We start from the raw sequence: 60,948 nt of genomic DNA, 5'->3' as shown, positions 1-60,948 counted from the left end.
CTGTATAACGGACTATAAAAGCTGCTGTGAACCATTAATTCTGCTGGACATTCAGCCCACATCCTGTTCTGACCCTAGGAGCTCTATTTTAGTTTCCCAATTTGACAACAAGAAGTTGCAAGATGCCCAAAAGCTGTCTTAGATCTGCAGAGAGGAGTGCTCCAATGCAAACATTAATTAAGAAACCAAACTTCCACTCGTCAAAGCAAATGTTTGCGGACTATTTTAAATCCTATAATAGCATCACATACACGTGGGAGTACACAGGGGAAGTGCAGCTTTCACAGACAAAGCACATCACAGAAATAGAGGACAAATCGCCGTCGGATCTGTCTGCACAGCCCTCCTTTCTCTTTTTCAAAATAGTCTAAAAGTGTTTGGTTTTTCGCTCCCAGGTGGCTGCCGTTAGCCGGCTGCCAGACTTTCATCTCTGCACGACGCAACCACATCACAAGCCCTCCGTGACATTTAGCTGTAAAAAAAAGGAATAACCACACAAAGCAGAGGTAGAGGATGTTATAGCACCACTTTATATTTAATTAATGAATGTCATCAAATACTAATCCAATGAAAAATGACAAAGAAATCTCTTCAGGCCACATACGAGCACGGAATTAACAGCCCTCCCACATCCACCCTCGGTTCTAATGGCCTTATTCCCATCCTTCCTTCCTGCCTGCTCAGACACACTGCCAGGGAGCCAAGTTTCTTCAGTAAACTTGGCCGTCTTTTATAGTTTGTACTGTATCGTAAACCTGCACAGGGTCAGGCTTTGGTAGCTTTGCTTTCCTGCAGGCTGTTTTGGTTGTCAGCAGAGGGCCGGCTATGAGGGCCAGTTTATAGCAAATATCAAAGTCTTCCATAAAGGTCAAGGCCACGAGCTGCTTAAACGTGATTGTTCACTCCTTTACTGGCAGAAAAAGAAGAATTTCAAATCAAATAGAGCCTTGTGTGCTTCAAAACTTAGTCTTATAGGTTCAAATAAATTAAAAAAAAAAAACAGAACTCCCTTTATTTGTGTAACTGGTGCTGATCAAAACTAAGAGTCCAACCTGTAAAGGAGGTCCGAGCGGGAAATGAACACAGTAACTGCTCTGAACTCTTAATGCATCGGCATGAACTCGTCTGTGAGGGCACACACAGCGGAAAGGCAGGAATGGAAGCTTTAATGTCATTCAGTTTGTTCTTCCTCTGCTTGTCTGAAGGCGCTAGAGATCTCTTCCTCTGTGGTCTGAACCCAGAAACTCTGGACGCTGGAAACTGCAAGAAAGTCCAGCTCCACCTGAAAACAGAAATAGTCACAGTTTAACTTGAATGTTCTGAAGACAGGCCACCACAGACCACTAGTTTGGCTTTTATGCTTTAATACAACACCAAATTCATCCAGCTTATCAATTAGTTTGTCAATTATTGTCTTTTCAATGACAAAGTATGAATATTTAAAATGGTGCACTGCAAAAACTCAAAATCTCACCAAGTCTGTTTGTCTTATTTTTAGTCAAAATGTCTCATCCCACTGGATTTAAGATAAATTCATTTAAGAGACATTTCAGCAAGATGGAGGGACTTGTTTTAAGACAACACATCTTAAATATCTCGTTAAGTCAAACAATCTTGAAATTATCTTGTTTTAACCCTCCCGTCGTCCCGCGGGTCAAATTGACCCGTTTTAAAGTTTAAAAATGTGGAAATAAAACATATATTTTCACAGTGAAAACTTCCACATTTTTAATTTTTTTGGGAGGTTTTTGAACATTTTTTGGTGGAAAAACGGAAACATTAAAAAAATGTTTCTTTAAGAACATTCGGGGAAAAAATCAACCAAAATCCAGCGAATTTCGTTGGATTTATGTTGATTTTTTCCCCACATGTTCTTAAAAAACATTACTAATAATATAATAATAATGGAATCACTTTAGATATTTTTAGGATTTTTTGAAAGACTTTATTCTTTTTTTTAATTATTTACAATTTTTAGATTTTTTTTATCATTATTTTTTTGCCAAATTTGGGGATTTAAAAAAATAAAACTGTAAAGGGAAATTTTGAAGGAATTTTCTCCCTGAAAATTTTACAAATTTGGGGATTTTTTTTTTGCTGAATTTTTGGATTTTTTTTCAGACAAGGCAACAATATTTTTTGGTGCTGTAAATGAGGACAACATGTAATCCTGGTAAAACAAAGCTTAAAATAAGTTTTCCCAACTAATTTTAAGATCTCAATATTCTAAATATCATATCTTATGTTAAGAAATCTTACCAAGCCATCTTTCACTTGTTCTATTGGCAGATTTTTTCACTCATTTCAAGGTAAAAGTTCTTTGAAATAAGTGTTTTTTTCTTGTTTTGAGAGGAGCATTTTTTCAGTGTATCTTTTCTGCACATTGAAATTTGACCCTCTCTTTTGAACGACAATAACTCGCAAACAATTAAAGATGAAAAGCCGCCTGAAATTTCTCAACACATCATTAATTGAGGCTGATGCAATATCGGACGAGTCGATCAAACAGCATCTTAATATCTGTGAAATATGAAAATGAAACGTTCCATCTATGAGCACACAACTCAAAAATGAATAATGCAAAAGTCAGTTTCATGTCAAAATAAGGCAAACAAAAACTTCTAGAATACTTTTTAATATGAAATACTTGGCCACAGCAATTCAAAGAAAAAAATTTACTTTTAATCTGATTTATCAGGTATGACAAGTTTTACCACAAAAAGAAAAATATAGTAAAGCAGTGTTGTGTACTTTGAAAAAGCATCCTGCAGCAGCAACCTGTGGTTCAGAAAACATCAGCAGCTGACTTCTGCATTATCAGTGTTTTTGTTAATGTGTCCTCAGAGACGGGACTTTTCATCATGTCACAGTTAAACTCACCCATAATCAGAGACTATTTGATCAACTGTCCAATGTTGGAGTTTCTGAATTAAATTTCAGGCTTTTATCTTCAGTCATTCCTGAGATATTGTTGCGCAAACACAGTTTCACATTTCAATGCACAAAAAGCATGGGGGGACGGGCCACTTCTACAAAAAACCCTGGAAAATATTTGATATATCAAGCTAAAAAATGGCAAATAACTTTAAAATATCTAGATTTTATGCTTTAAAAATCAAGTAAATTAGAAATGGTTGAGATGAAATTGTTTTAAAAACTGGATGATTTGAGATGGAATGACCTCCAGCTAAAATAAATATAAAACAACTGTAACAACTATAAAACGAATGTTGATGAATTAGTCATTTCAGCACGAAAATATGTCAGAGAAAAAATGGTAACTTGGGTGACTTACTTGCGTCCTGGTCACAGGGGCGTCTCTCTCTTGTATAAGGCTGCACTGGTGGGACCCTCAAACTGCAGTTTGATGGCCTGTTTGAGATTAAGCTGTGGGTCTGTGGTTGTCATCGCGACCATAACATCCTCTGGCAAGGCACTACAAGGTGGGACAGGGGAGAAGCTGTAGCAAACGGGCGACAAAATGCTCTTCTGGGGTGCAGAATCCCAAACCTCCTGCTGAAGTGGGGTCTGTAGGCGGTATGGGTAACCCAGAGGGGCACTCTCTCTGTTTTTAGCACCAAGAGGGCTGTCCTGCCCTGGCATTATCCCCAGAGAAGCCATCACTGAGTGCCATTTACCACCAGTGTAAGTAGTCCTGTCTGCTTTTATTAGGCTTTCTTTGTTCATTTTGTAATGATATTCCAGTCCAGACAAGCCTTTCTGGGGCAGTTCGCAGTTGTGCACCATGGCAGAGACTGTGCAGACAGCAGGGGGAGGGCTGCCCTTGGGATGCCTCTGGCTGCTTCCATGGAGGCTCCCTGGTGGAGGGAGGGTGGAGGGACGGCTACGACTGCGAGGCAGAGAGTGCTGCTGGATCTGCTGGATGAAACTGAGGCTGTCAGCGGGAACCGTCTGCACCGTGGCTAGCGAGTGGCAGGTGGAGGAAGTCTGGGAGCTCTGCATGGAGTGGAATCGTTCTGCTGTGGAACCAGGAGAAGACACTGAAGAGGACGATGTAGCAGCTGTTACTTCACCTCCGTTACCCTCTGAGATGCCTGATAAGAGGCTCTTGTTGGGTCTTGAAGGAGATAAAGTACTAGAGTTAGGCAGCAGGCCCAGGTATGGCTTGGCTCCGTAGCTCTCCAAGAGCCGGACGATGTTAAAGTGTCCATGTTTCCCAGCAACCTTGACTGGACTACGGCCATATTTATCAATGTGATCAGGATTTGCCCCTCTTTCCAGAAGCATCCCAACAATGTTAACATGTCCAACTTGAGCAGCAATGCTCAGGGCCGTTGCCCCCTGGTGGCACGCAAGATGTATATTGACACCATTGGCTTCTAGGAGACGGCGTCCTACTTTAGCACTTCCTGTCCAAGCTACTGAGTGCATTGGTGGTCTCCCCTCTGCATCTTGTGCGTTTGGGTTTGCCCCATGGTTTAAAAGCAGGTCTACGATCTCCACACATCCCTGCCAAGACGCCACATGAAGTGCTGTACGGCCCTCAGAGTCTCGGGACTCCAGGGGCACACCTCCTTTTTCTATGAGCAGAGTAGCCATATCCAGACGACCCTCCAGCACCAGGAGATACAGCAGAGGACGTCCCTCTGCATCCCGGACATCGGTGTCAGCTCCACGCTTCATCAGCAGCTCTGCGACATCAGCATGACCCTCCAGGAGGGCAGCGCTCAATGCAGAATGGCCGTCGTACGCCCTGTGATCGATGGGAGAACGTCTGTCCAACAACAGCCTCACAGTGCTCCAATGACCTTCTTGGGCAGCGAGTATGAGAGGTGTCCGTCCTTCAATGTCCATCTCCCCGACACGAGCCATGCTGCCTTGTTCTGTCAAAGCAGCACAAACACTCCGATGGCCTTCACAGGCGGCGGCGTGCAGCGGAGTCCAGCCCAGGTCATCCTTATGGTTTTCGTCCAGGCCTCGGTCCAGCAAGGCTCTGACAACCTCTGTGCTGCCTCTCGCTGCCGCCAGGCACAGCGCCGTCCGGCCTTCACAATCGATGGCGTCCACAGCTGCTCCCCAGAACAGCAGCCGTGAAACTGTCCTCATGTGGCCCATAGCTGCCGCAGCCAGCAAGGGAGTAACGGCAGCTGCAGCAGGGACGTTTCCATCAGGTCCAGCTGTTTCATCAACGTCAGCCCCAGCTTCTAGCAAAAGCTCCACTACGTCGTCATGGCCCTCATAGGCTGCTAGAAGGAGTGGTGTCATTCCGTCATCGTCTCTGTGGGCCGGATCTGCTCCTCGCTCCAGTAACAGACTCGCTACCTCACCAAAACCTTTAACTCCTGCTGCTACAGAAACACAGAGGGCGGCGACGGACAGAGCAGTGCGTCCATCTCCATCAGACAAGTCAACCTCTGCACTGTGGTCCAGCAGTATCTCCACAGTTTCGTGATGCCCCATGTAGGCGGCAGCGATAAGCGGTGTGCGGCCGTTGATATCAGCTTTGTCCACTTGCGCCCCGTAGTCCAGCAAAGTGAGGACGATTTGCTCGTGACCTCCCCATGCAGCCGCTCTGAGAGCTGTCCGGCCTGCGCTGTCGCATCCGTTGACATCTGCTCCAGCGTCCAGCAGCAGTCGGACAGCCTCGCTGTGTCCTCCCCAAGCTGCAGAGCGGAGTGCCGTCCAGCCCTCGTGGTCGACATGCTCCATCATGCGTGCTGCAGTTTCAGGGTCCTGATTCTTGGCCCATTCCAGCAGCACAGACAACACTTTAACATGACCCTGCCTGGCAGCTAATGTCAGTGGTGTTTGACCCTGCTGATCACTAATGAATGGATCAGAGCCATGTGTCAAGAGGAGTTTAGCTACATTTGCAGAACCCTCATGGGCCGCACTAGCAAGCAAGGTCTGTCCATCTGTAGAACTAAGCTGGTTCACAGACACCCCGCTCTCTAGCAACTTCCTTATAGACGCCTCCTTTTCAAAAGCCTGTTGTAAATCAGTCCCCTCTTTATCTATACAATCCATACCAACACTCAGGTCTGCATCTGAAAAACAGGCTGCAGTTACAAGCCCACTTTTCTTCAACAGCTGAGGGACATCCTGACTGACCAGAGCAGGAAGCTGAGCTAAAGATGTGATAAGAGCTCTACTGCAGCTGGGAGGAACATCAGGAACACCTGCCCACAGCATCCACAGTGCCAATAATGAGGGTTTATCTCTATGGTGACCTGAGCAAATTAAGTGTGCTGCTAGCCGGCAGGTGTCCTCTACATCCAGGTCTGGTCCCTGCAGGCTCAGCGCCATGGCGAGCATGCTGTGACCCTCTGTTCTGCTGCACAGGTACTTCTGAGTGCAGTATTTAACATCAGTCAGCCACTCTGTGAAGCTGACATGAAACAGGAGCTTGGTGCCTCCAGGGCCATCGATCAGGAGAGGGGAGAGGGTTCGGAGTTTGTTCTGGAAGTCCTGGAGGCTGAGCGAGGTGTCCTGGGTCCAGACTGCAGTGAAAAGCTGCTCTGGTGTGACGGGCCGAGGGGCAGCCAGCAGGACGTTGAGCAGAGGCCTGACGTAGATGAAGAGCCCTCGGGGGAACAATCTCTGGCACAGCCACAGGTAGAGGCCGTTCAGCGTCCCGGGAATGTCCCGGATCTCCCGCAGACCCACCAGCGCCGCCGCAATGCCGTCCAGAACACGTTCGAGGAAGAGAAAGCAGCCGCCGCTCTTGATGTGCAGCAGGTTGAGCATGTCGGCCGTGTCGGGGGTGAGCTGACGGCGAAGTGAAGCTTCTTCATCCAGCCGACAGAGGATGTACTGCTGCACGTCACGGACCGCCGCTGGCTTCCGCAGATCGTCCAGACAGAGTCTACGAAAACCTACAACACAGAACACAGATGGAGTTCTCCACATTTGTTCTTGGAGTTTGGTCTCATCATGTAACTCTGTTTGTTCTTTGTTCCTTTTGATGCCACAAACCTACAGCAGGCTGTTCTTGTACCTTTCAGAGTGTTTATAATGGAAAAGACCGTAATTAATTAAAGAACTCTGAGGAGACACAATGCACTGCTTCCACTTCCGTCCTTCATTTATAAATTGTTATTAAATGAAGCTGGAACACTAAGAGCCCTCAACCCGATTCCAGTTTTTAACAGCAGTTATGTTTTTGTTATAGTTACATAAGAGCTTGGATGCTATTTCTTATTGTATAAAAGTCTATATTGATTTATATTCACTGATTTAAGTCTTAGCAGATAACTGAATATCTTAATCGTTTATTGTGGATGCTACAATCACATACAATGTTAAATCTGTCCTCATCGATCACAACAAAATTGTGAAAATTAAAGAGATTCAAACAAAATGGGGACATCATGATGAATGGGTGGGCCAATATAATGAATAATCCAAAACATAAATACAAAAAAACATGCTTAAGTTTTCAGGTAGTGCTTTGGAAACATATTTCATCTTTCAAAGGCTCCCCGCATGTGTGAAATATGGTCTCAATACCAAAAATTATAATGCAGATCTCCTACAATTACGACCTAAATCATACAGTAGGGTTATGAGAAAAATTAATATTTGATATTATAATATCTACTTTAAGATGCAGTGACCACATTAGCATTCCTAATAATGACCCTGATGACCTTCCCGGGTGAGAAAGATTTGCATTTTTATTTTCGGCTATATTCAGTTGATGAAAGAAGCCTTTACCAAGATGGAATAAACCCCTGAAAGATTCAAGATCACCTGATGGGATCACTACAAAGGCAAACCAGTGCATCGTCTTCACAGCCAGAAGAGTCTCGTTGTTTGTTCACTGTATGTCAATCAGTGGTCGTTACACAAACAGACAGGAAAACAGGATTTTACTGCCTTGGTGGCTCACAAGAGGATGTTTTCATTCATGTCTGGCCCCAGAACGTTAGAACATACTGATATTCTGTTATGGTGAATGCATACCTGAGAACATTTTGCAAACAGCCTTATTATGGCGGCGGATGGAGCAGACCAGCAGCAGCCAGCCGGGCAGCAGGTGTTGATTAGCTGCTAGCAGCTCTGCAATGGAGCCGCTCTTCCCTTCTCTGTCACTTGGTCCATGTTCTACATCCAGAGAGTCCACGACCAGCATCAGAGTCTGGGCCGGGGGAGGAAGGTCCAGCAGGGGTCCCAGCACTGCTCTGAGGAAGAACCGCACACACAAAGCAGCAGATTAAAATGACGGCCATGTGAACACTGCAGGAACCGTGGGCGTATGAGGGAGTTTAAAGGAGCTCCAACTATGTGAGCGTTTTCTTATAGGTTGACTGACAGGAGCAGGTCAGACCTTTTGCATATAGTCGTGATATTAAGCGAAATAGTTTCCATCAATAATCCGGCAGCTGCTGTACAGTATTCTGCCATGACTTCAGGCTGTTTCACAACATTAAATGTTTCATCGAGCTTCTTTTGTTTTCCATTTCGCATATAATACAAAGAACCCCAGCGTAGCTCTGGGGCTTTTAGATGCGCACTCTGGAAGCAAAAATATAAAATCAGCTCAGGGAGTTTCAGAAAAACTCAAATCAGTCATTGAACTTTTACACTTTAAGAGTGGTTTCTGTCAAACTAACATCAGACCATAAAATGGAGCTTCTACCGGCTACAGTTGGTAAAATGAAGATGTTAGTATGCATTAAGTCTTTAACCCCGAAACAGGGCTGTAAACGGAGCACTAAAACAGCATCTTCTACCGTAATTAAACACCGGAACCCGTCGTAAAACAGTAAAACCATTCACGGTGCGGCTGCCCTTTAAAGAGCACCGTCAGCAGCCACACCCTGCTGGGATCTGAAGGTGAGTCAGGTCAGTGGAACTCCTGAAATGTGCTGCTCCACCCTGAACACACTTGCACACAGGCTGATACGTGCACACAATCAGTGCAGACTCATGTATGCTCGTATGCAGGGATTAAACTGGGATTTATGAGAAGAATTCGCTTTTCTCCAGTGAGTTTAGGGCTCATAGATCACACTTTAGTTTGTAGAAATGTGGACTTTTTCACATCAACTGTGTTGTATGGATTGTCCCGGGTAAAAAAAAACTAAGACTCTCATGTTTCAAATTACATCTCAGAATAGTCAGACACCTCTTAGATTCTCATTTACGTATTTTCTGCATCTTTTGCTAATCTGGATGAAACAATTTCCCCTCGATGAAGCAAAGGACATCCCAGATATCCTCCTGAGACCCAGCCCATTCATCGATGTCCTCTGTACTGTACTTTTGTTCTTGATCTATATCTATTAACTCATTTGAGCTACCATACTAAATTCTGATGTGCTTAATAGAGGACATCCCAGCCTTTCCAATGATATCTCTAATGATTGGGTTGGATTAGGGGAAATTTGTTTTCATGCTGAGACAAAATGGAGACGACAGCAAAACTCCCCAAAGTCAAAAATTGTTCAGTTATTGTTGTTTTACTGATGCTAATCACATATTTCTTGTTTATGAACATGTCAGGAAGTATATATTGAGCTCAGAGTTCAGTTAAACTTTCAGTCAGGAAAAATAATCTCCTCTTTATGAATGTCAGCTGTTATGGACATGATTTAATGTGGTTAGCTAATAGCTAATAGCATGCTGGTTCTTTGTTTACATTCAAATTTCTGCAGCAAAACACATTTCTTTGTGGGGTAATAAACACACTGAATATAAAGTAATTCATGTAATACAATAAATAGTTGTTTATTAATATGCTTCATCCAATCTCTTAATTTTTTACACTGTTGTTTTTTAATTTAGTTTCTTAAAGTTTCATTAGAAAATGGATCAGCATTCTTGTTTTCTTGTCGCCATATTTTGATTTCAAAGTGTCACTGTTATGCTTTTTTACGGTAAAGTCATTCTGTTGTCTCTAAACTGAAAATATTTTCAGAAAATTCTAAATTGTGAGTGCCAGTTTTAGCTCCAAAAAGGCAGGAAATCACAAAAAAGTTGCATTGAAAGATGCTTTTTCCTCGGTTCTCAGGAGTTCAAACGCAATTTTAGCTATTTTGATGAATGTTTACAATCGATTGATCAAGAAACACTTTCATTCCTGCCACACAAACAGACTGCAGATCCTTTTACAGACTAAATATCTGCAGACAGACTCAGCACAATAAACTGTTTTCATTATTAGGCCGACCGTCTGCTGCCTCTGGGCTGTAAGCTGACAGCTCCCTGCAACGATCCCCTTTATAAACCAGAGAAATGTTTGATTCTCCAGAGGAAAGGATATTTTAACTCCTCTGCTCAACAGCTCTGAACACGACTGCTTTGTTTCCAGTCATTTTGCTGAACATATTGTGCTCTGTTTGCTCTGCGGTAGAAAGTTTTCAGGTTACTGAAACTGAGCACGATCACGATGACATGTCGGAAGAAAGTAAAGTCTGAAGACGGTGTGGATCGTGCTGCTGTGTGACGCTTCATCTGAGCCCAAGAAAAGAAGCAAAGCTGTAAAATAAAGCTGTGATACTGAAGGAGATCTGCTGGGATCCGGCACAATTTATCCTTTGCTGCTCTTCTTTTGAGCTTCTTTCATGACATTGGTTTCTTTACCCCGAATTTTAAACTTTTTCAGTCTCACTTGGCTTTGAGCTTCGCTTAAAAATGTTCATATCCTTACTCCTTTCCAGTCAAGAAACAGCCAAATTTTAACAGCAGTGTACTGTTTTCCCAAAATATGGTTTGAAACTGTAAAATCTGACACTTTTTGGAGCCAAAACAAGAACACGGCTGTAAGAAATGACAGTGTGAACTGAAAATTCAACACAAAATGAGTAAAACAGGACACAAAACCAAACAAATGTGACACAAGACAATAAAAATGAGTCACAAAATGACACTAAGGAGAAAAAAACTGTCCCAGAAAGACATAAAATATAAGTAAGACAAAAAAAACTACAACTACAAGACACACAATGACACAAATAAGACAAAAAAACACAAATGAGATACAAAACAACAGAAATGAAAAGAGCAAGCTGTCACATAAGAGACTACATAATTGAGATATAAAGGAGAAATGAGACTAAAAACAACACAAAACGACACACAATGGCACAAGTACAATATGACATAGAATACTAATTTACCGCACTAATTTCAATACTAAGATTAAGACTCCACAATATTATATACTACATAAACTTAGCTAACTAATTCCAATAGGATCTAGTATATTATATACACATTTACCCACTAATTTAAGTATAAATGTTAATATATGACAAAAATTGAAAATATAAACATTAGTGAATAAAAAATAAATAAGCAAAATATTTGATTAATGTGAATATTTGGATAAAGTTGGTATAATATATACAAGACTGATCTTCATTTCTTTAAAAAAAATTTAAAACCCTGCAATATTATAATTTATACACATTTACCCACTAATTTAGGTATGAAGGTGAATATATGGCAAGAATGGAAAATATGAACATTTGCGAATAAAAAATAAATAAACGAATTTTAAAAATTGTAAAAAAAAAATATTTAGGTTACAGTGCTATAATACTACTTACTACACAGATTTTTGTTTTCTTTTTAAAAGTTAAAACCTTGCAACATTATAGTTTTTACACATTTACCCACAAATTTAAGCATTAAAGTTAATATATGACTAATGGAAAATATAAGCATTTGTGAATAATTTTTAAAAAAATGGTAGAAAATGAAAATATTTATGTTAAGGTGCTATAATATTATAGAATATATAGATTTGTCCTAATATTAAAACCTTGCAATATTACATTTATGATAAATATCTTGTTCTTTTTTAAACCGGACAGTAATTGTCTGTATCTATTGTTGCATTTTAGCAGAGTAACGTCAGCTTGTTGCTCCGTCCACCTGTTCGGTTTAAAATCTGCTGGACGGATTGTTGTGAAACGTGAGCAGATGCTGCAGCAGCTCTGCTTTTAATTCCATGTTTTAAAGGTGACAAACAGTAATTAACCTCCTGGACGGGTCACACAGAGTCCTTTATCCTGCAGCAAACACAGGGTGTGTGTCTGCTGTGTGTCATTAGCGCTAATGTCTGTGTTTGAGAATGACCACCACGTCCAGTTATCCTTTAAACCCGAAGCCTTTATGGTTTACGGACAAAAACAAAGCCGTGTTCAGCCTCGGATGTTAACTGTGTGTATGTGCCGTTTCACTCCTATTAATAGCAAACGGAACAGAGTGTGTTACTAGCGGGACAGAAGCAGCTCCAGACCTGTTTGTGAAACACTGGGAGGAGGTCATCAGAGCTGTAAACAGAGCCGCTACAACAGAAAAACCACCAGGATTCTGATGCAGAAGCCTAATGAGCAGCCGATAGAGGCAGGTCACTATGTGAGGTCAACAGGAGATATCAGGATGTGTGCAGGGAGTGGGACGTTTCAACATCAGAGGAATTAGTCATCCGCACTGATTAGACTTTGGCAAATGATGCAACCAAGAAACATTTCCTGTTGGAGACACAGTCATAAGATGGTCCATTGAACAAGAACCATTTATCTGCGTCTCCACCCAGACCTCACCAGTCCACCATCATTTAGAATGTACATTTAAAGAGCTACAATTAACACGAATTTACCTGAATTTACCTCCAGATGTTCAAGTTAAAATCCTGCAGTAGCAAAATTTATGCACATTTCCTTAATTCAAATAATAACGATAAGCCCATGTAATATTTACGCCAAAAAACAAGCTTCTTGAAATATTTAAGTACAATAACATTACTGATATATTATATAGTACAAATTTACACAACTAATTGAAAAAATTAAGGTTAAAACGCTGAAATAAGATGATTTAGACAAATTCATTTAAGTGATTTAAATATTGGGGTTCAGATATGGCAATTTTTGATATTATAACTTAAATTAATTCATTTTAATATTTAAGACACTACAATACTTTACAGAATTCATATTTATCTGACTAATTTAAATATGAAGGTTATAACCCTACAATATTATATTATATACAGATTTAACCACTAATTTAATTGCAAAAATTAATTTAATAAAGTAATGGAAGATATAAACACTTGAAAATATTACTTTTAAAAAAGTAAAAACATTTAAACATTTAGGTTAAGGTGCTATAATAATATATACCGTACATAATTTCTTTTTTAAAAAGTTCAAACCCTGCAATATGATATTATATACACATTTACCTTTACATTTGTAAATAAAGTTTTTTTTTCTTAAAGTTAACAATTTAAATATTTAAGTTAAGGTGGTGCAATAGTACATATGATACAAATATGCCAGACTACTTTTTTAAGACAAAACTGGATTATCATATTTTATACAGCTTTATCCAACTAATTTAATTAACGAGGGAAAGTCCTTACAATATTACATAAAATACTAATTTATCAGAGTGATGTAAATATTAGGAATAAGACTCTACAATATTATCTACTAAATAAGCTTACCTAACTAATTTTAAGAAGATCTAACAATATGATGGCAACACCTTTGACCAATTGCACTCAAAGCACTTTTACACTTACTACGGGTTTGTCCTTATGTCTGAATTCTTGCTTGTGTTGTACGTCGCTTTGGACAAAAGCGTTTGCTAAATGAAATTGTAGAATTGTAGAATATTACAGAGAGAAACATTCCCATGTTTTTGTAGAAGTGTTTTAACTGAGGTGGTCCATCTCAGTGAGAACCCCTGTAGTGATCACAGTTAATAAAAAAACTCTTTAGGGATGCAACTAAAGCTGATTCAATCACTAATTAATGTCTATTATTCTTTCAATTACACCACGATAGAAAAAAATGCTCCCATATCCCACAGAGACGCGTCCCGACTGATCATTTTGTGCAGCCAACTGTCAAAAAACAACTAAATATTAAATGGAAACGGCTGAAAAATGGTAATGAAGCAGCAAACGCTCAGATTTGAGAGGCTGGAAAGAGGCTCTGGCTTCATGCTGAGAATCTAAATAGTTGTTTATCAAAGTTCTGCTGATTAGTTAAGGAGAAGGAAAGACGATCATCTTTGCACGGCTTCACATCAGACTCGTGTCTTAAGACGTTTCCTTAATGTGAGTGAATCATCTCATCACCTTAACTACACAACAGCCCGACTTTTATCTCTGAACACGTCCTGCAGTTAAACGCAGATGAAGCGCCGTCCAGGATGTAGGTTACAGCAGCTTTATCACGCCGCCGTGTGCTTTAGTCATCTGATTAAAGCTACACTCCCTGACCGGTCGCACGCAGAGGAGGAGGAGGAGTAATCAGGCTTTTATTGTTGATTTCCGTTCGGTCCTGGATACAGATCTGCGGCTGACCTCTGATACAGCGCTTTAATTGGACCCACTGAGGGCAGCCTGCAGTAATTAGGAAGCTGAATCAAAGCCAAACTTCTAAAGCCAGAGATTAAATGTTTTCACCTGATTCTGACCAGATCAGGGAGCAAACAGAGCGCTCGGTTCTCCACCTGTACGGCTTTATTCTCTGGAACAAAGCGCTCCAAAAACTCACACAAACTGCTTTTTCCCCATTATATAGGCGTGTATCTGTGAGTGCACGTCGGCTTTTTTTCCTTCTTATTGCTGCCTTTATCTCTCCATTATATGTTCTAATGTTCTGCCCCCTGCTGCCACAACTTTAATGGAAAAGACAAAAGACCAAATCATGATTAAACAGAGCTGCAACAGTTTGAGATGTAAGTCAATTTAAATGTATTCATATAGCGTCATTTTACAACGCAAGTCATCTCAGAGCACTTCACACAGAAAGAACATCATATTATCAAGAGAAACCCAATAAATCCAATGATTTAGCCACTGATTGCTGTAAAAATAGGAAAAGTAAAGTACAATCTGTACAGTAGCAAACATTGGATTGATTTCTAAGGTGAGGTGCTGAATAAAAATGACAGAATCTTCCAGTTTGTAAAGTTTTGGAGTCACCAATATAGCAGCTTTCTCTTGATCGGATTAGTCTGAATTTTGAAGGTTTCCTGCATTGATGTTTCTGAATGCAAACTCTTTGGTGTTTTTTTCTCAATGTGCTTTCAGGCAAAGTAATTCAGACGACTATACATTAAAACTAAGTGTTTTAATGCATAAAAAGACACACCAAGCATCTAAATTTTTACCACCACCTTAAAAAAGGAGAGCACTCAGACTGACCTCATTCCATCTGTCTAGAGCTGACAAAACAGTTCCTGTGAGATCTGCTGTCTGGAAGCTCAGTGTTACAGACGGATGCTTCAAAATCTGCACATCCGGAGCTTCCTTAATCATAGTAGACCCCACTGGAACAATGTGGGGATGGGGAAGCGATCTTAATCTGGAAAACTCAATGTGTGTGTTGGTCGTTCCTTTTGAGCAAACATTCAGCTACAGTGGGAAGAAAAAACTCCCTGTTAAAGAGTAAAAACCTCCGGCAGAGTCAGGCTCAGGGAGGGCAGCTGTCTGCCTCAACCAGGTAGGGTGAGGGGTAAAAAGTTTGTGTAAGCAGGATAAATATGAGTACAGGAGGTCCTCGGTTTACGACGCCCTCCACCTACGACGTTTCATCGTTACGTCTGAACTGGTTTTGTGGAACTAGTTGACGAGCGGAGCGGATGAATACGTCGTCACGCGATGCTATCACACGGCTTTGTTTCCACTTTCCGGTTGTACAACACCTTGGATTGTGTTACATTCACGAGCTTTTTGCCCTTCGTTATGGCTCCCAAGCGTAAGTCAGACTCTTCTGATGCTTGGAAGAAAAGGAAAGGCGTCTCCATGGAAGTGAAATTAGAATAAACCGCTGGAAACAGAAGAAACACCGACCAACATGAGTCAAGTTGTAAAAACAGGTCAACATATTGTAGCGACCCTCTGTGATGAATGAGTGAGACTTTATCTGGTTCTCTGCTGGTTTATTGAACCTTCACACAGACTACTGTGGGCCGTAGCCAACACCAGAATAACTAGAAAAACCCCATAACTTAGCTCCAGAATTAGTCGCCGTTCCCAGCTCTCTCTACTGATGACTCTCAGCCAATCAGAGCTGAGCTAACTAAACATGGCACGTTCACTGACATTAGGTAAATGTGGAACTGATCATTGAAACCTCAAGATCAACAACAATATCAGTCTGTTACAATATTCTGTTATCTTCTTGTAAAATGATTCGTACATGCATGAAAGTCGTTGGTATTCATGACTTTTCTGAAGACCTGATCGATATCATGAGACATGGAACAGCTTTGTTTACATTTTCGCCAGAGTTCCGACATATCGATCCGTAGGAACAGTAATCTGACATAAGTTGAGGACCTCCTGTATATATTTCTTACAGTATGCCTATAAGTAAATATTAAAGATATTTTGGTTACTGATGTGTGTGCCATACTTGTTCCTCATTAATCCCCTGAAAATCATGCTGTCTTTAAAAAAAAAAACACAGAAATTAAACCATTTATCAGAGCAAGAAATCGTAAAAACAGAACAAATTGTTGCTGGTCCTTGAACTACTCATCCACTGATGTCCTGTTTGATTAGGATACTGAACCAAATCTAAGCTTAAAATCAGAATACTTCATCAAAACCACTTTATTCTTAATGTCTCTACTTTGCTCAAATCAGATTCTGTAAAAAAAAAAAAAAACAATTAATTTTGCTCCTTAGTGCAACTGAACAACCAAGACTGACTTCAACCAACAGGCGCCTGACAAACATTCAGGCTCTTTCCAGGTGAACTGGGCTGAACTGCAGGCAGTGTTTACACAGAGCAGATAAGAGAGAAGTATGGAAGCAAACTGAAATGTAAATAGTAAAACATCTCAAGTATGTAGAGTCACTATTCTGCTTCCAAACATTCAAAGCGCCTGTGAGCACATGTTGAGTTCAGGTTTTTACAGTTTTTGTCAAATAAATAGTCAAAGAAATTCAACCTTTTTTTCAACTTTGCTACGCTGCACAGAAAACATTTTGAGCTCTTTCTGGGTCCAGATGTTTCTGCATAGAGGTTCAGGATTTTATACTGCAGTGAAAATTAAACCCACAGTGAGTAGGGCTTAGAGGGTTAAACAGTGAGAAAAATGGAGCAACGATCCCTTCAACGTTTCCGTACATGGCGTTTTTTTTGTCTCAGTGCTGGTCGACATTATTGCTGCTGGAGTGGGCTGCACTGTCGCCCAGTGGTTAGCACTGTCGCCTCACAGTTAAAAGATCGCCGGTTTGTGTCCCGGCCTTCCTGGGATCTTTCTGCATGGAGTTTCCATGTTCTCTCTGTAAATGTGTGGGTTTTCTCCAGATTCTCCAGATCCTCCCACAGTCCAAAAACATGCTGAGGTTAACTGGTGATTCTAAACTGTCCGTAGGTTTGAATGCGATTGTTTGTCTCTGATTGTATCCCTGTGATAGACTGCTACCTATCCAGGTGTCTCCTGCCTTCATCCTAAGGCTGGCCTATACTTTCCACATGAACGTCCATCCATTCTCTATACACCACTTCATCCTCACTAGGGTTTTCCACATGAGCGTGACGTGCAGAAATGAGACGCTTGGAAATCTGCTCGAGAACATGTGGCTTTATGCTCCATGTGGCATCTGCTCCCAACCTGCAGGGGGCAGTGTGTCGCAAACACATGTCTACCACAGTACTAAACTAGAGTAGAAGAAGTTCGCCATCACTTACACCACTTAAAACATGGCATCTGGCAAACGGTTCAGTTTTAATTTCATGGCATGAATCATTCATAACCGGGTTACCACGGTGATCTCTGTGTGGTGAATCGTATAAATGCCTGGATTTCTGAACTAGTTGTAGTTTTCTTGTCTCCATCCATGTTTGGAGGAAATTTTCCACTTCAGATGGGCGTGTGAGGGGGCGTGGCTGCTAATATGACATAAATTTGTCTGCACTGAGCCACATGGACCTCACGGATGTGTCAAACATAAAAAAGCTTCAGTCAGCTGGGATAGACTCCAACCACTGTCACCCTAATGAGGATTAACCATTGTACAGATGATGGATGGATGATGTCGGAAGAAGTCCTGCAGCAGACTGAGCGAATGAATAACAGAACACATTTAGTTTCTCATAAGCTTATGTGTCGCCTGAGATGACATTTGTGACCTGAAGTCACGGACGTTGACTCTTCTGGGACGTCCTTCTATCTGCAGATAGTTGGAATTTCAGTCAGAAACATCTGGATTTCTCATAGTTTCTTTGACTCTGTTCAGGAAAATCGTGCATTTTCACCTTGCAGTTGGGCTTTATTCCATGTCAGAAATTAATGTAAAATATAAAAGATGAAATCAGGATGTGAAGATGCCTGCAGAATTGAGATGTTTGACTTGAAAAGCCAATTGTGAACTGTCAATCGAACAATTTAGCGCAATTTCAATGCATTCATATAGCATCATTTAGCAACATAAGTCATCTCAGAGCACTTCAATAGAAAGAACATTATATTACCAAGAGAAGCTCAACAAATCCAATGATTTAGCCACTGAATGCTGTAAAAATAGTGAATGTAAAGTATAATCTGTACAGTAGAAAACACTGTGTTGATTTCTAAGGAAAGGTGCAGAATAAAAATGACAGAATCTTCCAGTTTGTAAAGTTCTAGAGTCACCAATATAGAAGCATTCTCTTGATCTGATCAGTCTGAATTTTGCAAACTCTTTGGTGTTTTGGACACACAAGGGATAAAGCCAAACTACAAGTTAAAACGCACGAACAGAGTGTAAGAAACCACAACTAATCCAGATGTTTCTGACCGAAACTCCGACTCTATCTGCAGGTAGAAGGAGCAGCCCTACCCGCTGACTACCTACAGCGAGCTAGCAGCCGGTTTAAGGCTCGTTCCCCACATGTTCCCCGTGTTCGGCTCTTCGCTGCCAACTCCAGCCCACATTTCATCAGCTGGCTGACGGCTGTTCTCACATGGCGGAGTTTCGCCCGCAGCCACTTTCTCTCAGAAGAGTTCCAAACACAAACAGCTGCTGGCTGCGGTCCAGTCTGAGGGGAATGTGGAATCCAGCTCGATGCTTCACACCAGGGGAGAGCAAACACAGGAGGAGAGTTAAAGGCCCCGGGTAAACACAGCGGCAGGGAGTTTAAACGTCCTGGAGAGCAGAGTGACCTCGCTGACTGGTGCTGAGACGGTCACCGGGGTAATGGAGGCATTTTTCACCTCTTTGTTCTATTTTTCCCCTCTCTGAAAGGATGTTGTGTCGTAAATAACACTCTCGCATTCATTCACACTGGAGGCCCATTGTGTCGGCGCTGAATGGGCCGCATTATGAGAGCAGAAATAAATATCAGAGCAGGAAGAATGGCTGCTGCCGTCTTCTTTCCTGCCACTGTCCCGGCTACTGTTGATGGTCACAATTTACATTTACAGGCTCCGAGAGCGTTTTTTTCTCTCCGCTGACAGTTTGAACACCTGCAAAAATCGCCTCTACTTAGAGAGAAATAGGTGCAGCGTTTCCCACAGCATGAGCACGAACTGCTATTTCACATTTTTCTTTTCACAGCAGGAGTTTTCTATTGTGCGTTTTTCAAGTGTTCAGCTCCCACTATTAATTCAATATCACGGTTTGTCGCCTTGCAGCAGCACTGAGCTGTGATTTCATGTCAGAACTACATCGCATGCAGTGAGACAAAGCAAACTTTGATTAAAAATGAACTAAAACTTTTTGCTTTAGTCATTGTTCTATATGCCGACATCAATGGCTCTGTCAAGTATTTTAATTAAGGGAAAGCAAAATGACATTTTTGGGCATGGGGTATGTACAAAGAATTGTGTTTTCTGCTATTTATTTGCTGGAGTTGTGCATTATATTAAATGGGACGGATAAAAATTAAATGCATATGAACCTTTGTTAAGGAATTCATGATTTTAAATTGCAATCTCTCTATATATTGTGTTTAATGAGATCCATTCAGAACCAGTTTTTGGGAAAAAATTAACCTAGAAGTCCTGTTTTTTTTGGTGATCCAGTAAATTAAATACCCTACAAATTAACACCTTTCATTACATTGATGTAAAAATAATAAGAAATTAAATTAATGTACCGATGAACAAATTAATCAGTCACCAATCGAGCAAAAATGACAGATTTTTTACCAGTTCCACCTTCTCAAATGTGAATATTTCCTACTTTTCTCTTTCTTCTGTCGCTGGTAAATAGATTTTTCTATACTTAGACTGTTAATTGCAAATAAAAACAAACAAACTGAGTTGTACAGAGTTCAAATTTGTGCGTCATCCAAGCAAATATCTGAACATACGTGTTGTTTGGAGCCTGAGTGACAGATCTAACCTAACCACATTAAGATCATCAAGCTGACAAAACATCATTAATCAAAGCTTTTCTGCTTTACAACTGCCAGATTATCAGCGCTGCATTTACAGTCCCCATAAACCAGGTGTTCAAGTGTGTGATCACGACGGTTTACTCAACAGAACAAAGTTGCTCAGCCGGTTTCCAGCAGCTTGTTTTCTCCTGATGTTAGAACCTGATAAACACTTTTCCCACAGACACGTGTTTGGATGAACAGCTGCTCCTGTTACCACCAGCGGCAGCATTTACACAGAATGATCGCACACATGAAGTCTGCTGAGACACACACACACACACACACACACACACACACACACACACACACACACACACACACACACACACACACACACACACACACACACACACACACACACACACACACACACACACACACACACACACACACACACACACACTCCAACATGCACACACACGCTGAGCAGCTCCATGCTACAGTTCCTTTCGGCAACTTTCTCCTCCCGTTTCGTTTGGCAGGAAACTGATGGGAAATTTACCCCAGAAAATGTTGCCCTCTGCAGATCTACCATGACTCAGAAAAACAGGAATGGCAAAAAAAGTGACACAAACTAGGCATAGACGGATTATCGTGGCTGATATTTGGTATTTTATTGACCGATTACTGCTAAATAAAATGCTTCAGGTCTAAAACAGCCTCCTCTGTCTGTGTGAAGTCACTCTGTGGTCTCAGAAATGGCTCTGAACCAGAAACACAAACCAGGAAGTTAGCTTCTCTCTCAGTGGCTAAGGCTATGTTAACGGCTAACGGCTAAGTTAGCAGGCAGCTACTGATTAACCTCAAACACAGTCTGAAAAGCAATAATTACTCCACCAAACAACGGCGAAGTAACGTGACAATCGGCATACGTTTGTCCTTCCATCTGTCTGTCCCTCTGTTAGCGACATTACTCAAAAACGAACTAACAGATTTGGATGAAATTATCAGGGAAGGTCAGAAATAACACAAGGTCCAAGTGATTAGATTTTGGCAGTGATGCGGCTTATAGTCTGGATCCACGGATTTGTTAAAGATTTCTGTATCATTGTGAGGTAGTGGCAGGGCATCACTGTAACCATGACAACAAGTGAACACTACATCAGCTGCCTGCTTGAGGTCACATGATTGTGATCCGACTACAAATCCACCGCTGAGGACTTATCGGGACTTATCCGTCGGAAATGATACAAGGAACAACTGATTAAATTGTGGGGGCGTTTCTGAGTCCCATCAATTCCCGCCGTCCACTACATATTTAGGATTCAGTATCCGTACAAAACATACACATGCAAAACACACGCCAGTGCTCAGTGCAGTTCATTTTGTTTGTGGGTACATCCATATGAAATGGATACAGTCTATGGTGCCATTTTTTCTGGAATGAAGTTCTTCAAGATTTCTGCTGTCGGAAATGATATGACTCAGCAGCCTTGGAGGAGGACTGCGCTCTCTGTGGGTTTTTCTTGTTAATAATGGTTTAACAGTGAAATACTACAAAAACAAAGAAGAACAGCAACTGCAGGAGACAAGCTGATCAATCTCAGTTGAGTGTCTTAATTTAGTCACTCATATTTCTATTCAACATGTTCAGTAATAGTCACCATCATTAATGCAGAAGCCTACTTATGAATGACAGGTTCTCTGCTGGTAAAACATTACATTTAATGTATGCAGGTTCCAGATGTAGGTCAGCAGTCTTTCTTGATCGTCAATAATCAGCATCGGTATCAGCCCTGAGAAAACCCAAATCAGTCGATCCCTTCTAACTATCAGTGACAGATTCTCTGCTGTTAAAACATTACATTTAAAGCAGATCCACCTGAAAAAAACCAACATATCAGTGGATCCCTACTAATTATCAATGAAGGTTCTCTGCTATCACATGCTGTTAAAAGATTACATTTAATATAGAGTGGCCTGAAAAAAATCAACAGCAAATCAATCAATCCTTACAAACCTCTTGAAGGTGTCATCAGGGTCTCGTTGACAGCTCAGGGGCTCCAGAGCGGAGGCCACAGACGGGGAGTTGAGGATGTCTTGGTACCCAGGAGAGAGAACCGGTGAGGCCCTCAGCTGCTCCACCAGCCCCAGGACGAACCTCCACAGCACCAGGCTCCTCTGGTCCTCTCTTTGGCAGAAGTGGGAGGCCAGGCAGCGCTGCGCCAACCCGACCGCCCGGCCTACCTTGGAGGTGGGCCACACCACCTCGGTGCACAGGGCGGTCTTCCCGGCTCCAGGACCCCCGGTCACCAGCAGCCCCGGCGCCTGGCCCGGCAGGGACCGGGCGTCCAGGCAGCGCTGCAGCTTCTCCAGGGCCCATTCCCGGCAGTAGAACCTCCGGCCCTGGAGCAAGCTGGAGCTGCTGCTGCCGAATCTACTCATCTGATCCTGGGGGTCTGACATCCAGGAGACGACTCTCACCTTCCATACTCCTCCAGGTGGGTTCACTTCTTTTGGTTTGCTCCAGGCTGCGGTCGTCTCTTTCCTCAACCTGACAGTTCCTGAAAGTGTTGCATCAGGGAATTGTTACAGCTGCTATCCTCCTCCTGTGTTTCTGGACATGTGGGGAGGGAAAAGAAGAAGTCAGGTGGAGGTCTTCATTTGTCTTCCTGATCTCCTTGGGTTTGAAGCTCCATGGTTACCAGCAGGCTTCTTCTTCTTCTTCAGAGGCTGGAATCAGAGAGAGAAGGAATTAGAATCTGACAGAATGTTTCCTCAGTGATTCAACCGCACCGTGTCTCACCCGTCCTCCTGATTCCCCTCTTCCCTCCTCTTTCACTTTCTGTCATGCTTCTCTGTTCGGCTTCGACCCACAAACTGCAGCATTAAATTCCCTTTTCCTTTCTCACACTGGCAGCTCCTTCCTTCACGCCTCTCTTTCTCTCACTGGCTCTCAGTCTGACATGCTCTCCGGTTTATCTTGTTTTTTTCCCTTTTTTTTCCTTTCCTTGTCTCCACCCACCGCCGGTGTTTGTCGGCATGTCGAGACATGAACCGGAGAGCAGGAGGAGGACTGGAAAGAGAGTCCAGCTGACAGGTGGGAGTGTTTACCTGAGGTCAGGGTTCATTGGCAGGGCAGAGAGGAGCTCATTTATTCATGCAGACTGCTTCAGCTGGTCAAGTTCAGTCATTAAAAACCTTTGTTAGCGTTCTGAGGCGCTGCTGTCAACAAAACATGACCTTTAATTTTACTGACCTACTTTGAATCATTTATCAACCAAAGATTCTGTCTGAGTTCGCAGCTGATTTTGTTTATTTATGTCATTATAAAGGTGATATTTTTAAGATTTTGACTCTTTGTTGGAATAAAAAAAACTTTGTATCAATATGTATTTTAATATTTTTGACTTTATTCACAATAGTCTGACACTCTTTTTATAGCGACATGTAGTTAATACACTGGAGTTTCTGACTGTTGGAATAAGAAAACATTCCTATTTTTCTACATTTATTGTAGTTTAAGTGACTATCAAGTGTTTAATCACTTAAAAATAATAATTAGCTGCAATAATAGTTAAGGCAAATGAAGCTTATGTGCTTTTCTTTTTCTTTTTGCCCACCAGTGTGATTTTAAAATGATGAAAATTTAACATTATTTCTTTGCGTTTCTAATCAACTAGATACAAAGATGATTATTTTTACTTTTTCCTTAATATGTCAATGAATATAAATGATGATTTTTGCAATTTTCACACAATTTTCTGTCTTACTACTTTTAGAAAAGTATCATCAACTTGAAATACATTTAAAGAAAAACGCAGCTGAACCATGAATCAGAGGTAAACTGATCTGATTTGAGGAACTCTTTTGGAGGAACTCAGTTGCCCTACCTGTTGCACTCGTGTTTGCGGCTGTGTTTCTAAAAACCCCATAGATTTAAACATGTTCCTGGTTTAAAGTTCAAGACTGACAAGAACCAGGATTGTGCAGCTGGAGAGATTTTGGTGAATCAACCACCAAGTCTAGGTTTTGCTGTGCAGTTTTGCAACAGATTCTGACAGAACTTGAAGCCGTCGTGCTTCTTAGACACCAGCAGGTCTTCAGTCTTCTCTTATCTAATTACAGTATACTGGGGGAACTTTTACCCCTGAGAAAGTTCTTGGGAACTTAACCTTCCTTGCAATTTTTGATAGAAAAGTGTCTTTAAACTCTAGGAAGGCGCTGCCACTATTAGCAAATACTTTGCAAATTGCTTTGAAAAATTACAGTAATTATGCAGTTTTTGGTTTTAACAAGCCGTCACACCGCCATCCACATGTTTTCCCACTGTATAATCAGCTGGGAGGAATTTCCACCAACCGTCTGCCTTTTTTATGCACAACGGGCGCCTTTTAAAACTGAGAACTGGGGGTAGAAACAAAGAGGTTTAGCGGCCATTGTTCCCTTTCTGTTTCCATTTTGGTGCAGAATCCAACAGACTCATGAGGTCAAGTAGCAGTTTTACAAGCGCCATGTCTGCTCTCAGCAAAAACGACGACAGCAACGGACAGAATTAAGATGGTTGCTGCTTTGTTGTGTCGGCAAATGGCAAATTTTAACACTGTTGACGTGATATTTGAGAGGACAGCGACTTGAAAAGGACATCAGGAGGGAAGATGTTGTTTTCTTGTCTAGGTTTAACCAATTAGCATTTAGCCACATCTAGCAGTTGCGAGGAATTCCTACCATGCATCCACATTTCACGCACAACAGATGCCTTTCTAAGCCATGCGGCCTTTTCTGCTTTTCTGGTTCCATTGTGGCTGAAGGATCCAACAGACTCACGAGCTGAAGCGACAGGTTCCACCATGATATCAATTCTAAATGTACAAAAACATCAACAACAATGGATGGAACTGAGATGGTTGGTGCTTTTCTGTTTGTTTTCTTCATCTATAAGGCAAACTTTGACCTTGTTGATGGTGTTTTTGAGACAGTCAGAGGCTGCTACTTGAAGATGACATCAGGAGGGAAAATGCTGTTATATTGCCCAAGTTGAACCAATTAGCATTTAGCCACACGTAGCAGTTTCTCAGGGCCTCCTGCAGAGTTTTATACCCCATAAATGCGACTGAAAGAAGTCCAACAGGGGCAGTTCCTATAACTAGAAGTTGCACAATCAGCTCACTAGTTCCTGCAGTGGAAAACTGCTTAATGTGCATTTTTTTTAGTCGATGTCATTCCAAGTATATTTCATTTAGTCAGTTGTTTAGTGTGCACTCCACTAACCGTAACATACATAAAGAATAATGTGTCAGAGGACATGTTGGATGACACATGAATCCCTCGTTTATAACTGAGAAGAACTAACAACCACCTAAACTTCGCTGAGTTACTGACAGTTTTGTACTTTAAGAGCATTTTAGTGACAAAAACAGTGTATTATATAATGGAAAGGAAAAGCTGCACTAGTTTGTTCGACTTGCGGTAAAAAACCTTCGAAGAATCCAGACAAAGAATGTCAGAGGCTTCTGTGACAGCGTTAACATGGTGATGACAGAGCACACTGCTCCTCATTTCAAGTCAGTGACTAATCAAACATCAGCTCCATGAAAGCTGAATCTGACAGATCCTAACAGCGATTTAACACTCGACAGAACCGAGCACAAAAACCCTCAGTGCTGAGCAGATCAGCCTCAGTGTGACAGCCTGCTGACAGCGTTAATCAGAAAGCCAAGAAAGTGAAGAACTGCTAGCCGGCGTTTTCACCTGAGTAGCATCGCAAACCAAGAACAGCCTCCTACACATGGATGACACGTGTATGCTGTGTATGTATGTCAGTGTTCAAGCGGCCAAATACTAAAAAATCCACTCAGAAAATGACGGGATGTGCTGTTTTAGCAGGACGCTGCTGATGACAGTAACGAGCAGAGCTGGCACCGAGCTGTGAAGTTCTCAACATTCTTGTCGTTGCTTGTGGTATGTTCAAAGCCCTCCAAACCTGGCGTAGAGCCTGTACAGACGCTGGGGGAGAAACCAAAGCCTTCGCCGACATGCTGTCAATGCAGAAGTCAAATCAAGTCAGATCCCTGCCCCACCTTAACCTGGAACCCATACCAAGCGCTGCACACTGGCTCTGACAGCGAAAAACAACCTGTTCAGACGACTAAGAGCTGATGTATACCACTTATCATTTAGATCTAAGAAGGAACTATTTTCCAATACAATGATGTGTTGCTTGATGAAATGACCTTTACTTTAAATCTGCTGCTCTGGATGCTATACACTCAGCATAAATGTCAAGAATAAGTGCATATTCACCTCCATCTCTTACTGAGAAATAGCTTTGAAAAGTGTTTTTGACAATTATGTGTTCACAGCAAGGATGAGTTTGGAACTTTAAATGTAAAATGTCCTCACTTCATCTGATCAGACATTCATGTGCAATTTTGTAACAGATTTTTGAGTGAAAAGCTAGTTCAGTGAAGTCACACAGAACTTAACCAAAATCCTACTTTAGGTGGATGATTGTGCACATTTTGTCAAAATTCCCCTCTCAAGGTCTTTCTGACATATCTGATACATGAGGTGTGTTCCAGCCAAACAGACAGAGGCAACTGCCAGATCTGAAAAAATTTACCCTTGTGTCATCCTGCAGGTCAAAATTGACCCGTTTTAAAGTTTGAAAATATGGGTTGAAATATATTTTCACAGTGAAACTTGTGATGCCCACATTTTCAACATTTTTGGGAAATTTTTGAACATTTTTGGTGGAAAACAAAGATATGTTGAAAATGTTTCTTACAAACATTCAGATAAAAATCAACCAAAATCTAGTAAAATTTGCTGGATTTTGGTTGATTTTTTTGCGAATGTTCTTAAAGAAAATATTAGAAATTTTACTGATATATATGTAATCATTCTAGATATTTTTAGGATTTTTTTGAAGATATTTATTAATTTTTTTTAAATATTTGCAAGAATTTTCTTGGCAAATTTTGGGGAATTTAGAAAAAGAACTCATAAGGAATTATTGGAATTTTCTTCTTGGAGGTTTTGCAAATTTTCAGAAATCTGAGGATTTTTTTTGCTGAATTTTTGGATTTTTTTCAGACAAAGAAACAATGCTTTTTTGATCTCCATAAATGAGGACAACAGGAGGGTTTAGTCACAAGGAGCGGTTAGTCTGCTCTCTGTGATGTTAATGTGGATCACAGGTTCAGCAGACAAAGAAGGAGGGATGACCTTACTTTGCATAGACCACAGGATCTGACATTTTATCTTTAATTTACTCTGAAATAACTTGAAAACGGTGCAATTATCAGGTTCAAATCTGAAGACTCCAAAGCCTCCAATATGTCAAAATCCTAACAGCACCTCGGGCTGAAAACAGTTTTTCTTGGCAAAAAAGAGCCAGAAATTATACCATGGCTAAAACAACAGAAAAGCATTTCTTTTGAAATGAATTAGTTAGCATTTATGAGTGTCTTTCTACAAAAGACACGGCAGGATATGACTCATCTGAAAATATTAATCCTGAACTAAATTCTTCAGCCAGATATTCCTCAGAAAGCAAAATGGCAAAACATGAGAATTTAAATCCCCAATAGAAACACACTGAAATATACAATAATTATGAAACTTTACAGAAAATTTCTAAAGTAAACACAAACAAGACCAAAATTAATAAAATAAAAAGTAATACTGGCAATGATTCTCAAGTAAAGTAATATCACATATGAAATTTAATAAATATTAAAACTGAAATATTCCACAACATATCGAAATACTGCCCCTAATTAGAAAAACATACTGTTGAAATATTGCACATAGAACTGAAATACTGCATCAGAAATTGAAGTATTGCATATAATATTGAAATACTGCACATGAAATTGATGCACTGGGACTGAGATTGCACAAACTACTGACAAAAGTAGCATGATATTGAAATACTTCACATATGTAATTGAAATATTGCACCTAAGCTGAAATATTGCACATAATTTTAACATAATGCACATGAAATTAAATATTGCACTTAAATTGAAATATTGCACCTACATTGAAATAATGCATATAATACTGAAATACTGCATCTGAAACTAAAATACTGCACGACATTTAAATACTGCCCATTATATTGAAATTTTGCATCTGAAATTAACACCTAACATCTGAAATTTAAATATTGCACATTACATTGACGTGCTGTGAATGAAAATGAAATTTTGCACATAAAATTGATGCAATGAACATGATAATGAAAGTAATATTGCATAAAATACTGAGAAAAGTCATTTTGCAAATGATGCTGAAGACTGACATTAAATATTTGTCAAGTTTCAGACTTTAAAAAGATGTTTTTCACTACATAATATAGAAATGTACAGATATGATATGATGTTGTATATTTTCTTCATGAGACCTTTATATTATGGATCGTTCCAGAACTGGAGGACATTTGCACTTCAATGTTTTTGAATGATCAACCCTCTCTTTTCCAGTTTTCTGCTCCGTATGGATCAATAACAGGTATTGATTGGTGAATTTTTATTCCATGTTTTATTTGTTGTTTGCTAACCCTGCTCTACTCACAGTAACAGGGTTGCTAATCCATGCTAATGTGATCTTTTTCTCTGCAGTAGAAGCTAGATATTTAGCTAACTGTTACTGCTGACCAAGAGGACAAACTGACTGATGGAAAACAGTCAGAAGAATGAGTCTGATCCTGATAATATGGGGTACAGGGAGACATTCAATCAAGGCTGACAATGGGATGAAAACAAGGAAAATAGAAGAGAGGACATAGCTTTGCTCCACCCATTCTTTAGGAAAACTGTTGGATGATGGAAACGACAACAAGACAGAAAACGACAAAAACGAGGCACAGAATAACAGAAACAAGACACAAAATTCCAAAAATTAGATACAGAATGACAAAAATGACACCAAAAAGGACAAAAACAAGACACAAGACACAAAATGACAAAAACAAGGTACAAAATGAAAAAAATAAGGCACAAAAATGACAAAAACGAGACACAAAAGACAAAAATGAGACACAAAACAACAACAAAAGGACAAAAAAATGACAAAAACATCATCAACAGGTTGTGCTAACGTGTTGTGGTATACACGTTCCATGTATAATAATTATTATTTAAAATATTATGTTAAAAAATGTTTTATTAGAGGTTCAGTTTGGTCATCAGGAGGTGGGATAAGAGGAAAATGGCATTTTAGGGGGAACTCCAGACTTATTTGGTATTTTAAAAACTATTTTCAAACATTATTTTCTCCTAGTTTTTTAGATTTGGTCTGAGGACAAGAACATTTACACAACAACTGCATGTTTTAGGATATTTGATGTCAAATGTCCTCCAGTTCTGGAATGATCCGCACCTTTATTTTTAGCCTTATTGTACTTTTATAGCTCTCGTCCTTCCCCAACGAGAGATCAGTAAAGTTGATTCTATCTTATTTATCTTCCCAGAAACTCTCAGACCACCCAGTGTTTTTCTTCCTGTCTCACCTTTCCACCTCCATGCATCCAGACCTCCACTCTGCTTCTTCTCACCACTTCCAGCCTCCTGCAGCCTTTGTTCAGGTGAACATCTCAGCCAATCAGCTGCTCGTCTTCGGTCACATTAGCGGGATCTACAGGTGATCCTCTGCAGGCTGCAGCTCCAGCAGCCACAACCATTCCTCCCTCAGGGGAAACGGACGGTCATCTCCGCGATTAACGTGAGAAACTGACTCGAGTCCACGCCATCGGAAATAAACGAGCACGAACCGCTGCACGAACGCTCCTCCTCAAGTCCAAATAAAAACAGAAACACGCAGCATGTGAGTTAGAAATGCACGAAAGCTCGACCGTACCTGGAAGAATCGCTCCTCTCTCTGTCTCTGCTCTGATCGATTCTTTTTTTTTACCGACAACCCCCCACTTCCATCACGTGGAGCCGCTCCCACAATCCCTCATCATCACAGCCCTTCATCATCACAGCCCTTCATCATCATCACATTTAAGGTGAACTTCTGTCTGCTGCTCGTCCTCCACATCCACCGTCTGCTTTCTGTCTGATCCAACCTCTGCTGCCTCTGCACTCACAATTGAAGCAGAACAAAGAGGACTGAGAGAGTTGCAGGAACTGGAGTGGAGCTGGAGGATGTCAGACAATAACTAAGGAAAGACATGTCAAAGCACCTGCACGTGCTCTCAACATGAGCAAAGCCAGAAAATAAAGTCTAATTATGATCTGTCAAGTCAAAATGGTGGATTTTTAAGTTAATAAATCTCAAAATATCAATTTTCTTTCACTCATAATATTCAAATTTCATCCAAACATGTCACACTAGTTTGAATTTTTGACCTAGAATGCAGATTTTTATGTACTTTTTAGATAATTTTTATGTTGTAAGTCATTTGTTTTGATATTTTAAGCCAGAATTCTGAGATAAAACATCAAAATATCACCTCAAACTGTTACCTTTAGCAAAATGTTCAACTTTAAGTCTATTTATAGCAGAAAACAACAGAAAAATGCTAAATGACACGTTAAAACATCTGCTAATATACTCAAGATAACATGAGCAAAGCCAGAAAACCTACTTATTCTGATCTACAAGATCAGACAAGTCACAATTATGATATTTTTAGGATCTTTTTAGTCAACATGCTGGATTTTTAAGTGAATAAATCTCATGATATCAATATTCTTTCACTTATATATTCCAAATTTGCCCAAACATGTCACAGTATTTCTAATTTTTGACCAGGAATGCAGATTTTTATGTACATATTAAATTATTTTTATGCTGCAAGTCATTTGTTTTGTCATTTTAAGTAGGAATTCAAGGATAACGCATCAAAATATCATCTCTAGATGCTACTTTTTAGCAAAAACTCCAACTTTAAGTCACAATGATCAGGCTTTAAAATCTAACTCTGAGAGTAAGAAAACAAAATAAAGAGGTGTGTGTGCGTTACAGGATGCTCTGGACACGGTTTGTGTCACTCATTTTGACATTTCAAGTCAGGATTCTGAGAAAATAGAATAAACAAACATCAGAAAAAGTTGTTTTTAACAGAATCTCTGCCTTTAAATTCTGAGACATGAAGTCAAAATACTGACAGGAGGTTTTGGTTTTACAATATTTTTTTAAGCTTTAACTTAGACATAAGCCTCCATAAATGAGCGTTTTGATTTCCACACAGCACATTTTAAAACACAGTGTAAAATTCTAAACGGACAAAGAAATATAATTTGCATTGTGACACTGATTTGTTTACAGCTGTAGTTTTATGAGTGAAACGTGATTATAGGTTTTATTTTGGGTAAGCTGAAAGTCAATCTGTGAATGAGCCTCTAATTAAACAACATTAACATTAATTGGGTATTTAAACTTAAAGACTTTATGATGTTAAATCACCTGCAGACTAAAGAGGTATTAGAAGAAGGAAATCATGTCTGCTAACTGTGGAAGGAGCAATGAAAAGAGTTTTTTTTTGTTTTCCCACTAAACTCTTGGGTATGTCTAAATATTCCTTCATTATTCCACCTGTGAGGGAAGTTTCTGCTGCTTTTAGAACCGTCCCATCGTCACAATTCAACTCCCAGTGAAACGACAAATGACCTCTTCACCCCATTAGCTGATTCTTTACATTCTAACACACACCTCAGGACTAATAAACACCAGAAACAAGCCCTCTTCCTCTAATAAGGACTCGTAACTCCTGATGTCTTCTGTCCTGTTAGTCTACGTTGTATTATAGCTACAAAAAGCTCTTTACAACATTAGAAAAACATTTAATCATCTAAAATATAACTGTAAAGCTCAGGATCATCTCTGATTTATAATTTTCTCTCCTACTAAGTGCAGCTCTTAACCCTCGTGTCGTCCTTCGGGTCATAGTTGACCCGCTTTAAAGTTTGGAAATGTGGAAAGAAAATGGAAATGTGGGGAAAAAAAGACATATTTTCACCGTGAAATTTCTGATGTCCTCATTTTCAACATTTTTGGGAAATGTCCGAACATTTTTCAGTGGAAAAAAATAAATGTTTAAAATGTTTTTGAAAGAGCATTTACAAAAAAAATCAACCAAAATCCAGCAAATTTCACTGGATTTTGGTTGATTTTTTTGTGAATGTTCTTAAAGAAAATATTACAAATTTTACCGGTTTATATGTAATCACTTTAGATATTTTTCGGATTTTTTGGGAAGATTTTTACTCATTTTTTGAAAATATTTATAAGAATTTTCTTGCCAAATTTTAGGGGATTTATTATTTAGGGGAATTATTAGAATTTTCTTCTTGAAGGTTTTGCAAATTTTCAGAAATTCTGGGATTTTTTTTTGCAGAATTTTTGGATTTTTCTCAGACAAAGGAACAATATTTTTTGGGTGCTCATAAGTGAAGACAGCAGGAGGGTTAAATGGCATTTTTAAATTAAAAAGCTGTCTTTTATTTTGGTATTTCTGATGTGTGAAGGTCAATAACAGAGCCGCAGAGCCCTCTACTGGAGGTCTGAGGTAATGACATTTTTCTGTTTGGAGAACTCTGCTGACAGAAGCACAGAACACTGGACTGATCAGGATGTGATGCTGAGATAAAGTCAGGCTAATTAGCATTACTGACCATCATACTGGAGAAAACTGTGCTTTAATTCACGTTTAAAACTCTTTCTTTACCTCCACCGCTTTGAATCACATCACATGATCTTCATCAGCAGAGCTCCTGCAGCTTTTAAACCAAAATGAAGTTCTGAACTTAAACAAATTCAAACGGATCAGTTTCATAGGAAGTCTGGAGGAGCGTTTCTGAGCTTGTGAACAAACAGCTGAACACCCGTCATCCAGGCAGCTCTGTTCAAACACCTGTCCGGGACTTCCTGCTGGCTTTCAGGCTTTCTGTTACCTGTTGTGTTGCTCTGACTCACACATCAACACAAAACAGATTTTTCTCCGTTTCATTCCTGCTCTGATCCTTTATTATTCTGCCGAATAATTTAGACTTTATTTAGCCCAGTGTTGTCTCCAGAATTTGAAGTATCTTTTTAAATTGCAGCACAATTACGCTGGCACAAAACAAAGAGGAGGAGGAAGAACAACGTCTCTTGTTCATTCTGTTCCACTGAAACGTCCTTGGCTTGAAACCAAAAGCAATCAGACGTAATCGTCCTCTTAAGAAAGATATCTAAATGCACAGACTTCATCTCAGAAATCAGAGCTCTTGAGCCTCTTTCGCCCAAACAGCCAGAGATGACCTTGGTCGCTCGCATCTTTTGTTGTTGTTGTTGACAGCGAAGAAGGGCAACGAGTTCCGTCAAGTTCACAAACCGAAAGATCATGAATCCACCAGAGAGCTGCACGGAGCAACACAATGATTCACTGATCAGGAGTCAGAAAAAGAGATTCTGATTATTATTGCCGGTATATCAGGGAGATATTTACAGGCTCAGAAGGTCAAAGGCTCAGAAGGTTTATAACTTCATATTTTGTCCTTTCTCATTTTTTTTTGCCTCTAAGTGCTTGATGATGATGGCTTTTAAAAGTTCTTAGAAATAAATTGTTTACTTTTTATATATATATGTACTAAAAAAGACCCAACTTATCTAACTTTTTTGTAACCTTTTTCTCCACAGTCTGTCTCTGGTTGTTGATTTGAAAACTCCGTGTATCGAGGTTACATATTTAGAATTTCTTCAATAAAATACCGGTTTAGCTGTAACTCTACACCGTGGCTTCGTCTAAAATGAGCTGATCCTCGTCGCCGCTTCCTGTTGGAACTGAGCAGCTGATCTATGACTCCTCAAACACTGCAGCACGACTCTGTATGAGCAGAGCAAACAAAACAGAAACACCACGGGGGAAATGTGAGAATCTGGCAGCAAGAGTCCTGGAAACATATGTGGAAGAAAAAATAAATAAAAGAAACAGGAAAAAAAGAAAAAAACATCTTTACAGCTATGAAAAGAAATGATAAAAACTGCACTTTAAAACTAAAGAAACAAATGAGTATCTGACAGAATTCTGCCAGAAAAATTTGCTAAGAAACAATACATTTAAAATTTTTAAAAAAAATCAGGATAATCTGTCAACTTTGATGTCAAGCAAATACATTAAAACAGTACTTTAAAAAAAACAGTGAAATAACATTGACTCTGGACCACAAATACAGCAAATAGCTGCTAGCTAGTGTAATTTAATTAAAAAATATATAAAATAAATACATAAAATAATGGCATATGATGAAAAATTACAAATTATAACCTGAAAAATACTTAAAATTAATTTAATTTGTTTTTTAAAAAATCCTTTGATAAATACAAGAAATATATAATAAAATTCCTCAACGACAAAAATGTTAGGAAAGTTATCATGAATTACCTGTAAAAAATAAAAAAGCTAAAAAAGGTAATATTGCTGTAATCTTACTGTCAGTCATTTTCTCCACAAGGAAATTCTTTGTAACTTCATGAAATCGGCTGCACAACAGCGAGTCGTGATAGATGCTATATTTATTATAGGTTTGTAATATAGCAGGTTTGGCTGCTCAGGTTTGTTTAAAAATGTCTGAATCTGTGTTTTCTGAGACAATAACTGCAGTTTTAAAGTGGAAATATTAAGTTTGGCTGCTTATTTCTGTCATAATGTTTATTTCAGCATGTAAACGCACCAGATGGGCACGTTAACAAGATAAAAAAGTTGATTTTCACCAGATAAAGACATTGATCCGGTGAGTTTTCCAGCACAGAGTTAAATACAAGCAGCCTGTGATACCTGCAGTCTTGAATAATTGAGGTAGTGTATGTAAATGCAGCTATTATGGGATTCTTTACATCTGTGACCACAGGAGGGCCTCATTCTCAGTCAAATATTTATGTAATACAGACAAAAAAAACTCCAGTAAGTTGATCATTAACTGTACAAATGACTGAGAAAACTCTAGCGTGAGCTGAAAAAGTTAGACGTCACTTTCTTTTTGTTCTTTTTTTTTTAAGTTTAAGTGTCAGAGCTGGAACATGCATCACCACAGAGCCTGGACAAACACTGCATTGTGTTTGTTTTATGTTGTGTACTTGTCAGTCTGTGGCTGTTTTTTTGTCTTCCTGCTCACAAATTAGTGGCTGGTGCTGCAAAAATAAACAACAAACCGGATTATTGATTAGAATAGTCGGTTAATGGCGATCTCCATGTGAAAACCTGAAGCTTTGTGTGGCAGATGATTTGTAGGCAGCTTTAAAACCCAGACTTTCTGTTTGTTGTCTTTAAACACCGTCTTCTGTCAGGGTTGAGTATCTGTGGAGGATGCTGCTCAAACTCTCTGTGCTGTTACTGACTGTTCCTGGGAACAGATTGCGCTCAGATTGATTTTCTCTACAGATAACAATCTTCCACAAAGCACAAGCTATGATCAGGGAAAGTGTGTGTTTGTGTAGCAGTACAGCTATTCCTCTGAGGAGTGAGATGAATAAATACAGTATGAGGCCGCTGGCTAGGAAGGAGATTCTTCTCTTGATCTGTTTTGGGATTCATTTATAGATTCATCTTTAATGCTAAAATGCAAACGTGTTACAGCTCAAAACTAACAGTTTTAAAATCTTGATGCAGTATTTCAATTATTTTGACCTTCTGAATAGTCGTGGGATCAGTTTACATATTTGTTCAACTACAGTAAAGAAAACAGTCATTAGCTCACACTGAAACACAACTAAGTAGGAAAATACTGGCGAAAATGTAAACAAATCCGTCTTATAGCACCGCGTGACATACAGCATTCAGCAGCTAGTTCTACTGAACCAGTTCCAACCGGCCCCTAATCAGCTTCAACATACGGTAACGGCGAAACGGTGTAAATCAAGAACGTCATAAACCGAGGACCACCTGTAGATGATGATAGGTACGGGTTGAAATGTAGATCCACTGGAAATTTTGACAGCTTCACCTTCCAGATCAGCTCCCTTTTAATCACAGTGGTCCTGTATTCCTACTAACCCTGCACCAGCCCATCTGACACTACTGCTGATTTTGGCAGAAAATCTTGCTGATAGGGTTTAGATTTTTTTTTAATCACATTATTATCTTCTCCATGGTCTCCTCTTTACAGTTTAATCTAAGTGGCAACTGTCAGTGAACTCTGAGCCCTTTAGTGCTCGTTCTAATGTTAAAATGGCACAGAGAAGCCAAAGAAACATTTAGAATCCTTTTTTATTTACTCTGGGGACTCTTTCAGAATGGGTGTAGACCTATTCAAATTAAAACTGAGACTTAGTATTTTAATGCAGTACTGATGATTTTATTCTAAATGTAATGATGAGATGCAGCATGGTGCTTAAGTAAGGGCAAAAAGATACTGACTATGCGTCAGATAAACCAGAAACCATCCGATTAAAATCAGAGAAATGTGCAGCGAATGAATGTTGGAATATTTTACCTGCAAATTTTAATGTGTTAATCCAGTTTTCACTCAAACTTCTGCATCACTGATTTGTTTTGTTCAACTTTTGGGTTTATGTTGTTCAAATTTTTTGCTCGATTCCAAAAGCAACAAAAAACAAACAGAAGCCTGAAACGTGACGATCCGCGTGTGCAAACGTGGACGTTGTTGATTGAAACTGTGCGTGTAGTGCCTTTGATGTGTAGTACGTGCACAACGTGACACGCCTGGTGGATTGTATTTCTCAGTCAGGGTTAAGGCCTTGCTCATAGCCACTGATGTGTGTTCAGACCTTTATGCAGAATTGTTGCTCAACAGAGGCTCGTTTTGTTTGTGTAGTTCTTTCTACATACTTTCTCTGCAGTATGTAACTACTGACAGCCACTGATGACAAACATTTTTACAGCTTTTCACTATAATATTATTAATTTCTTTGTACTTCTTAGATGTGAACACATATCGACCCCGCTGTTGCCATCCCAACATGGAGAAATGTGATGAGTTTCAGAATAAGTTTCTACTTTCCAGTGCAAGGAACCCCACATTTGAAATCGTTTTAGCAAAATCGACGGAAAGAAGTGACAATGAGGAAACGTTTGAAAGAAGGCTAAGCTTAAAAGAAAAGAATAATAAGAGAATACATCAGTCTGAGGGAGATGTTGAAGTTTCTACAATGCTAGCTGCACAATAAAACCTCCTCAGCTGTTCTGTAGCCATCCTCGAAAGGCCAAATTAACTTTTTAAGATAACCTCTCAGTCAAACAATTAATAATTACATGTGTCTGTCACAACAAAAAAATCTTTAGTTCTTTTATAGACTATTACAGACCTTGTGGAAATCTGCAGGACCAAAAATACACAAACAATAATGCTTATATTTGGTGAAATTTCACCTCAACTAGGCCCTTTTAGTAGCTGTCTACAAGTTTCTGGTTGTATGTTTGACTCTCCTCTTCACAGAATTGGTACACTTCAAGTAAATTTGCTGCCTTTTTGATACAGACTTGCTCAGTTCACAGATTCTCGTTGGGGTTTAAGTCAGGACTTTGGGGAGGCTAGAATGAACATCAATTCTAGCCTGATGTAGTCCATTTTTATTGACATTTTTGATGTGTTTGGGATCTTTGTCTAGTTGGAACACCAAAATCCAACCAACCAGGTCATTCTCCTTCTTCATTATTCCATTTACTTTGTGTAAAGCACCAGTTCCACATAGCATGATACTGCCACCTCCATGCTAAATGGTAGATATGGTGTTCTTGGGATGAAAAGCCTCATCTTCTGTCTTTCAAAAATATTTGGAGTTGTTGTGGCCAAAATTTTACATTTTTGTCTTTTCTGATGACAAACTTTCCTGCAGAAGGCCTTTAACTTCAGTTGATCCTTAAGGTTTTTGGAGCTTTTTTTTTTTTTTGCATGGCAGCCTCTAAGCTCATGACGATGTAAAACACACAGGTGGACACTGACGCCTGTGTGCCATCAGCTTATCATTCATGCAGATCTATTTTCTGGGGATTCTTGGTTGACTCTTGATCGTCCTGACCGGTTGTCTCTCAGCCGGAGGTGACAGTTTGTGTTTTCTTCCTGATCAAGGAAGCAACACATCTGTACCATGAACTTTACAAACACTTATTCTACAGGCAATTTTGGGATCTGTAGCTGCTTAAAATGGCCCCAGGTGAGTTTCCTGACTTGTTAAAGTCAATGATTTGGTTCCTCAAATCTTTACTCGCATGCTTAGGTTTTTAAATAGTCGTGTTGGTGGCTGTGTTTATTGACTGTATGAAATGGACCCCGTTTTATTTTCCTCAGAGGAGTCAGCAGCTGTAGTCAATCCAAATCACTCACAAGAAGTAAAGCGTCATGCCACTTAGAAAACTGGCTTAACTCCACTTAATAATACAAGTTGTATGTATATTTTTGACTCAGCAGATTTTGATATATTTCTAATATTCCTGTATTAAATTTCTGAAATACGAAAATGCATAATTATTTTACGTAAATAAAGTATATTGTTCTTATAATCTTTTTGTACTCACTCTCAACAAACCCCAGACTTCTCGTTTTGCATTTTGCTTATTTTACAGGCTTAACTTTCACAAGAACGCATGTCAGTGCAACCCACACACATGCAAATTCTCCTGATGAGTAACCCACTGTTCTCTGTTAATGTCCTCCATCCATCCATCCTCTATACACCGCTTTATCCTCACTAGGGTTGCGGGGGGTGCTGGAACCTATCCCAGCTGACTCAGGCGAAGGCAGGGGACACCCTGGACAGGTCGCCAGTCTGTCGCATCTCTGTTAATGTTCACCTTTAAAACAACATTTTTTTTTCTAGAATTGTAAAGTGCAGGAGTCAACAGTTTGTATTTATTTTTGTGGGGCCACTGGGTTAGTCACCTCTCAGAGTTGAAGCAGGTCTGGGCTGCGGATCCAACAGACCTATGGAACGTTCTGGAATATATTTGTCTTTATTTAGATTAGACTAAAACAGCTCAAAAAGCGGCACAGTATCATGCAAAATAATAAAATAAACTAGTCTGGGTACTGCAGAGTGTATTCAAATGTTACGCTGTGTTTAAATGGGCGTTTCACCTCAATAAATGGTCGTATTTGTCAACAGCTAAAAAACAAAATCTGTCTTTGGTGCTGATAAATCTACGATGCTCTGATGTCTGTGATTGTTATCATCTGCCAACAACAGTGTTTGTGGAATATCTGACGCATCTCTACTGGTTTGAAAGTGACAAATATACAGTGTAGTCTGTAAACATTAACGCATAGTATCACTCACATACATGAATAATAATGGATTAGATTTATATAGCCACAGCTGCCCTGGGGCAGACTGATGGAAGCGTGGCTGCCAATCCGCGCATACGACCCCTCCGACCACCACCAACATTCACACACTGGAGGCAAGGCGGGTGAAGTGTTTTGCCCAAGGACACAACAGCACATGACTAGGCGAGAGCGGGAATCGAACTGCCGACCCTTTGATCACTGGACAACCCGCTCTACCTCCTGATCCACAGCCACCCCTGAGATACAGATCTATTGATTAGACTTCCCAGTGAAATGGGAGTGGTCTGAATTCTCTGAATCCCTGCTGGTCCGGGTCTCCGTTTCCTGGTAGCTGCTCTGAACACCGATGACTGGGGTGCAGCTCATACATCAAACATCGTGGGCGTCTTGAACCTGCTGCCACTCCTCCTCCTTTGGTACCCAACGTGACCAATCAAACCGGACTGATATATAAACGGATGTAGGAACAGCTGCTTCTGTACCTTTTGCCCAGCTGCGAAGCCCCCTGGACCAGAGGACGCCTCAGAATGAAGCTGCTCGCCCACATCCTGGGTCTCTGCCTGGCTCTGGCACTGACCGACGCGTAAGTAGTCCTTCATGCACCTACAGGGACAGACAAAACTTTAGCATTTATGTGTTTTTTTGTCACTTTCAGTCAGCTTGTAGTTTCTTTTCTGTTGGTTAAGACTTAAAATTTATTTCTGTTATGCTATCCATTACAGCAGATATCCTGTAACATCATGAACGCAAATCTGAAGTGCACATCTGTAAAGTTTGTATCATGCAACAGAATTATAGAAATGAGCACCGGCCTTATTCAAAGTTTCAGCGCTCTTTAGGTTAATTTTTAGACTTTACTTGGAGAAGCAAAAGTACATTAAATAATAATTCTAAAAAGACAACTGCATACTTTGGAAATTGCTGAATAGTAATGAAAACTTTAAATTAACTTGTTTTAAATCCACAAGACTTTAATAGAGATACAGATCAGGTTGGACCCAAAGTGCAAAAGGATTCAGAGGAGGTCTCAAGCATTTAGCATTTGATTTAATAGTGCAGCCTTAAAGCTATTTTGACTTGGGTTTCAATATTTTACACGGTATATTCTGAGTGCAAAGTCAAGCAAAAATACTGAACAGAGATTTTTGTGTCACACTTAGACAACAATAATTAGATTTTCTTATGATTTTCTTTTCATGAATTACATCTGAAATCCAAATTGTCTGGCAGCTTATGCTCTGCTAGCAGATGTGAAATATTGTGTTATTTTCTGTGTTCTGTTCCACCAGGGATCACCATGAACACCACGATCACCACGATCACCATGCACACCATGCAGGTGAGTTGTTGAATTGCTTTCATATGAACCATCATACACGCTATCACTTCTTGTCACCACTTTCTTTATGATTCCACATCACTGTGATATTCCACAGCTGACCTCGACCGCTGTGAGGGTATGGAGATGGATGCTGTTGCAGTGAATGAAGAGGGGATCCCGTACTTCTTCAAGTGTGAGTTCCTTCATGTAATTCATCAGATTCTTTATTTCAGCTCAGATTGATCGTTTACAAATCCCAGAACGGTTTAGGATACAAGAAGCCTAGCAGGGGTCTTAGATCCAAGGACTCAGGTCAGCTAGCCCAGGCCAGAGTCCAGACTAAACATGGAGAAGCAGCATTTAGCGGTTCTGCTGCAAACAAGTGGACCAAACTGCCAGTGGAGATTAAACGTTCCCCAGATGTAGACACTATTAAATCCAGGTTAAAAACATTTCTTTTCTAATGTGCCTATGCATGAAATCTGCATGGTATCTTAACTATCTGCACCCTCACTGTAATGCTCTTAATATAAAGCACTTTAAACTGTCTTGGACATGAAGGGTGCTATACAAATAAACTTGCCTTGCCTTTGGAGAAAATCGTACAAAGTTTCAGCATCACTGCAGAAGCAATGTGTCTTATTCTAGTTGAAGTCTCCTGTATTTCCTGTCAGGTGACCATCTGTTCAAGGGCTTCCACGGCAAAGCAGAGCTGTCCAATGAGACCTTCGCTGAGCTGGACGACCATCACCACCTGGGCCATGTGGATGCTGCCTTCCGCATGCATTACGAAGGCCAAGCCGACCACGACCACATGTTCTTCTTCCTGGTGAGCAAAGTTTAACCAGTCACAGCAGAGTTTGGCAACAGGCAAACACACAGGAAAGAAAGGCCAGAGGGGGTTGATAACACAATGCTGGCAGGAACACGGTAAGGGGCTGGTTTCTGCAGTATACTGGGAGGCTACTGAGAGAGAGTATGCATGGAAGACATGAAGAAATGCTGCTGGACTGGGGAGGGACTTCAAGCTCGAAAATAAGATTTAGAGATTTTCTTTCTTGCACTACCTCCTTTCGAGGAGACTCCAAGCTGTGTGAAAGTGGATCAGTTTGTCTTTTTAATGTGAGACTTGTGACTCTTTAATGCAGGACAACAAAGTGTTCAGCTACTACCAACACAAACTGGAGGAGGGATACCCCAAGGACATCTCCGAGGTCTTCCCTGGAATCCCCGACCACCTGGAGGCTGCTGTGGAGTGTCCCAAGCCAGAATGTGATGAAGACTCTGTGATCTTCTTCAAGGGTAAGTTTGTATTCTTATCAACCTCCCTGTGTGGAAACTAAATTATCATGCTTTGATAAGTCTACAGTTTCATTTATCAGACGCTTTTATGCAAAGCTAAGTACACCTGAGAGCAGCTCCAACACAAGCAAGAATCCAGTCAGGAGAAGACATCTTGGATAACTAGAATCACTAAGGAGGCTGGTCTTTAGATGACAAAACAATGGATCCTTTGCGAACAACTAGACTATTTTCTCATTCAGAATTAGATAGTCAAATGTGATACAGTCACTTTGAAGCAGGTTTAGATGCAACATGTTTGCATTTTGTTCTGAGGAGAGTTTCACTGTTCAGCCCCTATCAGACTGCATTCTGTTTCTACTGTACTAAAGCCTCCTTATCTCACCTGTATATTTTCATTGACGGTCAAGCGTGCCTTAACCCTAATGCATTTTGTGTTCGTAACAGTTTTGTTTTGTCTCTCAACACGTGTACAGTAAATTTAAAGTCAAATAATTAGAATGTGTGCTGGGTTTTGCTTTTTACTCAAAGACATTCCTGGATCTGCAGCAGCTAAAAAGTGTCCCTCAAAGATTATCCAACAAGGATGTGAGCATTTGAGGATAATGTTCCTTCCTGAAAGTCTACAGGAAAAGTATCTGAAGAATAACCTCAGAAAACGTAAATGTGTGATTTCTTTCCCCTGCAGGACACGAAATCTTTCACTACAACGTCAGAACCAAGGCTGTCGAGGAGAAAGAGTTCAAGTCCATGCCCAACTGCACTTCTGCTTTCCGCTTCATGGAGCACTATTACTGCTTCCACGGACACATGTTCTCCAAGTTTGACCCGAAGACCGGCGACGTGCATGGAAAATACCCCAAAGAGGCCCGCGACTACTTCATGAGGTGCTCCAAGTTCAGTAAGTTAATTTAGGCAATTTAAGCAGCCTTCACTTAAAATGGGTCAAATTTGAAGTGGTTAGTTTACCTACATGTCCACCCTTCACTCCTTCCACCACCTTCCTTTGCATAAAATGTGAAATGTTTTATTTGTATTCATCTTTGGAAAGCATTGTTCAAAGCAAATGTACTGACTTTCTTCTGGGCTTCCAATGCTCCCTTGCCTAGTCGCGCCAGACAACTCACGGCAACGAATGTAATTCTCTGCCAGGGTGGGTCTAGTTACCCTCGGTAAGTCTCGAGGTTGGATGCTCCTAAAACTGGCCGACGAATCACCATGAAGTGTAGAGTCAGAAGGCGGGCGTAACTAAGTGACGACAGAGGCTCGACGATTCTGACAGAAACAACCGGAAACAACTAGCCTAGCCGCGCTAGACAACCCACGGCAACGAATTTAATTCTCTGCCAGGGTCGACAACAAAAACGACAACAGTCGTTGAGCTCCATTAGCACCGACTCTGAATAATCTTTCTGTTAACATGTCTGTAATATACTTGAGCTTCACCCATTGACTGTATAAATAAAGCTTCACCGAACTACCACATCCTCTGATTTCCGGCTCTCTAGGAACTCCGTCAGCCTATTCGTTGCACTGATTGGTTGTATACCTACCCAATTGCTGCAGAGTGATTAGAAAGACAACCTTTTAGCCCGCCTCCCTCCCTGTCGAGCAGCCCTAGACCCTTGTGTCTTCAGAGCTGGGTCTAGCACGGCTAGGCTAAACGTTCCCAGTAACGGTGTGATTTGTTGTCAGTGCGATTGAAGCGACGACAAAATAACTCTGCCAGTCTTTACAGAGCAAACACAGAGCTGATGAATTTTTTCTTTAACAGGAACTTTGTGTTTGCTTCCCTTCAGGTGACAACAGCGACCACGTGGAGAGAGAACGCTGCAGCCGCGTTCACCTGGACGCCATCACGTCTGACAACGCCGGAAACATCTACGCCTTCAGAGGTGAGACGTGACTGCGGACTACGTTTGACTGAGTTAAATACTTCCAGCAGGTGGATCTCTGTGCATCTTGTTGTTTTTACATCCTTTTGTGTGCAGATTGAACAAATTCTATGTAATCAGGGCTGTTTGTAGCTTTTGGGGGGCAAAGTCTTGACATTAAATTCAAAACAAACATGCAAATTATAAAATATTGATCAATAAAATGCCTTATTTTCACAGTTATACGCAGCACCATGAAACCATTGCCTGGAGGACATAGGGGCAATGGATATCCAATGTGACAGTCCAGAAGTCTGTCAGTGTATATTTATATTGAATTAAATGTAATGAAATAATGAATTTATCTTGAATTTTTTAAAAAAAGGGGTTAGGGTTAGGTTAGGGTTATTTATTTATCATTTTTTACTCGAAACGGGACTATAATTTACAAAATGAACACTGAAGGACGAGTAATTTAGACTATGACATCATCAGGAAAATGTTTACCAAGGTAACAAATCCAGTTAGAATTAGGGTCTTTTTTTCTTCTTCATAGATTTCTATACAGTAAGGCTTCTTTTTGCAGCCAGTCTCACCCTGCTGGTCATTACAAAGAATGCAGGTTGAAGGCTCTTCTATGCTTGAGTTATTTTTAAGATCCAGAGGCTCCATCAGTTTTTATGTATACTCTTATCTCTTTAAGTATCTTTGTAGACCGCGTCTTCTGTTCTTAATTTCTCAGGCGGGTTTTATAGCAATTTTCTGACGCTGTTACCTTTCGCAGCATCTTGAAGTGCTTCTCTTGTTCTGCAGGCCACCACTTCCTCCGTAAAGACGAGGGCAACGACACACTGAAGGCCGACACCATCGAGAGCGCCTTCAAGGAGCTGCACAGTGAAGTGGACGCCGTTTTCTCCTATGATGATCATCTTTACATGATCAAGGTAACCGTTCACACATTCTGCTGCTGCTGACATCACTTCTTCCTCCAGGTTAAAGCTCAGGATTTACTTGTTTTTCACCACAGGATGAGCAGTTATACGTCTACAAAGTGGGAGAGCCCCACACCCACCTGGACGGTTACCCCAAACCTGTGAAAACGGAGCTGGGCATCGAGGGCCACATCGATGCTGCGTTTGTGTGTGAACATGGAGATGGTGCTCACATCGCTCACTTCATCAAAGGTACAAACACATCTATAACATTATGCAGGAGGTGACAGTTCATTAATCACCCCAAATAGTCCCTATTTGGGTTCTAAACCAGCTCTGACTTGCTTGAAACTTTTTATTATAAACTACGTGGAAAATGGTAAAATTTTAGACTCATATTGAGTACTGTCTGAAATGTAATTTAAAAAAAAACAACACAGAATACGTAGTAATTTTCTTTTTTACAAAGTATTCTGTGTTGTTCTGTACCATTCAACTTTCATATTCCAGTTTACCAATAATCAGAGACCATTTAATCTACTGGTTGAATATTGCAGAGTCAGAATCAATGACAAAGAAATAACTGAGAAAATTTGAGGCTTTTGTCTTTAAAAGTTGCTGAGATATTCTTGCTCAAACGTAGCATCAAAAAATGCTCGAAGTTGATTGACTGACATGTTATCCTAGAAAGTATTTAATACAAGAAGCTAAAATTCACAAATTACTTTATACATATCCATATTTATTTAGCTATGACTAAAACAGGGATGGAAAAACTGTTTGTCATTCTTCTTTTATCTGTTTAACTTCAGTTCAGTGACAGAGACATAAGTTCAATGAATTCACAAAGACCAGGTCAAGGCTTCACTTTTGGATAGAACCTTTTTCTTGAACTTTACACAGCTCATGCGTACCTCCAGAACCTCTTGACCTGTCTTCCTGTTGTCCTCCAGGTAATCACATCTATGACGTGGACATGAAGGCCAGCCCTCGTGTTCAAAAGAACGAACGTCCGATCTCCCTCTTCAAGAAGGTCGACACGGCCATGTGTGGTCCTGGAGGAGTGAAAGTGATCGTAGGAAACCACTTCTACCACTTCGACAACGTCATGCTGTTCGTGGCCTCCAGAGCTCTACCTGAGCAGCACCGAGTGTCTCTGGAGTTGTTCGGCTGTGACCACTGAGAGGCTTTCTAACAGGACTAAATACAACACAGCGAGACACGGAAAAACAACAGCACCGACCACATCCTGCAGGAGGCGCCACGCTACACCTCACCAAACAGACGGGGTTTCATGCTACTCGTTTCCTTTCTGTGTTCTTACCTCAACATGACCTTCTGCATGTTTTATTTCTTTTGGAGGGATTGTCACTTTCAGAATTAACCTCTGTGGTCCTCTATGCTAAGTACCAGCAAGTGTTCTACGTTTTTCTGTGACTGATTTTGTACAGTGTTGTTGTGAATAAAGAGGAGTGGCAACAAACGACATGTGGAGTCGACTTTGTAGGGAAAGACGGGGCAGTGAGGATATAAAGCAAATAAAAACAATATAGGGGCATGTGAACAAGGAAAAAAGAGAAAAAAACAGATTTTTACCAAAATGGGTTTTTAAAAAGATAACTGATCTGTCACATTAGGGCTCATAGGAGTCCCTATATTTATTTTAGATTCAAGTACTGGACAGATTTGACGTGAAATTGCAGATAATGATTTCACCTTTACTGAACATATACAGTTTAGTCTGGTACTGTCTCTAAAAAGTAAGAGTAAAAGTTTAAAGTTATATATTAAACGGGTTTCAGTTTGTCTCCAGAACTATGCACTAACACTGCCACATATTCTACAACTCCAGAGCCAATAGAAGGACATGTTCTATCTTTTCACCAGTAGAGGGCACCAGACTTCCACTTCAGTTACAGGTTAAGATGGTAAAACTTTCCTCTTTCTGCAACTCTGCTTTGTTTCCTGTAAAGAGATCAGCACAGTGCAGGTGTGATATCATCCTGTTCCTACGCTGAGAATCGGATCTGAGTTTAACCACAGGGAGCTTTGATGTTGGACTGAAATGTGGAGAAAGTCAAATCGTCTTCATGTGAACTCACACAGACCCACCGCAGCTGGCAGCAACACAACACAGAAACCTGTCGTTTTCTATCTGGTGGATAAATCCCAAGCAGCTAAAATATTCAGCACGTGTTCCTGCAAAATGCTAATAATTAAGCTTCTTAAAATCTTAAGTATCTGTCAGCAAATCCATCTTTCCAAACATGTTGGAATCCAAAACTCAAAACCTGACAGGATTTATTGAGCTCTGTTGAACTTCACATTCAGTTTTTTATTGAATGGTGACAATAAAACAACACATGATTTAAACATTTTTGCATATGTTTGGTGAACAGAGCTAAATATATTGGGATTTTACCACATCTGAACTTGACATGACTATTTTTTTGTCTCTTAAAGTTCCAGTTCAGTCAATCCTTAGCCTCTCAAGTCCTTATTTTCAAAGGTTAGGTCTGACTTAAGCGGAAGTCCTGAGTCTATCATGATCACATATGAAGCCATGTCTTTTCTTCAGACACATACGCTACTCAGAAATCACTTTTCAAAGCCTAACAAACATTTATGTCTGCAGTGAACTTTGGGGTTCTCCGTCCCGTCCTGACTGACCTGCTTTAAGGGTGCGGCTCTAAAATGAGGCAATGGGATGATGTCAGCTTCATGACTGGGGCTGAAGTCTCTGATAACAGCACGCTTCATCGGATCACACAATCCCTTACTTCACCCCACAGCCTGCTGCAATGACAATAGAGGCAGAAACACTGAGGCCCCTTCAGCATCCCTGATATGATGCCACAACCAACTACAGAGGCTGCCAGTCCAACAACACGCACACATCCAATGTGGGTAATGTGACTAAATGAGAGGGACTCAGGGATCAGCCTAAGATCTTCAGGAAGACCCTTCTGGTTGTTCCAAAGTCAAGTCAGGACCTCCACTTTGGAACGACCTGCCGGAGGAGATAAGACCTGCAGAGTCAGTAACTTCTGTTAAATCATCTCTGAAAACCCACTTTTAGAGACTTGCGTTTATGTGAGGTTTACTTTTAGCTTTATTTAGTTTTAGTGTTTTATTCTGTATTATGTCCTGTTTTTTGGATGTTCTCTCTGGTTTTATTTCACTTTCAGTTGCCTGATTCTTTGGTGTGATGCCGTCTTGCTATTTTTTTTTTTTTACTTTTAATTTTAAACCTCAATCTTGTTCTTTAATTTTCAAACTGTCTAGTGAAGTTGTTTGAGTTGCATGCTAATCTAGCTAATTATTCATTTAATTATTCTCATTTTTAGTATTTTATTTTAATTGACTGCTCTCCTATGGCTTGTTTGATTGTTTTTGCATGTTTTAACTGTCACAGCTCTTTGTGAACACTGTTCTTAAGGCTGCTATAGAAATAAAGTGATTATTATTGTGGTTCAAAAATGACATGCAGAAAGTGAGTCAACAAGCTATAAAAACAATTTTTAACTCAAAGTATTTCATGGATGAAATAAAAATTTCAGATGTCCTCATAAACATCCAGGTTTTATTCTACAAACCTGCCAAATGAAAGATTATTGAGCAGATAAAAGATTAATTTTAACTTAGTTACAAACATCATGTGTCTACTGATGAACCGTCCACATATAAACAGGAGCTCTGACCAGATCCATTAACCATCACAGAAGACTTTGTCATGGTGCCTCTTTGCTACCAAAACTCCCACAGTGCTCTCTGCTTGCCAACCATGGACTGCTCATAGTCTTAAGGTTGGGCTATGCTTTCCGCATGAACGAAAAACGCAGAAATGAGACTATTGGAAATCTGCTCCAAAGACCGTATAGCTTCAGACTCCATGCAGTGTCTGCTCCCAAACTACAGGGGGCAGTGTATCGCAAACACATATCTACTGCGGTACTAAACTAGAGTAGAAGAAGTTTGCCATTGCTTACACCACATACAACATGGCATTTTACCCAATAATTGCAATTTTTAGCACTTCGTTTTATGGACATTTCCCACTTGAGATGGACTGTGTGAGGAGGCGTGGGCGATAAAATGAGGTAATTCATCCACACACAGACGCACGGACCTCGCAGGCGCTACAAGCATAAAACAAGCTGAAGTGCACACCTGCTCAGGTCACTACAGTGTTAAACAGCAAGAGGATCCACCTGGTGGCCGAACCAGGTACTACATCTGATGTTTAATATCTGTTCTGCCATACATGTCCTCGTCTTCTGCATTAGCGGCCAATATATTTTCAATCAATAAATCATTCATGGCAATTCATCCATTATTCATGAACATGCCTGGTTAGGAGCAAAGCTGAGGACAATCTGATTCTTTACGGAATCATGTTCGTCCACCTCAGGATGCTTGTGTTGCGATCTTTATCGTAGATTACCTCTGACAGTTCTATATTTTGACCATCCTGTTTGGTCAAAGTGTGAATCCTAAAGTAAAAATAGAGTTAGTCTCACTGTTAGATTCATGCCCTGACCACTGGTTTAGTGGAAAACTGCCTCTGGTTATTCTGTGTAAACAATAATACAACAATATTATACAGATAGTCAGCATTGCAGTTCTTGAAAGTAGTCAGATTCTGCTCTGAAGCCTCAGATCTGCTCCAACAATCATCAGCAACCTTCTTAACCTTCAGTCTGATGCATATCTGATGTTTTCTGCAATAAGATACACACAAATACACAACTATCTGCACTTCCTGTTTGCTCCTCTGCAGGAAGGACAAACAGCCGTTGGGTTGTGTGGTTGTGGGTATGTACAGTGTGAATGTGTGTGTGTGTATGTGTGTGTGTGTGTATGCATATCTGAGTTATCTCCTTGCTGTTTGTGATGCTGCTTAATTAACTGGACTGGGAGGGTTGACGGACATCTGCTCTCAGCCTGCCGTTTAGGGGAGCTTGACCCCACAAAGTGTGTGTGTGTGTGTGTGTGTGTGTGTGTGTGTGTGTGTGTGTGTGTGTGTGTGTGTGTGTGGAACAAGCAGGTATGGACATTGGCCAAGACTGTGCCAGATAAACGTTGGGTCTCAGGACCAGATGGTGCCAGCTAGCGTCCCCTCTGTAGACTGGTGACCGCTAAAAACACTCCCTCAGATGTAACCCCGGTGCCCTGCATCAAACTGTCAGAGCGAGCAGCGGACCAGCCTGGTAAAGACACACACTAAACACACACACACATGCCTACACAACAACATGATGTGGATGAAGCTCACGGTCCCTGAAGTATTTCACCCCACATGTAGTTTGGCAGTTGTAGTAGTAAGACTCCATGAAGAAACAACAAAACTTCCATCAGATTCTACATTTATGACCGAAATTTACCAAAATAAAGTTTCCCATCAGGCTGGTAATGCTCCCTCAGCACTGGATTACATTACCTACAAATTATAATCATTTTCAATATAAGAAAGTGCAAAAAAAAGCTGTAAAATAGTTTAATTTCTTGTAATGTTCCTGTGAAGTTAAAAACTTTTAATGTCTACATTTAGAGGCTGTTCTCGGGAATACAGGATGTTTTCAAACCAACATTCAGAAAACGTTCTCCAGATGTTTTCAAGGGGAATTTTTTATGAGGCGTTTTTGTGAAGTGATAAACTACCAAAGGTGGAATATTCAGTGAAGATGAAGTTGAGGAACGCATTCCAGAACGTTCCTCTGTAAAACATTCTTTCAATGTTCCATGATAACAAAGAAAGAACATTTTCAAACCAACATCTGGATGTTTTTGAAGCCTGTGCTGACAGAATGTTTTTATACAGAGCATGTTTAGAGCATTATTATAATGTGATATATCAAAGAAAGAGCATTTGGCCTTTATGTTGAAGGAACACGTTTTCACAAAGATGCTCTCAGTGCAACATTCAAAGAGCATCTTCAAGACGTTATGAAGACATTCTTTACCAGACGTTCCTGTACAACTATATATCAACACATGTGGAACGTTCTGGCTGCAGCGTTCTGAGGCTGTTGTTCAGAAGAACTGCCGAGTCCATCATTCCAAAGACAAAAAGCTTTCAGGCAGACACATCTACATAAAACAAACAAAAAAAAAGGTAATAAATGACGACCTAAGAGCCCATGATGGATTTTACTTTCACAAAGTCCAAACCCACCTCCTTCCTCAATTTCTCTGCTCATCTTCTTAACCTTTTGATGCACAACACAGGTCAAAAGGGACCCATATTCAATGGAAAATGACCCATGTTGTGCATCAGATCTTCCTGCATCCCTTTCCTCCCTTCTCTAAACTTTTCTGTCTGTCTCTATCTGCTTCTATCTCTTTGCTCTGCTGCTGTTTGTCTTGCCATTTCCCCTCCTCCCTCTCCTTCCCCTCCTCCTCCCCCTCCTTCCCTAAACTTGCCACCACCTCCACATCCCATCCTCTCACTTCTCTCCTGCATGTCTAACCTTCCTCCTCCTCCTCCTCCTCTGCAGTGTCTTGTGGATTGGGTAGTGCAGAGCTGTCAGTCCCTGGCTGGGCCTGCCAAGCTGCCCGTCCTGGTCAGAGGGGAGGCCGGGGCAAATGGTCGGGGCGTCGTTGTGGGTCCGGCCGACCTCCCACCACTGAGCGGCGGACCCCCTCAACAGATTGAGCCTCCAGCTGGCCGGCACGGGGCCCGCCTCGGCCCCATGCTGAGGGCACACATGCCGCAAAGCGCAAATTCCCACTTGCACACCAACATGCACACATACACTAACATGTGCATGTATGAGACACATGCTCGCCTGAACACGGACACAACACGCCGTCTCCTGGATGTCATGGTTCCATAGCAGCAGATATCTAACGAAGGAAACCTAAGAGTACTGTCAAACCTGCAGCAGTAATGTGTGGAAATGCATCAGATTGCTTTCCTAGGATGTGGTACAACCTACAGAAACACTGTGGTCCCCTTTAAGACAGAAAAAGTGTTTATTGTGAATTTTATGTATAAGAAATCAGTTTATTATATACCATTTTAAAAACGAAACTGTTATAATTTAATCTTCCTCCACCTTAACCCTCCTGCTGTCTTCATTTACGGGCACCAAAAAATATTGTTCCCTTATCTGAAAAAAATTCAGCAAAAAAAATCACCAAATTTCAGAAAATTTACAAAACCTTCAGGAAGAAAATTCCAATAATTCCTTAAAAGTTTACCTTTAAAAATATTATTTAAAAAAATACATTTAGCAACAAAATTCTTGTAAATCTTTTCAAAAAAATGAGTAAAATCTTCCCAAAAAAATCCTAAAAATATCTAAAGCGATTCTATATATATCAGTAAAACTTCTATTTTCTTTTAGAACATTCACAAAAAATGTTCTAAATGATTTTTTTTGTGAATGTTCTTAAAGAAACATTTTTAACATTTCTTTTTTCCACCAAAGAATGTTCAAAGATTTCCCAAAAATGTTGAAAATGTGGACATCAGAAGTTTCACTGTGAAAATAAATATGCATTTTTCCACATTTTCAAACTTTAAAACGGGTCAATTTTGACCTGCAGGACGACACGAGGGTTAATCCTGCTCCTGGAAGGTCAATATTCTCCTAGAAAGCAGTGAAAATGATTGTGTGTTTACATTCTGTTAGTGTAGCGTTGTGGTTACGTTGTGTTACTGTAGCGTTGTGTTTACGATGTGTTGCTGTTGTGTTTAGGTTGTGTTAATGTTGTGTTTAGGTTGTTTTACTGTAGCGTTGTGTTTAGGTTGTGTTGCTGTAGCGTTGTGTTTATGTTGTGTTGCTGTAGCGTTGTGTTGCTGTAGCATTGTGTTTACATTGTGTTACTGTAGCGTTGTGTTTACGTTGTGTTGTTTTAACATTGTGTCGCTGTTGTGTTTATGTTGTGTTGCTGTAGCATTGTGTTTACATTGTGTTACTGTAGCGTTGTTTACGTTGTGTTACTGTAGCGTTGTGTTTATGTTGTGTTGCTGTTGTGTTTAGGTTGTGTTACTGTAGCGTTGTTTACGTTGTGTTACTGTAGCGTTGTGTTTACATTGTGTTACTGTAGCGTTGTGTTTACATTGTGTTACTGTAGCGTTGTGTTTACATTGTGTTACTGTAGCGTTGTGTTTACATTGTGTTACTGTAGCGTTGTGTTTACATTGTGTTGCTGTAGTGTTGTGTTTACATTGTGTTGCTGTAGCGTTGTGTTTACATTGTGTTACTGTAGTGTTGTGTTTACATTGTGTTACTGTAGTGTTGTATTTACATTGTGTTGCTGTAGTGTTGTGTTTACACTGTTGCTGTAGTGTTGTGCTTACATTGTGTTGCTGTAGCATTGTATTTACATTGTGTTACTCTAGCGTTGTGTTTACATTGTGTTACTGTAGCGTTGTGTTTACATTGTGTTACTGTAGCGTTGTGTTTACATTGTGTTACTGTAGCGTTGTGTTTACATTGTGTTACTGTAGCGCTGTGTTTACATTGTGTTACTGTAGCGCTGTGTTTACATTGTGTTACTGTAGCGTTGTGTTTACATTGTGTTGCTGTAGCGTTGTGTTTACATTGTGTTACTCTAGCGTTGTGTTTACATTGTGTTACTGTAGCGTTGTTTACATTGTGTTACTGTAGCGTTGTGTTTACATTGTGTTACTGTAGTGTTGTGTTTACATTGTGTTGCTGTAGTGTTGTATTTACATTGTGTTGCTGTAGTGTTGTGTTTACATTGTGTTACTGCAGCGTTGTGTTTATGTTGTGTTGTAGCGTTGTGTTTACATTGTGTTACTCTAGCGTTGTGTTTACATTGTGTTACTCTAGCGTTGTGTTTACGTTGTGTTACTGTAGCGTTGTGTTTACATTGTGTTACTCTAGCGTTGTGTTTACGTTGTGTTGCTGTAGCGTTGTGTTTACATTGTGTTACTGTAGCGTTGTGTTTACATTGTGTTGCTGTAGTGTTGTATTTACATTGTGTTGCTGTAGTGTTGTGTTTACATTGTGTTACTGCAGCGTTGTGTTTATGTTGTGTTGTAGCGTTGTGTTTACATTGTGTTACTCTAGCGTTGTGTTTACATTGTGTTACTCTAGCGTTGTGTTTACGTTGTGTTACTGTAGCGTTGTGTTTACATTGTGTTACTGTAGCGTTGTGTTTACATTGTGTTACTGTAGCGTTGTGTTTACATTGTGTTGCTGTAGTGTTGTATTTACATTGTGTTGCTGTAGTGTTGTGTTTACATTGTGTTACTGCAGCGTTGTGTTTATGTTGTGTTGTAGCGTTGTGTTTACATTGTGTTACTCTAGCGTTGTGTTTACATTGTGTTACTCTAGCGTTGTGTTTACGTTGTGTTACTGTAGCGTTGTGTTTACATTGTGTTACTGTAGCGTTGTGTTTACATTGTGTTACTGTAGCGTTGTGTTTACATTGTGTTGCTGTAGTGTTGTGTTTACATTGTGTTACTCTAGCGTTGTGTTTACGTTGTGTTACTCTAGCGTTGTGTTTACATTGTGTTACTGTAGCGTTGTGTTTACATTGTGTTACTCTAGCGTTGTGTTTACATTGTGTTACTGTAGCGTTGTGTTTACATTGTGTTACTCTAGCGTTGTGTTTACATTGTGTTACTGTAGCGTTGTGTTTACATTGTGTTGCTGTAGCGTTGTGTTTACATTGTGTTACTGTAGCGTTGTGTTTACATTGTGTTGCTGTAGCGTTGTGTTTACATTGTGTTGTGTCATATCGTAGCTCATTAGGCAGCTACTGTATCCATCCTGCAGTTAATTCCCAGTTTGCCCTTGTTGAGTTGACTGCCTTTCTCTCTCTCCCTCAGCCAGGTAAAACTCCCACCCCGTCTTTATTAGCTACACTTGCAGAGGGAGGCTTCCTGCCTGCTGAGGTCCTCGGGGCCCCCAGACACCAGTCAGAGGCCTCCAGGGGCCACAGGAGCCAGGCTGCACACTGTCGGTCTGCAGTCTGTTCTCCAGTTGTGACAGCGAACACATCCTTATGATGACAATTAGTGGCTGTTAGAGAGCACAGATGAGCAGGGGAGGCAGGAGGGGGGAGGAGGAAGAGAGAGGGAAAAGATGGAAGGGGGAGAGGGAGGGGCAGGTGGTGCAAAAAAGGAGGACACAATTAACAAACATGGGAAAAATACTCACTAATGAGGACGGGCAAAGCTCAGGGGACCTGGTGAGATGGAGGGGTGAGAGAGGGGAGAGTATGACTTTAACTCTACATCAAGGGAGGAAGAGGGGTGAGGAAGAGGAGGGGGTGGGGGGTGCAGAGCAGGAGTTAATTTGTGACAACACGCATGTTAGTTTGAAAGAAAGGACACGGTCTGCTTCAGGAGCCTCTGCAGGTATCAGCTATCAAAGCAGTGAAGATGAAGTTCTGAATGTTTCTGTAGAGTTCTCTGAACACTGTGCGATTTTAACAGTCTGATGAGTTCACAGCTTTCTACACTGTACCACATGAATCTAATAATCTAGCCAAACATGAACGGAGCCCTCGCCCTGCTGACATTTATGCGTTTGGAGAAAAATCCCCCAAAAACGAGGAGAACATGGATGGTCGTGGCTTGGAAAGAGAGGCCAGTTCGGGATGCGAGTTTTGCAAAGGAAGCTTGAAGTAAGTTCTTGTTAGCATCTACTAGCATTTTATGTTAGCATTTACTGCAATGGTCTGTTCTTTTCCAACAAAACGCACTTCTCCTTTGTTTAAATCCTTGTTTTGATGCATTTTCTCGCCGCAAATGATCCATTTGGGTTTATCTCCAGTGTTCGTGCTGATCAGTACGTCATTTCATCCTGCATTTCTATTGCTATAAACTATATCATCCCAGTGTGTTATCTGACATCTCCTGAGGTCTTGGTTCCTGACAGTGAAGAATCAAACAAGTACAACAACGCATGATATAGCAGGCCAGCTATCATTAGTTTTTAGCACAGCACCAAGAAGATTACCCTCTTCTTCGACCATTCCCTCTTTCTCCTCGTCTTCTTAGTGTTTTCTGTGATTGTCCTCTGTGATCTCCTGCCATGAGTCTCAAACTGAGAATACCAAGAAATCTTGCTCTTAAAGCCAACTGGACGTTTCTTATAGGTGATCAGAACAGGTCTTCACATTACAAAATGTGTAAAAAGACATTCTAGGTGTGAATTAAGCCCAATAGAGGCACAGTTTTTTCTATACAGTCAAGTGTGTCATGAAAGTCAATCAAAAGCTGCTTTTTAAAAAGGTAAAAATGTTGCTAAAAGTATCTGGTTCTGCTGTCCAGATAACATAACACCAGCACTGGCCATGCAAATATTCATTTTATCCACACTCAGTAATGTCAGGGATCTTCTAGCTGCAAGGCGACAGTGCTAACCACAACTCCACTGTGCAGCCCAAGTTTAAAATCCCTAAAACCTAAAGTTTTCTGAAGTCCAGTGACGCCTTCCCTCTTCTCACATGATCCACATGGAGTCTGTATATGAAGTGTGCATCATCATGCTCTGTGTCCATTGTCTCCCAGCCAACAGTGCAAGGGTTAATGACTGGATAACCCACAGAGATATGAAGCTAAAACAGCAATAACAAAACAACAAGCACCCACAAAGGCCTCCGTCCTAAAAAGAGAGAAAAAAACCAAGCTGTGACAATGATGCCATCCAGGGAGCACAGGCCGTCCATTGTTGAGGCTGACACGCCGTATTGTTCCTGGCAGACTACATTGCCTCATAGCAGCTGGGATGTGCTGGCAGGGAAACAGTCCTGACTGTCATCAGCTGGGGGAGATACAGTGTGATGCAAGCAGCATTACATCACATGTGATCCTGCGGGCCGCCGCTGCACCGCTCAGCTCTGTTCATGACCTCCAACGGGCTGAAGAGAGTCCACGGGTTCATCTGAGGACTGAAAATACTAATATATAAATATATATGAATATGAAGGTGATCCTCCTTCATTATTCCATTTATTTTGTGGAAAGCTCCGGTTCCACAGAGCATGATGCTGCCACCTCCATGCCTGGTGGTAGGTTTGGTGTTCTTGAGGTTAAAAAATGTCCAAGACCTTCCTAAGACAACCTGAAACCAGTCCTCAAAAAGTCTTAAACCAGGACCAAAATCAAACTTGAACTACTAAAAAAGTCCAAGACATTGTAAAACCAGTCCTTAAAAGGTCTAAAACCAGGACCAAAATCAAACCTAAACCAGTCCAAAAAAATTGCTCAGAACCAGTCAGAATACAGTCTGAAACCAGTCCTAAAAAAGTCAAAAACCAGCACAAAGCCAGGGCCAAACCAAACCAAATCTACTGCCCCTATCACTCTGGAACAGAGTAAATCTGGACTCATCAGACCACATGACCTTCTGCCATTGAGTTCTCTTCACATTGCACATTGTGGGAATGTTCTTACTTTCACTATTAAACAGCCGTGAGTTCTGCTGTTGACTTCCCATGATCATCTAAGAGTTTGTTCCTGGATGTTGATGGCTCTCCACTATCTTTCAGGTGATGTGTTGAACGGTTCTTGACCTGATTTTAGTAGTTTCAGAAACCTCTATAGTTGTTTTCTTTGCTTGATGCAGGCCAGTAATTTGACCCTTCTGCATCAGATGAACATCCTTTCCATGACCACAGGATAAGTCTTCCAACATGGTTGTTAAAGAAATGAGAAGCTCCTCACTGCATCAGCTAGAGTTAAAGAAGTTGTCATCACTGCAGTAATTATCCAATGAAGACACTGACCTATTTGCTGAGTTAAATCCAGGTGGAGACTTTTTTTTTTTGGACAGACAGTGTACACTGATCTGTGAGATGCAATGCACATGCAAATGATAAAATGAGGCATAATGTTGTTGAAATTGAATTTATTTTTCTTAAGAAATTTCAGTTTGCTCATAATGTTTAGCAAAAGGATAGTTCAATAAATGTGAAAATTTTTAGAATGTACTTTTTTCTCTAAAACAAAAGAAAACATTTGGAGTTGTGCTTATTTATTTATAGGTTACTATGCAGTGAATTTACAGTCCACTTGAGATCAAACTGGGCTACATGTGGCCCTGAACTAAGATGAGTTAGACACCCCTGATACAGAGCATGGTACAGTCCAAACAGGAAGGAAGGACGGAAGGACGGAAGGAAGGAAGGAAGGAAGGAAGGAAGGAAGGAAGGACGGACAGATACTTTTTTAATCCTGAGGGAAATTCAAGATGTTGCTTGTTGAAGAACTGGGAGGCTGAGGAGAAAGTATAAATATGAAAGCTTGATATTAAGACTATGATTTTGAAATAATAATATTCCGCATTACCAAAGTAATCAAAAACAGCAAAAAAAAAAGAAAAAAAAGAGGAAAACAGTTGATCGAATCAAGCGACTCCATGACAGAAGAGTCACACGTGGGTGTATCCGTGTCTAAAAATGCCCTCTTATATACTCGCACTGGTTACAAGCCTTGTAAAATGCGCAGAATTGAATGTCTACAAGTCAAAACGCAATTAAAATAATGTCTCCCCATTATCTGCATGCAAACAGAATTAGCGGCGGGGCTGTTCTGTCACTTTTGGACTGATGAAAATGTTGACCTAACTGCTGCACTCGCCGCACACACACAAACATACACAGATGCACGCAGACAAACACTTTTCTCAGGCAGGTCCTAATTGCCTATAAATGTCAGAGTGAGTCACTGAGCGACTGTCTTCTGGTAAATTAACTGGTGGAGCTGGCACCTCCTCATTAGACCAGAGATACACGACACAGCGGTCAACGCTCGGCCTGCAGCTAGCGGCTAAACCCCGAGCTCTCCTGGGAGTTTATCAGAGGCAGAGAGAGCTGGTGTGTGTTCGCCGCTCGATGCATTGTCTGTGTGCATATGTCTGTACATACATTCTGTATTCATGCGTTTGTGCTCGTGTGTTGCTGCGAGCCCTCCTGAGGGAAATTAGTCGTCTCTACCCTGCTCGGTCTCCAGGTTCGTCCCTGATGTTTTCTCTCTCTGCCAGGACACTCCCTCTCCCATCGGGCCACACTGCGGCTAATTGCTAAATACACTGGCTGTTGTTTCAGATGCTGCTCTCTGTAGAAATCACTGCCGTCCTGGATAATTGGGAAACAGTATCCAGACACGGATCCGTAGATTTCTGCAGCCTCTTGCAGGAGAAGTGCTGATCTGTAAGGTAGCAAAGATTGCATAAACCTGACTTCATCTTAGCAGTAAGGGTCCAGCTTTCTGCAAAACATGAGAATAATAAGAAGTATCCTACCATTAAGCACACACAGCATTTAGCATCTCCCAGAAATTCAATTAACGCTACCAGTGAAATCTAAAATGTTTAATTTATTTATTGATTTATGTCCGATAGTTTAGATTTTGCTCATACTGTCTGAAGGTTAAGAAGCAGTTTGGCCTGAAGTGGACAAAGAGAGGACGTATTTTCACATTATTATTCCCAAGAGGTGTTTAGGAGCATATTAATCACATCAGGACTGGATCTGCAGCTTTTCTCCTTGACCAGCATCACTGTGAGATCTCACACTGAGCACAGCACCGCTCTGCAGCTCTCAGTCAACTTTAGTTTTACTTCTCTGGAAGATGGAAATGGAGCAGAAGCAGCAGTGTGGAGAGTCAGATTTAGGGACTCCAATGATGGAAATACTGAAAAAAACAAGGACTGAGTGACGACTAGGACTAGATATGAAGCATAGGTGCTTTTATTTGTTAATAATAGAGACGCCATTGATTCTGCTGAAGCTACAAATGAAAGAACCCATCTAAATGTAACCCACAAACTATATTTGGATGAAATTAATTTCAAGTTTTTGGTTCTAGTGCTTCAAAACTGGATAATATGTAAAGTCTCGCCTTTTACGTTCTTGTCAAATAAGTTCATGTAATGCTGATTATCTGCATCGGATAAATCTATCCGTATTTCACAGTAAACTTTTCAATCTGGTACGTTCTGCTTTATCAGCACTGACTGGTTAGATTGTACAGCAGGGGTTTCAAACTCATTTTAGTTCAGGTTCCACATTCAGCCCAGTCTGATCTCCAGTAGACCGGACCAGTAAAACCACAGCAGAATAACCACAACTCCTATTATTTCCTTTGTTTTAGTGCAAAAAAAGCACATTCTGAAAATGTTCACATTTAAGGAGTTACTGTTTAGTTTAAGCAAACTTTCAACAACTTGAAATTTATTAGAAAAATAAGTTAAATTTCAGCAACATTCAGCCTCAGTCTATCCTTTCCACATTACAACTTCCAGATCAGAGTGTCTGCCAAATAAACAAAAACAAAACTAAATGTTACAAGAATGAGACAGACGACAAAAGCGAGAAGCAAAATGACAAAAGAAGTAGTCAAATGTCACAAAACACAAAAAAATATGACAAAAAATTAGACAAAACAGTTACAAAGCAACAAAAAATGGACAAATAAGACAAAAAAATTACAAAAGCATGAAACAATAAAAATGATACACAAAACAATGAATGAAGCAAAACACAAAATGACAAAAACGAGACAAAAAACACAAGCGAGACAAAAATGAAACACAAAACGACTAAAACGAGAAACGACAAAAACATGAGAAAAACGATAAAAATGAGAACAAAAAAGAACAAAAACAAGACAAAATATTACAAAAACGAGACACAAAATGACTAAAGATCAATCTAGTATTTTTACTTTATGACCAAAACAACTTGTCATGGTCGAGGAATTATTTTAAATTTGTAGTTTTAATAATTTACAATCTGCAGTGAATGTCTTCTCTGTAATTTTTACACTTTTTTACAGGACCGGATTGGACCCTCTGGAGGGCCGCTTTTGGCCCACAGTCCGCATGTTTCACACCAATGCTGTAGATTTTACACCCATTTACTTTGAAGCTGCAAAAAAAGTGCAATAAAATGAAATAGTGCCTTTCACATTTAGACATGAATCATAAAACTCCACTCAGAGTTCATGTTGCGTTTTAGAAAACAGTTGTTCAGCCGTCAGCAGCACAGAGGAAGATTTATGTCTAACTTTCCAGCTGAAAACGTGTTTTCTGTCATTTCTCG

General features: G+C 40.4%; 2 protein-coding genes across 5 annotated transcripts; one reads left to right on the top strand and one right to left on the bottom strand.

Annotated features, from left to right (window-relative positions):
• Positions 1-507: 507 nt before the first annotated feature.
• ankrd50l (ankyrin repeat domain 50-like) lies at positions 508-30,380 on the bottom strand. Of its 4 annotated transcripts, none has more exons than XM_022210900.2 (5): positions 29,770-30,380; positions 22,273-22,985; positions 7,927-8,144; positions 3,296-6,836; positions 508-1,282 (listed from the first exon to the last, which is right to left on the bottom strand). In XM_022210900.2, the coding sequence occupies exons 2-4, from the start codon at positions 22,716-22,718 to the stop codon at positions 3,307-3,309; spliced, it is 4,194 nt and encodes a 1,397-aa protein (XP_022066592.2). In that variant the 5' UTR covers positions 22,719-22,985; positions 29,770-30,380; the 3' UTR covers positions 508-1,282; positions 3,296-3,306. The 4 variants fall into 4 exon arrangements, with proteins under 4 accessions (XP_022066592.2, XP_051815152.1, XP_022066593.2 ...); XM_051959192.1 differs by having other exon boundaries at positions 30,117-30,380; XM_022210901.2 differs by lacking the exon at positions 29,770-30,380 and adding an exon at positions 23,059-23,223.
• A 9,525-nt stretch (positions 30,381-39,905) lies between these two features.
• On the top strand, positions 39,906-46,399 carry hpxa (hemopexin a). The gene is made up of 10 exons (XM_022210903.2): positions 39,906-40,070; positions 40,777-40,826; positions 40,924-41,001; positions 41,483-41,637; positions 41,957-42,110; positions 42,799-43,011; positions 43,910-44,005; positions 44,798-44,928; positions 45,012-45,168; positions 45,870-46,399. The coding sequence occupies exons 1-10, from the start codon at positions 40,015-40,017 to the stop codon at positions 46,097-46,099; spliced, it is 1,320 nt and encodes a 439-aa protein (XP_022066595.2). The 5' UTR covers positions 39,906-40,014; the 3' UTR covers positions 46,100-46,399.
• The last annotated feature ends 14,549 nt before the right edge of the window (positions 46,400-60,948 follow it).

Source organism: Acanthochromis polyacanthus, chromosome 14 (genome assembly GCF_021347895.1).
Source record: "Acanthochromis polyacanthus isolate Apoly-LR-REF ecotype Palm Island chromosome 14, KAUST_Apoly_ChrSc, whole genome shotgun sequence".
Taxonomy (NCBI): Eukaryota; Metazoa; Chordata; class Actinopteri; family Pomacentridae; genus Acanthochromis; species Acanthochromis polyacanthus.
Note: the sequence above shows the minus strand (reverse complement) of the source record. Positions and strands in the feature narration are given on the sequence as shown.

Bases quoted from the DNA above. Each gene is read 5' to 3' on its own strand.
- ankrd50l (XM_022210900.2), bottom strand. From the start codon at position 22,718: ATGTCAGACCCCCAGGATCAGATGAGTAGATTCGGCAGCAGCAGCTCC. The intron at 8,145-22,272 runs GTTTGTAAGGAT...GTTCTTCCTCAG, and splicing joins CCTGATGACACCTTCAAGAG to AGCAGTGCTGGGACCCCTGC. The intron at 6,837-7,926 runs GTATGCATTCAC...TCTGTGTTGTAG, and splicing joins TGTTTGCAAAATGTTCTCAG to GTTTTCGTAGACTCTGTCTG.
- hpxa (XM_022210903.2), top strand. From the start codon at position 40,015: ATGAAGCTGCTCGCCCACATCCTGGGTCTCTGCCTGGCTCTGGCACTG. The intron at 40,071-40,776 runs GTAAGTAGTCCT...CTGTTCCACCAG, and splicing joins GCTCTGGCACTGACCGACGC to GGATCACCATGAACACCACG. The intron at 45,169-45,869 runs GTACAAACACAT...GTTGTCCTCCAG, and splicing joins CATCGCTCACTTCATCAAAG to GTAATCACATCTATGACGTG.